This window comes from Natator depressus, chromosome 6 (genome assembly GCF_965152275.1).
Source record: "Natator depressus isolate rNatDep1 chromosome 6, rNatDep2.hap1, whole genome shotgun sequence".
In the NCBI taxonomy this organism is placed as follows: Eukaryota; Metazoa; Chordata; order Testudines; family Cheloniidae; genus Natator; species Natator depressus.
In genome coordinates, this window is record NC_134239.1 from 11,109,653 (window position 1) to 11,180,702 (window position 71,050).

The following is a 71,050-nucleotide window of genomic DNA, read 5'->3' on the forward strand; positions in this document are numbered from 1 at the left end:
TCTGTGTGTAGCTGCTGCCTGCCAGCCATGTTCAGCTCACACTCTGGCTTTCACAGCCTTGGTTATTACTGCAGGGTGATCCCAATACACATGCAGTCCCAGATTTCCCCCAGAAATGTGTGGCCTGTATTGTCCAGCCTTCTCCTGGACAGTCCTGATAGAATAGGTCCATTGCCCCTCTAAGGGGGATCAATATACAGTCATTTTTCCCACCCCAAATGGAGCTGCCCACACAGTTCACTTCATTTCAATTAAAGAAGAAAACAAATTTATTTAATCACAAAGGTAGATTTCAAGTGAGTACAAGTGATGAGGCATCAAAGTCAGAAATGGTCTCAAGAAAAATAAAAATAAAAACACTTCCTAGTACTAAACTGAACAAACTAGACGTGGTGCAAAGTGAAGTCCCTTGCCACAGGTTTCCAGTAGCACTGCTGACCAAGTTTCCAGTTCAGGATCAGTTCCTGAGGTCCAAGGGCTGCTTTTTTTTTTTTTTTTTTTTTTCCTTTTTGTCCTTTTAGGTGATAAGGAGAGATGAACAGGGAGAAATAACAAGAGGTGTTTCTGCCCCTCTCTTTTATAGTTCAATCACCCTTTGAAATGCAGACTTTTCTCAAAGCAACCCCTAAATAAAGTTCTCAGCTGAGCGGGAAGACGTGAACATGGTGGGAAAGAGGTTTCATGCTCGGCTAGAGGTGTTAACTTCTCCTTTGTTTTTGAGAAACACTTTTACCCACTCCCGAGACATGTCTGGTCAACACACTTCAGTTGCAATTTCAGCTTCTGTTCCTAATTTTTTAATACAAAGTTGCTGCATACATTTCACTATGATAATACTGGCCAGTAAGTTATAAGTTTTCAAATGATACCTATCATGTAAGGCATATTTTGTACAAAGATTATTATAGCAGTGTGTAGGGTTTGAATACAGGGGTATATTCCATCCCAGAGGCCTCTTGAGACTTTGGAAAACTCCAGTATCCCCATGTAAAACACTTTGTGCCGTCCCAGTTGGTGTCAGACCTGTGGGGTCGTGGAGTGAACCTCAGCTCCAGTCAGTAACCTACCTCCACAAGCTACTTTCCATGGGCTCCCTGCCCTGTGCTCCTTTGGCCAGCTTTGCGTGACTCCATGCTCCTTCCATCAGCACTCTGAGCTGTGTGCAGAAATTAGGGATGTAAAAGGTAAAGTGGTTAACCGGTAAGCATAGTCTTACCAGTTAGCCGCCTTAACCGTTAACCTCCGCGCCAGCTGGAGCGAGCCCAGCCGGAACAGCACCAGCCAGCCAGAGCAGGCCCATAAATGCCATATTTTACTTGTTTAAACCAGCAGTGTCCAATACGTTCACCACTAGCCGCATGTGGCAAATTAGCCACAATTCAATAGGCTATGCATGAGCAATGCGTTGGTGTATAGAAGACAGCAGCACTGGAAGACAGGTTGCGGGCTTCGATATACAGCTTAACGTGGCTAGGCTACAGTAATTTTGTGTTAGCAGTACCTGTTAATGATTTGAAAGGTCGTCTGTAATATGTTTTTAAATCCTTTTTTATAATGTGGTGAGTAAGAAACATTCAAAACCAAAAGTGTGGCTAGCATCGAATTTCAAACCACAAGTGCGGCTAGCATCAAATTGCTATTGGACACTGCTGGTTTAAACAGTTAACTTTTAAAATTGTATTTACATCCCTAGCAGAAATTTCCATCTAGAAGTTCGAACAATCTCTATGGAAAGTCTCTTTCCACTCCTGGGTGGCTCCGTCCTTGGAGAGTAGTTCATCCCAGAGACATATACAGGGATTTGACTCATTTGCGTAGTCTGTGGGCATGGCTAACAGGAGAGAACAGTTGAGGAAAGAACACGAACAGCTCTACGCACCTCTGTGCCAGGGCTTGATTTTTCTGTACCCATCAATGATTACATGTGTGATGTCACTTCATATGCGAGACTCACGGAGGAATTCTGCACCACTGCGCAAGCACAAACTTCATGTGCCCCACAAGTTATTTGTCACCCCAGAATAATTGATTTGGATGGAGCAGCGCTGCAATTACACCTTTCCCCCCTGGGGACTGTTATGGCACCAGAAGAGAGGGCAGCTGGCTTACGGCGGGAGCAGCCAGCCACAGAGAGGGAGGGGGTCAGAGGATGCATCACAGTGCTCTGCCCGTGGGGGTCAGGTGTGGAGACAAGGAGTATGGGGGAGATGGACAGAATGGGACACACAGGGTTCCTGGGAAAGGCTGTGACCACCTACTCTAAGATCGCCCCACCTGGCTGCTCTTCCCCACACTGCTCAGTTAAGTCCCATTCCCAAACTCCACACAGTCTCTGCTGGGCATCCTGGGGACAGGACCACCCGCTGGTCTGATTCTGCTGGCACTGTGCCAGGCCCGCCAGCAGCCCCTCAGGATCTGGTGGTGGCAGAGTGGTGTTAGTGAGTCAACTGGGGCCAGGTGAGGTTGCCCAAGTGAGCAAAGCATTTGCCACAGTCAGCACACCTGTACAGCCGCTCCCCGCCGTGAATGCGCTGGTGTATTCCCAGGTATTAGCTTGTTGCCACGACTGAACTTCTTACCCCAGTCAGCACAGCGGTACGGCTGCTCCCCTGTGTGTGTGCACGAAGATGTCTGGTCAGCGTACTGGCATTGCCGAAGCTTTTCTTGCAATCGTCACAGTGGTAGGGCCACTCCCCTGTGTGCGTGCGCTCGTGTGTTTTCAGGGTTGAGCTCTGGAAAAAGCCCTTGCCGCAGTCAGTGCAGCGGTGAGGCCGTTCCCCGGTGTGTGCGCGCTGGTGGGTTCTCAGCTTTGAGCTCTCCGCAAAGCTCTTGCCACAGTCAGAGCAGTGGTGCAGCTCCTGCCCGGTGTGCGCGCGCTGGTGTGTTGTCAGGGTTGAGCTCTTTGCAAAGCCCTTTCCGCAGTTGGTGCAGCGATACGGCCACTCCCCGGTGTGCATGCGCCAGTGTATTCTCAGCTTCAAGCTCGCTGCAAAGCTCTTTCCACAGTCAGTGCAGCGGTACGGCTGCTTCCCGGTGTGCGTGCGCTGGTGTATTCTCAGCTTCGAGCTCGCTGCAAAGCTCTTTCCACAGTCAGAGCAGCGGTACGGCCGCTCCCCGGTGTGTGTGTGCTGGTGTGGTCTCAGATTTGAGCTCTGGGCAAAGCTCCTGCCGCACTCAGTACAATTGTAAGGCAGTTCCCCAGTGTGAGTGCGCTGGTGTCTTTTCAGGTGGGCAAACTGTGCAAAGCCCTTTCCGCAATCAGCACAGTGGTGCGGCCGCTCCCCAGTGTGTGTGCGCTGGTGTGTTCTCAGCTTTGAGGACCATCTGAATCTTCTGCCGCAGTCAGCACAGCAATACGGCTGCTCCCCGGTGGGCACGCACTGGTGCTGGGTCAGTGCAGAGGGGTTGCTGAACCTCTTGCCGCAGTCGATACAGTGATGGGGACACCAGCCCATGGGGAGTCTCTGGTGCGTAGCCAGGTCCGGTCTCTGCCTGAGTCTACCCAGGGGATGGACTGCGTCCTGTGCATGCATCCATCTGTGGGCTGTGGGATTCTGCGTTCCTGCCGTGCTCTCTCCACATTCAGACTGTGTCCTCGTTCCTCCCAGGATCCTGAGCCCTGCTGGAGAGAGCAGAGGGAATCCCGGTGTTAGCTCACGGTTAGGGCTGCAGATATGTCAAGGACAGGAAAATGTCACGAATGGAGCAATTTCCCCTCACCCTGCAATGGCCGCTCCTTTCCCACAGGGGTGCACCCAACACCTTGCTGTGGGCATTGAGACCTGGCCTGTGGGGTTACAGTGCCACTCAGATTTGCCCCTGCATCCAGTCACGATGGTCGGGGAGGCAGGTCAAATTTCAGTGACTGGCCTTGCCACCCATATGTTCTCTACCCCACACCAACCCCTCTGCACCAGGCTGGAGTTAGGGATGCAGTGCTGGGAGAAGGGTGCTTCTCTGGGCAGCAAGTTCCCCCTGGTCAGGGCAAGGAGAAGGGCAGGTGTTGTAAATTGGGGGGGGGGGGGGGAGTACACCCAGCCAGTCAGTTAGCTATAAAAATCCTTAGTAGCTGTTCTCTTTGCTTTACCTATAAAGGGTTAAGGACTCTCACTGCGATGCTTAGGTAAGAGGAAGCGAGTGTGGACCTGGCCAAAAGAGCCAATGGGAAGGCTAGAACTTTTTAAAATTGAGAAAAAAATTCCCCTTTGTCTCTCTGTTGTTTTCTCAGCTGGAGAGAGAGGGCACCAGCTATGCTGTAAGAAGCTTGGGGCCCATAGTCGCCAACTTCTGCTGGCACCGGTGGGTGCTTTACCTGCTCTGGCCCCGCCCTGACTCCACCCCTGCCCCATCCTAACCCCTTTCATAGATACTAAGGTCAGAAGGGCCCATTATGATCATCTAGTCCGACCTCCTGCACAACGCAGGCCACAGAATCTCACCCACCCACTCCTGCGAAAAACCTCTCACCTATGTCTGAACTATTGAAATCATGGTTTAAAGACTTCAAGGAGCAGAGAATCCTCCAGCAAGTGACCCGTGCCCCATGCTACAGAGGAAGGCGAAAAGCCTCTAGGGCCTCTTCCAATCTGCCCTGGAGGAAAATTCCTTCCCGACCCCAAATATGGTGATCAGCTGAACCCTGAGCATATGGGCAAGATTCACCGTTCCCTGCCCTAACTCCACCCCCTCCCTACACCTATTCCAACCCCTTCCCCAAATCCCAGCCCTGACCCCGCCTCCTCCTCTGAGCACACTGCGTTCCTGCTCCTCCCCGCATTTGAAGCGACAGATATGTAGGTAGAACAGGAATGTTTAGACCAAGGGTGGGCAAACTTTTTGGCCTGAGGGCCACATTGGATTTCCGAAATTGTATGGAGGGCCGGTTGGGGAGGCTGTGCCTCCCCAAACAGCCAGGCGTGGCACTGCCCTCCCTAACCGGCCCTCCATACAATTTCGGAAACCCCATCCAAACCCCCCTCTCCTTCCTGACGGCCCCCCTGGAACCACAGCCCCATCCACTCCCTCTGCTCTCTGACCACCTCTGGACCCCCCGCCACCCCATCCAACTCCTCTCCTTCCTGACAGCCCCCCCCCCCCGGACACCTGCCCCATCCAACCACCCCTTCTCCCTGTCCCCTGACCACCCCCGGAACCCCCACCCCTGACTGCCCCCTGCCGCCCCATCCAACCCCTCCTCTCATTCCTGACTGCCCCCCCGGGGATCCCTGCCCCCATTCAACCCCCCTGTTCCCCGCCCTCTGACTGCCCCAACCCCTATCCACACCCCCGCCCCCTGACTACCTCCCGAACTCCCCTGCCCTCGATCCAAACCTCCGACCCACCCGCTCCCTGCCCTCTTACCGCGCTGCCTGGAGCACGGGTGGCTGGCGGCCCGGCTGCACCAGGACAGGCAGCCATGCGCTGCGCAGCAGAGAGCACCGGGTCGAGCCGCAGCTCTGCAGCCCCCCCCCCCCCCCCCCCGCCCAGAGCATTGCGCCGGCAGCGCGGTGCGCTGAGGCTGCGGGGGAGGGAGAACAGCAGGGAAGGGGCTGGGGGGAGCTTCCCCGGCCGGGAGCTCAGGGGCCAGGCAGGAGGGTCCTGCAGGCCGTAGTTTGCCCACCCCTGGTTTAGACAGACGCGATCAGGTTTCTCTCTTTACTTTGGGCTTGTGGATTCGTCTGTGCTAACACAGGTGCTTTTGTTTTGTTTTTGTAACCTTTAAGCTGGACCCCAAGAAAGCCATTCCTGGTGTTTAATCCTTGCAGTTGCATTTCTGTACTATATATATCTAACAGCAGCCTAATTTTGCAGATGTGTTTTCTTGCTTTTTTGTTTGTTCAATAAAACTTACTTTTTTTTTTTTTTTTTTTTTAGAGGATTGGATTTCTCTGTCTTAAGAGGTCCGTGCACATGTTTTTCTATTAGCTGGTGGCAACAGCTGATTTCTTTTTCTTTTCCTTTTCTCAGCTCTTCCCCATAGGGGGAGCTGAAAGAGTTTGGCGGTGCCCCACAGGAAGGAATTCCCAAGTGCACCTTCCTGGGCTCTCAGAGGGGTTCTGCACTTGGGGGGGGGGCAGCATTTACCAACCCAAGACCAGGCGGATCTCTAACCTTGGGAGTTTAATACAAGCCTGGAGTGGCCAGTATTAAGTTTTAAAGTCCTTGCGGGCCCCCACTGTTGGGATATATAAGGGTTAAGTAAAGACATGGAAAACCGCTGGTGTGCTGGCATGGTATCAGGGAGTAGACACAGGCACGCACTATTCCTTCGCCTAACAGATAAAGTGTTACCCCTTTCCCCTCCCTTCTCCTTGTGAAGAATTAAGAAGTGTTGCAGCTGCATAAGAATTGTGGGGATCTAAAGAATACCTTTTGGGTAAAGAAGCGTTATCTCCTCCTCCCTTCCTTTCCCAGCTACATAAGCAAGCCCTGGGTCATGGTCGCTTTCTCCCTCCCCTGCAAACTGCTGATCCAAGGAGTTCATTACTGCAATTATAGCAAAAAAGTGTATCTTCAAAGTAAAACTTATAGGCAAATATGCTAATGAGGTAAATAGTAATCAGGGGCGGGAATAATTATATTCAGTATAGGCAAAAAGAAAAGGAGGACTTGTGGCACCTTAGAGACTAAAAAATTTATTTGAGCATAAGCTTTCGTGAGCTACAGCTCACTTCACCACTGAATGCATCCGATGAAGTGAGCTGTAGCTCACGAAAGCTTATGCTCAAATAAATTTGTTAGTCTCTTAGGTGCCACAAGTCCTCCTTTTCTTTTTAGCAGATACAGACTAACACGGCTGCTACTCTGACATCTGTCACTCAGTATAGGGTTATCAATACTCATTGTATTTCAACTACCTGAAAGGCGGTTCCAAAGAGGATGGCTCTAGACTGTTCTCAGTGGTAGCAGATGACAGAACAAGGAGTAATGGGCTCAAGTTGCAGTGGGGGAGGTTTAGGTTGGATATTAGGAAAAACTTTTTCACTAGGAGGGTGGTGAAACACTGGAATGCGTTACCTAGGGAGGTGGTGGACTCTCCTTCCTTAGAAGTTTTTAAGGTCAGGCTTGACAAAGCCCTGGCTGGGATGATTTAATTGGGGATCGGTCCTGCTTTGAGCAGGGGGTTGGACTAGATGACCTCCTGAGGTCCCTTCCAACCCTGATATTCTATGATTCTAGGATTGTGTGGGCGTTCATATTACTCCATAAGGCTTTTGGGGGTGTTGTAATAAATGTAGGAATTTACATACTAATGTAAATAAAAAGAGTATGATGTAACTAATCCAGTGCTTACTGGACAATTGGGTCCAGGGGAACAAGTACCGCAATAAAGAAGCCCATCTACTCAAATCCGCCCCTGGGTCAGCCTGTTCTTCTTCCAACACCCACCTTGTGCAGTCGAAGTGCCAGAGCAGGGAATCAACCTTGACAGCAGGGTTTATTAAAAATCCTGGAGCAGTCACAGTAAATTTACAGACCTGTGATTTTACTAAAGTTACTGTAACCGCTCCATAATTTTTGATAAAAAAAAGTGTGTGACAAATCTGCAGCCTGACTCAGGGTGGTTCTACCCTATGGTGTTTCCGCAGCACCTAGCGCCTGCTCCCACAGGGGCTATGCATGTCTTGGGTCTTGGCTTAAGCTTCAGTTGTAGCCTGCCCAGGATACAGGCAGCGCCTGGCACAACAGGACCCTGGTTTTGTTTTCAAACTGATTTTGTCTTTATTGCAATCAGAGGGGTTTATTTATGTGGTATTAGTTCTTCACTTTCTCCTGTTTTGTAGGATGAGGCCTGTTCCCCAGTTTTTTTGCTGTTATAATTATATTGGTTTGAAACTAGTTTAGTTGAGGGGCTACAATCCCTTCATGTGGACGCAGTGAGACCAGTTTAAAGCTGTTTAGAACAATCTAGCTTATTCCTGTGGGGGTGTGAGTCCTTTTCTAGGAATTCCTTTGAAGAAATCATTTACTCTCGGCCTGAGGTTTCAGTCTTTATGTGAAACGAAAACTAAACTAAAATCCTCAAGAAGATGAGGGTTTTGGGGGTGTCTGTGTGTGAAGGATTTGAGGGGATGACCAGTCACTCAGAGTTTGTGTGATGTAACCTGGAAAACATGTCTGTATTGTGTCACAACCCGCTCCCTGGCACTGCTGAGCTGGAAGGGGTGAATGGCTGCCACCCAACCTTTGGTCTACAGACAGTCACAGACACGATAGGGCTGAGGGCTGTGCTAAGCATTGACACTGAAGCAATGTAAGTGACAAAGGTTTCATGCCACAAAGAGCAGGAGGAGAGGGGATGGGACAAAGGCCATACCACCACCCTCTCTCTCACAGCCAGCCCATACACCAGGGTACTCCAAGTCATGGCCCGCAGGACAATTTAATCTGGCCCCTAAATGTGTCCACTCCCCCCACAGCAGCCGCCTGGCCCGCGGGGCAGTTTTAGAGCATTACAGCGAAGTGCTGCAGGTGCTAGAGATCTGTTCTACACAATGGCGCCTCTGCATGGCGTCACCTTACACTAGTCGTATGTGACTGACCCTGCCCGGCGTCATTCCCAGCTTTCTCCTTGCTCGCTGGGGACAGGTTTCTTCAGTCTGAGAGGTCACATGCGAAGTGAAGCAGCAGAGAGGGGGTGGGGTGGGAACCTGGGGAGAACAGCACCTTCTCTGCCAAGGGCCAGCGACTCTGGGATGCTCTTGCAGGGGGCAGAGCCATGAAAAGCCATTTGAAAAAATCTCTAGGGCGCCCCTTACCTTGGTATGATTTTCTGAGGTGTGGGAAGCCTAGCAGGTGTTGTGTTCTATGACTGGACAGGCCTGTCTTTCTACCCAGGTGCTTGTTTGGCCCCCATCAGCCAGTTCACACAGTCTCTATCTTTCTCTCCCCTCCTCCCCCACACCAGTCCATTTACCCCATCTCCTCAGAGCGAGGGCAGGGGAGACAGGGCTCAGGAGAGCTTTCAGTGAATGTCTTAGAGAGAGCACCCAGCGTCTCTCAGAAACTTCGCCAGCAGCCAGCACACAGACTGATTCTGTGTTACACACACACACAGTCTCTGGCTCTTTCACACTCACCTCTGAACACATACTTGTAATATTGTCGTTACTTCTTGGTACTTTCTGTAATGCATATATATTTTGACTGGTCTAAACACTGGCCCCTAATTCCCAGCTTCAATTTGTCTCTCTTCAGCTCCCAGCCAGTGAATCTCGCTCTGCCTTTGCCTTCTACATGAAGGAGCGCTCCGCTAGCAGGTGTGTAAATCAGAAGGGACTGGATTATTAGGACTCACCTGAGGAGGGGCTCTCAGGCCCAGAGTGTACCCTGGAGCCCTCGGCATCCCAGATCCAGAGCTCTGCCTCCCCTACCTCGATCCGGTGGATTAAGTCTGGTTTGGAACCTGAAGAGCCTGTTTTGGGGGAAAGTTTTATTCCTAAAGTTTTGGGGGCAGGGACTCGTTTGTGTGTCGGTGCAGCCCAGCACAACAGGGCCCACATCTCGGTCAGGGTGTGTCTGCACAGCACCTGGCACGATGAGGCTCCAATCTCGGACACTGCTTCAGAGGAAAGCGCAAGAGATCCCAAGCAGGAGAATAATGAAATAAACCAGGGATCTCAGACTCCAATCACCAGGAGAGTCACACGAGTACTAGTACATTGGCCCAAGGGCCGCATCACTGACACCCCCCCCACTGCCCCTGCCCCCCATTCCAACCCCTTCCCCAAATCCGCGCCTCTGCCCCACCTCCTCCCCTAAGCACGCGGCTCCGGGCTCCTCCCCCCTCCCTCCTGGAAAGCGCTAAGCACCTGGAGGTAAGCAGAGGAGCAGGGATGCGGCGCGTTGGGGAGAGGGGGAGTGGGGAACCCCTGAAATAAACCTTTCTTAGAGGAGATTTCTTTCTGTCTCTCACTTGTACTCTGAATTGGCAACATCTACAACCCTTCTCACTTTGCAGTGGGAGTCAAGTTTAAAGCCTTGCTGGGGTAACTCTAAATCAGAGGTGGGCAAACTTTTTGGCCCAAAGGCTACATCGGGGTTGTAAAATTGTATGGAGGGCCGGCTAGGGAAGGCTGTGCCTCCCCAAAGAGCCTGGCCTCGCCCACTATCCGTCCCCTCCCACTTCCCACCCCCTAACTGCCCCCTCACAATCTCCGACCTATCCAAACCCCCCTGCTCCTTGTTCCCTGACCGCCCCTCCAGAGACCCCCCCATCCCTAACCACCCCTTATCTAAGCCCCCCTGCTCCTTGTCCCCTGACTGCCCCCCCAGGACCTCCCCACCCTAACTGCCCCCCCAGGACCCCAACCCCCCGTTCCCTGTCCCCTGACTGTCCCGACCCCTATCCACACCCCAGCCCCCTGACAACCCCCCAGGACTCCCACACCCTATCCACACACCCTGTTCTCCATCCCCTGACCACTCCCCCAGAATCTCTGTCCCATCCAACCGCTCCCTGCCCCTTATCCAACCCCCTGGCCCCGGCCCCCTTACCAAGCTGCTCAGAGCAGCGTGCCGGGCGACCACGCGGAGCCAGACATGCTGCCCCGCAGGAGTGCACAGCCCTGCCGCCCAGAGCGCTGCCCACGCGGTGGCGTGGCTCCGGGGGAGGGGGAGAAGGCAGGGGAGGGGCCGGGGACTAGCTCCTTGTCCGGGAGCTCAGGGGCTGGGCAGGATGTGGCCAGCCGTAGTTTGCCCACCCCGCTCTAGATGTTCCATAGAAATATCCCATTCTGCTAACACCTTGGCCTCTACGCTATCTTGTGGCAGTACGTTCCATAGGACAACTGTGTGACATGGATTTCCTTGTCTTCCTTCCTTCCTACAGAAACACCAGTGAACACCCATTAGTTTCAGATTAAGAGACAGGGTGAATAGAAAATCCTCCACCACCTTCTTTCTGGTCATTATTTCACTTACCCAACTGTCTCCTGCAACATGGATCATGGGGAAGACTTTGGAAGAAGGGAACTTTGCTCCTTTGCCACCTTATAGCTGTTGAAAATTTTCGGGCATGTCATTAAGGCAAATCGGCCACAACGTGTCATGGCAGGTGTCACTGTTACACAGACATTCCAGTTCTTTTGCATTGTTCAACTGGACAGTTGTTAAATTTACTATGTTCATTCTTTTGGGGGAGGTGGGGAGCTGTTGCAGCAGCAGTGTTTTCCCCCTGCCTTATTTGTCTGACTAGAGTCAGCTCCTGAGGCAGAGTTGCTGCCCTCAACCTCTGGCTGGGATTCCGGGAAGAGATGGTTGCTCATGGGCTCTTTGCTACCATCAGGGATGTGCCACGACTGAGGCAGGTAATTCAAATAAACCAGTTACACCAAGATTAGCCCCAGGCTCTGTAGCCCTGAGTTCTCCTCCAACAGCGAGCTGACCTGAAAGGGGCTGGCATTTGCCACCACTCAGTGACAGGGTGCCACATAGGAAACCCAAATGTTTTACAGATGTGAATAAATGAAGGGAAATTGGTCCTTACCCAAGGAAACGAGGGCCTGGTAATTCCTCAGCATCTGGTCCCGGTACAGATGCTTCTCTGGCCGGGACAAGAGCTCCCACTCCTCCCGGCTGAAATACAGAGCCACGTCCTCAAACGCCACCCGCAGCTGCCGGCACAAGCGTTACACACTCAGCACCCTCCGCTCCAGCCCCAGCCCGGGCTCTCAGCAGGGGACGCGGGTTCTAGGGCAGCGGCCCCCGGGGAACCCCCAGCCCAGCAGCTGTGACCCAGGGAGACCCCCCCGCACAGCCCCCCGGGGACTCGGGCCCTGCTGGCCGGGGACAGGAGCCGCCCTCGGCTCCCCAGGGGGCTCTGGGGCGGGGCGCTGGGAAGGGCGCGAATCCCAGGGCAGGGACCAGGCTCCTCCCCCGGCCGGAGTCCCCGCCTCCGCCCCAGGCCTGTGCTCGGCCCCGCTCCCGGCCCCGGCTCGGCCGCCTCGGGGCTCCTCGGCCCGGCTCCGCGTGTCCGCCCGGCCCGGGGCCCCCAGCGCCGCTCCCCGGCCCCAGCGCTCCGGCTGCGGCAGCCCCCAGCCCCGGGGTCACTAGCGCGGGAGGGACCCGGCCCCGGCCCCCCTCGGCCCCAGCCGGGACCAGCCAGTGCCCGGCCGGGGAGTCCCCGCCCCGCGTCCTACCTGCGCCGGCCCCGCTGCAGCCATCGCCGGGCTCGGCTCCGGCCCCAGCCGCTTCCTCCGCCCGGGCAGCGACTTCTCGCCCCGCGGCTGGTGCCTCCCCGGGCCGCTTCCCTGCGCACGAGGCGGGCTGGGATCCAGGGGGCCGGGAAGGCCCCGCCCCGCTCCAGTCCCGCTGCCCTCCCCGGCCGCCCCACCGGCTCTGTCGGGGAGCCGGGGGAGGCTCCAGCGCAGGGACCTTCTGGCCCAGCCCCCCGGACTCCCACTTCACCGCGAGGATCCCGGAGCCCTGCGGTGGGGCTCTGTCCCCAAGAGCAGCATGTGCTGGAACTCGTGTCTCTGGGGGCTCCCTCTGCCCCCCTTCCCATCCTGAGCGAACCCCTCTGGGTGTCAAGCTGAAGGCCAGCCTGGGGTGCAGATGGAGCTGCGACAAGCCAGAGAGAGAAGGTCCCCCACATGAGGCTGGGGAAGCAGGGGCATGAAATCCATGGGTGGCATAACGGGGGTGGGGGGCTGTAATACAAGGGGATGGACAGAGGGTGTGGATCGGGGCCAAGTAAGGTGACCAGACATCAAATGTGAAAAATCAGACAGGGGGTGGGAGGTAATAGGGGCCTATGTAAGAAAAAGACCCCGAAATCAGGACTGTCCCTGTAAAATTGGGACATCTGGTTGCCCTAAGGCAAGGACACATGGGACTGATGCGGTGCGATTTGAAACACACTGGGAGAGAAAAGGGGTTGCCAGTAGATTTCTTTTTCTGACACTCTTTAATTAAAGATTAATTTTTAATTCTTGGAAACTCCAGGCCCAAGGGTTGTCAGCCCTAGTGAGAAATGGGATGGGGGGACTGGGACCCAGTGGGCAGAGGGGAGGGGCTAGAAAAACGGTAGGGAAGGAGCAGAAGGTGGGTGGGAATAGAACATGGGGGCAGATCGGGCAGAATGCTAGAGAAGGGGGCCCATGGGATAGGGGTCAGGACCTGGGGACAGATGAGAGCAGGCCACTGTGGGGCAGATTGCCACAGTAGGGGGCTGGACCTGGGGGCACACGGAAGGGGCAGGATGCAGATGCACTAGAATACGGGAGGCCAGGGAGATGTGGACAGGAAGGCTAGGGCAGTGGTGTTAGGATATAGGGGGCAGGAGCCATGGGGTTGGGGCAGGTAGGCTTGGGTAGGACACAAGGAGCGGAGAGGGGCAGGAGGACTAGAGCAGGTGGCAGATGAGAGGGAGGAGGAACCACTTACCTGGTTGCATACCCCTGAGCTTACCCAGGGAGAGGCTGCCAGGGGCCAGGCTGGGCTCTGGATGTCAGTTCAGAGCGACTGCACTTGTATTAGCCCTCAGTGGCCCAACCAGGGCACCCGCTGTCAGGCTTCCAGCTCCCCAGTTGTTCCCTCTCTTGGCTGAAGACACTTGCCCCTCTCCCTTCTGATAGGGGTATTTCCAGGTTGCACCGTTCTCCCTTCCCTGTGTTATCCCAGCACAGACAGGCTGCCCAAGGACTTTCTTTTCAGAAATTGTTAATAGATGCAGTGCGACAGGTATAAAGTACCACCCAGCATTTCCTAGCAAGTCTGCTTTCTTCTTAAGGCACAAAGAACTACAGAGAAAACACACAAAATAAATCAAATAAAAATAAGAAACCTACACTCATGCTAGCTAACAAGACCAGGATTCCCCAACCTGCCATGGATTCTGGCAGAAGCAGTCCTTCAAACCCCTGCCCAATTGTGTTCCTTGTGGTTACCAACTCTTCCCAGTTTCAGCTCAAAACTAGCACCCAGTCCTTCCAGCCCTCCCCTAAGGCCCGAAGTTCTGCGTGGGTCAGGAGTCCTGTCCATTTGATGGATCAGGAAGAAGGCCCTGAGCCTGTTTGAAACCAGGCTAGTTATTCACAAAACCCTTCTTTGTGGTTTGGTCCCTAGAGAATCCAGTCTGAACTAGTACATGCAGATCTCTCTGGGGTGGGATAACAGAGGAAGGATATTAGCCTCCCTACTAGAGAAGGTATGAGCAAGGTAACAATAATGCATACACAGCTGCATTTTTAGTATAATGTACCCCAAAGATATTAACCCTAATTCAATACAGTTTAACTTAATTCACTAAAGTGTATCATAATTCCATACGGTTTGTTCAGGATATTATAGGTCAGGCTGTGTTTTAGTCACAGGTATTTTTAGTAACCATGACCTGTCCATGATTTTTGTTCCAGCCCCTAACTAAAACTTGGGCCAGGGGGCCACCCCCAGGACCCCTCTTGCGCTGGGAGTGGGGGAGGGAGGCGGGCAGGCGGCAGAATGTACTATTGCCACCCTTTCTTTAGGAGAAAATACAGTGGGTGACTCTTGTCAGCATACATTTCAATAAAATCTCTTGAGAAGTTCAGAGTTTCCAAAAGGGCTCTTAAGGATGCCACATCAGTAGGGGTGGGAAGTTTTCTAATCAACTCCACCCATTGTGCAGCTGAGGCTCATCCTTCCTTTCCCAATATGACCCCTAAATATTTTACCTCTTGGTGTCCCGATTGGGCCTTGGCTCTGCTAGCCTTGAATACGGTATCTTGGATGATCTGTAACACCTCCTCAGTGATCCTACCAACCTATTGTCCCCATGCACCAATAGATCATCAACTTAAGAAATTACTCTCTTTTGCTCATCAGGTGTCAATTTTTCCCACATCTTAACCACATGGGAGTGACAAATTGTGGGTGCGTTATGAAAACCCTGAGGGAATCTTGTGCAACCGAAGTGTCGTCCCCTGTAGCAGGGCGAGCACTCACCGCTGCAGCGCCTCCTGCTGGTCAGTCCAGGAATTAGCTCATCCCGCTCAGGATCGCCCTCCTCTGTCCAGTTTCTCCCCTGCCCTTACCTGCCCCTCCACAGTCCCTTTATCTCCACCAGTTCAGGCCCTGCATCCCTCCCGGACCACAGTTCCCATGGTTTAGGGTCCTCCCCTCCCAGGGGATCCCAATCCCATAAGCCAACCTCGCCTCAGTGACCCATTGCCAGTGTTCATTCATTCGGGCAGCTAGGCCTTGCATTTCTGTTGCACTGTTTGCATTTTGCACGCATGCCTGTCCTACCCACAGGTAGAGGAACTTCATTAAAATATTCCCAAACTGGGTCTCTTTTATGGCCTGCTGCCATTATAGGTTTTCCCTTCTAGTGAGGGAATGGTATGGTAGAGCTCGAATCAATGAAGGCTACACTCAGAAAGAGCTCAAGACTTCTGGAATATGCTGCTCAAACAGTTTCACTTTTGTTTCTACTTCCTGTCCCTCCCTTCTCACATTTATCTCCAGACTTCTCCTTGTCCAGATCTATTCCGCCCCCAACAATCTTCTATTCATTGAACTTTTTGAAACTTTGCACTTTTAGAGAGAGGTAAGGGATTGACTCTGTGTACACAAACTTACAGAGGGACAATAGGGTTGAGGTCTGTTATTTCTCACCTCTATATATCATTTATTTATTTAAAACATTTTTGCTGTTAATAAGCATGTTATTTCTAGAGACACAAATCCACAGTTTGAGAACTGCAAAACTAAGCATCTCTGATGGTATCTTCTAGACTGAGCACTAAGTCCCATTGGGTAGATAGAAAGATTAACCTAAATAATCTATACAGAAGCCTCTGGAACCCAATAAGATTGGGTCCCTAATCCATGAACTATTGGAACTCATTTACAAAACTCATTTACAAAACTTTTCTTAAACATTACATGAATATATTTTCTCATACTATATTGTCTCATACTATAGAATTCTTAAACATTACATAAATATATTGTCTCATATTATAGAATTAGAATTTATAATCCCTATTCCATTATGAAATATCTTTGAGCTATAATGTATCTTAATTAAAACTTTTTTTCCTCAAAAAGCATTTTTTCAAAAAAAATCTGATTTACATCAAAAAAATCTGATTTAAATTAAAAAAAATCTGAATTTTTGTATTTTAAAAAAATCATTGATTTTTATCCACCTTGAGTAGCACTGATCCTGTTGCCCCTAACCCCAGCACCTCCTAACCTCTATTAGCCCAAGGCCCGCACCGTCCCTGGCTGCTGGAACAGAGGATGCTGGTCTGTGGGGTAGTGTCTCCCATTCTCATCCTTCTTCCACTGTACCTTTCCTCTGTCTCACAACACCTCCCCTAACGTGACTGGGTCTCTGTCCCGCTCTTGCAGCTACTTCACATAAGTGGGGGGAAGCCCAGTCCCTGTGGTTCAGGCGGCCTAAGATAACATCTAACCGTGGCTGAAGAGGGGAAGGGTTTGGGACAGGTGGTTTAGGGCAGGGAGGGTCACCAGGGGCCTCAGGACTCCTCGGTTCTATCCCTGGCTCTGGGAGGGGGATAGTTAGAGTCAAGATGCCTGGGTCCTACCCCTGGCTCTTGGAGAGGAGAGGAGTGGAGGCTGGTGGTTTAAAGTAATAGGGGCTGGGAGCCAGGACTGGCCTGGAATGGGATCCCAGCCATGTCTCCCTTGTGACACTTCCTGCAGACCCAACCCTGATCTCGACACCAACCTGGCCAACATCATCGAGCAGTGCTGGAGAAAGAGCATGCCCAAAGCATCCATTGAGGACGCCATCAAAGGAGGGGTAAGTAGCTGGGTCCTGCCAGCTCATCTCAGGGGGCAGAGGGGCCCTTGCTGCATTCTATGGGCCAGGCCAGATCCTGCCAAGGGGCATTGGGAGCCTTGAGGGAGGGAGCGAGGCTGGGGTTGTGGCTATGGTGCTGGGCTGGGCTACAGGACTCCTGGTGTCTATTCCTAGCTCTGCCACTTGCTGCCTCTGTGACCATGGGCAACTCACTTGGGTCATAGGGAATTGCCAGACGGGATCAGTGCAGAGGTGTGTCCACTCCAGTGTCCTGTTTCCAGCACCAGAGGCTGCAGAGGTTGGTGTAAGAATCCCGGAGTAGCAGATGTGGGGATAATCATCCTGTGCTCGTGTCACTGTGCTTCAGTGGGTCACACCTGAGAATATCAGAATCAGGACAAACTGCTGAGAAATAGGGCAGACACATGTCAGAACTGGTGGTTGTTCTTCCATAAGTTATGCCACACCAGCAACAGAAGTAAAACTTCTGTCTCACTACACTGGCTAACAAGAAGTCAGAATTGCAGCCTCGTTAGGTATCCCAGTCCTTGTTTCACCACCCAGACACTAGACTTAATGATGAGTGGTTATTTAAAACCAAAAAGAAAAGGAGTACTTGTGGCACCTTAGAGACTAACCAATTTATCTGAGCATAAGCTTTCGTGAGCTACAGCTCACTTCATCGGATGCATACTGTGGAAAATACAGGAGATGTTCTTATACATACAAACCATGAAAAAATGGGTGTATACCACTACAAAAGGTTTTCTCTCCCCCCACCCCACTCTCCTGCTGGTAATAGCTTATCTAAAGTGATCACTCTCCTTACAATGTGTATGATAATCAAGTTGGGCCATTTCCAGCACAAATCCAGGTTTTCTCCCCACCTCCCCCACAAACCCACTCTCCTGTTGGTAGTAGCTTATCTAAAGTGATCACTCTCCTTACAATGTGTATGATAATCAAGGTGGGCCATTTCCAGCACAAATCCAGGGTTTAACAAGAACGTCTGAGGAAGGGGGGGGGGGGGAGGAAAAAACAAGGGGAAATAGGTCACCTTGCATAATGACTTAGCCACTCCCAGTCTCTATTCAAGCCTAAGTTAATTGTATCCAATTTGCAAATGAATTCCAATTCAACAGTCTCTCGCTGGAGTCTGGTTTTGAAGTTTTTCTGTTGTAATATCGCAACTTTCATGTCTGTAATCGCGTGACCAGAGAGATTGAAGTGTTCTCCGACTGGTTTATGAATGTTATAATTCTTGACGTCTGATTTGTGTCCATTTATTCTTTTACGTAGAGACTGTCCAGTTTGACCAATGGACATGGCAGAGGGGCATTGCTGGCACATGATGGCATATATCACATTGGTAGATGTGCAGGTGAACGAGCCTCTGATAGTGTGGCTGATGTGATTAGGCCCTGCGATGGTGTCCCCTGAATAGATATGTGGGCACAGTTGGCAACGGGCTTTGTTGCAAGGATAGGTTCCTGGGTTAGTGGTTCTGTTGTGTGGTATGTGGTTGCTGGTGAGTATTCGCTTCAGGTTGGGGGGCTGTCTGTAGGCAAGGACTGGCCTGTCTCCCAAGATTTGTGAGAGTGTTGGGTCATCCTTCAGGATAGGTTGTAGATCCTTGATAATGCGTTGGAGGGGTTTTAGTTGGGGGCTGAAGGTGACGGCTAGTTGCGTTCTGTTATTTTCTTTGTTGGGCCTGTCCTGTAGTAGGTGACTTCTGGGAACTCTTCTGGCTCTATCAATCTGTTTCTTCACTTCCGCAGGTGGATATTGTAGTTGTAAGACTGCTTGATAGAGATCTTGTAGGTGTTTGTCTCTGTCTGAGGGGTTGGAGCAAATGTGGTTGTATCACAGAGCTTGGCTGTAGACAATGGATCGTGTGGTGTGGGCAGGGTGTAAGCTGGAGGCATGTAGGTAGGAATAGCGGTCAGTAGGTTTCCGGTATAGGGTGGTGTTTATGTGACCATCGTTTATTAGCACTGTAGTGTCCAGGAAGTGGATCTCTTGTGTGGACTGGACCAGGCTGAGGTTGATGGTGGGATGGAAATTGTTGAAATCATGGTGGAATTCCTCAAGGGCTTCTTTTCCATGGGTCCAGATGATGAAGATGTCATCAATATAGAGCAAGTAGAGTAGGGGCGTTAGGGGATGAGAGCTGAGGAAGCGTTGTTCTAAGTCAGCCATAAAAATGTTGGCATACTGTGGGGCCATGCGGGTACTCATAGCAGTGCCGCTGATTTGAAGGCATACATTGTCCCCAAATGTAAAATAGTTATGGGTAAGGACAGCTAGTCTTGTACATTTCTATCTCTTCACCCACTTCCACAATACACATAGGAAAGAACAGCTCTACCTCGTATAACCGAGCATCATGAACTTCAAAATGAACTCCATGGTTCTCTTTTCCTGTGTCACGTGGGCCACAAACAGACTTCTGAGACTGGCTAGACCCCTCTGCAGTGGAGAAGAATTCCTGACTTGCCGTGCCACCGGACAAGCCGGCCATGGGCTCCCCAACATCCTCCAACTCGACCTCCTTGTCCATGACTTTGTCCTCAGGCTCGAGCCCCCATCCACCACCTCCAGCCCCGCCAAAGTATCCATGGGGCTCTTGGTAGTGCAGGTGCGGTGGCCACCAAGGATGGCGTCCAACTCCTTACAGAAGCGTCAGGTCTTAGTTGCAACACCAGACCACATGTTTGCTTCCCTTGCCTTCTGATACTCAGCTCCTTTACGTTTGCTAAGCACTGCTGCCTTCTCCTGTCCTGTAACCAAAAGGTTCGGGCACCATTTAGGGTTACCAGGTCCCAAAAACAAGAAACCCGGCAACCCTAAATGGCACCCGGACACAGAAGCCAAAACCTGGACCGGTGGCAACCCTACCAGTCATACAATAAGCACATACTGTGGAACTGCCCCCTCCTTTCATCTCATTAAAAGCTGGGGGGTTCTGGATGGTCAGATCTCTCCTTGCCCAGTGTGGCAGTGACATTGGGGAGGTTGTGGGGGGGCTGTTACTCTTTCATGCTGTACAAAGGGGTGTGTGAAGCCCAGTGTTTTCATTTAAAAGCACAGCAAGACATTACACACTGAAGAGCTGTTTTTAAAGACAGTGTGGTTCAGTGGGCTGAGCTATGGGCTGGGAGCCAGGAGACCAGAGTTCCATTCCCAGCTCGCCACTGGCCTGTTGACTGACCTTGGGTGAGGCTCTCTGTGCCTTGGTTTCCCCATCTGTAAAATGGGGATTGAGACACTAAGCTGCTTTGTAATGCACTTTAAGATGTACAGAGGCCCCCCATCTTTAAATTATCTCAAAAGAATAATATATTTCAACTAAAACCAAGGCAAACAACTCTCCCTCCTCTAAACTCCATATGTTGTGAGGCATTTTTTTCCTTCTCCAGCCCCAAAGCACAGGTCAGAGTGGGCTGTGTCAATCCAATCAAGGAGCTACTGTGTAAGCGGTGGGGCAATCAAAGCATCAGACAGACTTTCATGGAAGGGAAAAAGCAGCTGGTGCCCTAGGGGGATGAAGCCCACACTGTGCAGCCGGCTACTGCTGCCTTCAGCCCACCTTTGCACATCTGGTGCAATGGCTGCTCCCCTGCAAGAGGCATTGTGCTGTTTGACTCTCCCTCGGAGAACATCCACAACCATTTCCCTCCCTCGTGTGCATAAGTTGTTTTTACAAAAGAGAATTCATTTGCAGTGTGAGCTGTCGGAGGGGGAAGTGGCAACTTCAGGCTCTTCTAAACAGGCAGATGGTAAAATAAAACCAAACCTCTTTCCCTACTTTTAACCATGCATGTACAATTTATCATTTCCGAAGCATCCTGGTGGATTCTCCATCTCTGGCAATTTTTAAGTCAAGTTTAGATTTTAAAAAAATCAAAGCTCTGCTCTAGTTCAAACAGGTATTAACTCAGGGAAGTTCTTTGGCCTGTGTTATACAGGCGCTCAGGCTAAATGATCACAATGGTCTCCTGTATAGGCCTGGGGAAATTGTGCACCATTGCACAGGCGCAGAATTCATGTCCCCCGCAGATTTTTTTTTCCTCTGCAGAAAATACATTTTGTCAGAGAGGCGCTGCAGTTACACCTTTTGCCCACCAGGAGCTATTGTGGTGCCAGAATAGAGGATAGCCAACTCACAGCCATAGCAGAAGTGGCATTCCTCACAGCAACCTGTGAGGAAACATGCAAGATGAGGGGGGGACACAGACAGAGCAGGGCACACAGGACTTCTGTAAGGTCACATAGACTGGGGTTCACAGAATCATAGAATATCAGGGTTGGAAGGGACCCCAGAAGGTCATCTAGTCCAACCCCCTGCTCGAAGCAGGACCAATTCCCAGTTAAATCATCCCAGCCAGGGCTTTGTCAAGCCTGACCTTAAAAACCTCTAAGGAAGGAGATTCTACCACCTCCCTAGGTAACGCATTCCAGTGTTTCACCACCCTCTTAGTGAAAAAGTTTTTCCTAATATCCAATCTAAACCTCCCCCATTGCAACTTGAGACCATTACTCCTCGTTCTGTCATCTGCTACCATTGAGAACAGTCTAGAGCCATCCTCTTTGGAACCCCCTTTCAGGTAGTTGAAAGCAGCTATCAAATCCCCCCTCATTCTTCTCTTCTGCAGACTAAACAATCCCAGCTCCCTCAGCCTCTCCTCATAAGTCATGTGCTCTAGACCCCTAATCATTTTTGTTGCCCTTCGCTGGACTCTCTCCAATTTATCCACATCCTTCTTGTAGTGTGGGGCCCAAAACTGGACACAGTACTCCAGATGAGGCCTCACCAGTGTCGAATAGAGGGGAACGATCACGTCCCTCGATCTGCTCGCTATGCCCCTACTTATACATCCCAATATGCCATTGGCCTTCTTGGCAACAAGGGCACACTGCTGACTCATATCCAGCTTCTCGTCCACTGTCACCCCTAGGTCCTTTTCCGCAGAACTGCTGCCTAGCCATTCGGTCCCTAGTCTGTAGCGGTGCATTGGATTCTTCCATCCTAAGTGCAGGACCCTGCACTTATCCTTATTGAACCTCATCAGATTTCTTTTGGCCCAATCCTCCAATTTGTCTAGGTCCTTCTGTATCCTATCCCTCCCCTCCAGCGTATCTACCACTCCTCCCAGTTTAGTATCATCCGCAAATTTGCTGAGAGTGCAATCCACACCATCCTCCAGATCATTTATGAAGATATTGAACAAAACCGGCCCCAGGACCGACCCCTGGGGCACTCCACTTGACACCGGCAGCCAACTAGACATGGAGCCATTGATCACTACCCGTTGAGCCCGACAATCTAGCCAGCTTTCTACCCACCTTATAGTGCATTCATCCAGCCCATACTTCCTTAACTTGCTGACAAGAATACTGTGGGAGACCGTGTCAAAAGCTTTGCTAAAGTCAAGAAACAATACATCCACTGCTTTCCCTTCATCCACAGAACCAGTAATCTCATCATAAAAGGCGATTAGATTAGTCAGGCATGACCTTCCCTTGGTGAATCCATGCTGACTGTTCCTGATCACTTTCCTCTCATGTAAGTGCTTCAGGATTGATTCTTTGAGGACCTGCTCCATGATTTTTCCAGGGACTGAGGTGAGGCTGACTGGCCTGTAGTTCCCAGGATCCTCCTTCTTCCCTTTTTTAAAGATTGGCACTACATTAGCCTTTTTCCAGTCATCCGGGACTTCCCCCGTTCGCCACGAGTTTTCAAAGATAATGGCCAAGGGCTCTGCAATCACAGCCGCCAATTCCTTCAGCACTCTCGGATGCAACTCGTCCAGCCCCATGGACTTGTGCACGTCCAGCTTTTCTAAATAGTCCCTAACCACCTCTATCTCCACAGAGGGCTGGCCATCTCTTCCCCATTCTGTGATGCCCAGCGCAGCAGTCTGGGAGCTGACCTTGTTAGTGAAAACAGAGGCAAAAAAAGCATTGAGTACATTAGCTTTTTCCACATCCTCTGTCACTAGGTTGCCTCCCTCATTCAGTAAGGGGCCCACACTTTCCTTGGCTTTCTTCTTGTTGCCAACATACCTGAAGAAACCCTTCTTGTTACTCTTGACATCTCTTGCTAGCTGCAGCTCCAGGTGCGATTCAGAAGGGCTGGCGGGGGGGGAAGACACCCAATAACCCTCCTGCTTCACTCCCAGGCTCCTTCCTGGCAATTACTTCCCTTTCCCTGAGCTTCTCCATTACCCCTGAGTCCCTCAAGCCTTTGCACTGCTTCTGAGGGGCATGGTTCTGTATGGTAGTTTACACGACTTCTTACTCAAAGTTCTGTGTTAATATGCCTAGTAAAGAATCTATTTGTCAAAAAACACTAACGGAATCTTTTTTCAGAGTAGCAGCCGTGTTAGTCTGCAGCCGCAAAAAGAAAAGGAGGACTTGTGGCACCGTAGAGACTAACAAATTTATGAGAGCATAAGCTTTCGTGGGCTACAGCTCACTTTATGCTTATGCTCAAATAAATTTGTGGGTCTCTAAGGTGCCACAAGTACTGAATCTTTTTTGTATTGTTACAGACATACTTGCCGACATTTGAAATAAATTACCAAAATAATTGAAACCAGTGTGATTATATTGTGTTATTTGGACAAAGAGAATATGCAGAATTTTAAAATTTTGTTTGGAGAATTTTTAGGCGTTGAATTCCCCCAGGAGTAATGGGAAACTCTCTCTGTGCGCCTGCCAGTCACACAGTTCATCAGGCCTCATGGGCAGTTGGGCCCGAGAACATTTTGATTGGTTACACTGTTTACACTGGCTTCTCCACATGCTGTGTGAATGCATCAGCTTCTTTAATAGGAAAGAAACACTGGGTTAGACAGCCCTCTGTTACACATTAGGTACATAATTCTTCTTTGTTACATTTCTATTTAGAATAGACGGCATGAGCAGTTCCTGAGTCTTTTTTCAATCACACACACTCGGTCAGAGGTGGGCAAACTACAGCCTGTGAGCCACATCTGGCCAGCGGGACCGTCCTGCCCGGCCCTTGAGCCCCCGGCCCCTCCCCCGCTGTCCCCCTTCCCCCGCAGCTCCATGGGCAGCATGGCTGGCTCCGGCCGGGCGGTGCGGCTGCTAGTCCTGCAGCTCTGAGCGGCATGGTAAGGGGGCAGGGAGCAGGGGGGTTGGATGGGGCGGAGGTTCGGGGGGGCTGGAGGTCAGGGGACGGGGAACGGGGTGGGGGGGTTGGACAGGCATGGGAGTCCTGGGGAGCCTGTCAGGGGCTGGGGCTGTGGATGGGGTCAGTGCAGTCAGGGGACAGGGAGCAGCGGGGGTTGGATAGGGGGTGGAGTCCCGGGGAGGGCGGTTGGGGCGGGGGGTCCCGGGAGGAGGCGGTCAGGGGACAAGGAGCAGGGGGCATTGGATGGGTCGGGGGTTCTGAGAGGGGCCCTCAGGGGTGGGGGCCCGGCTGTTTAGGGAGGCACAGCCTTCCCTACCCAGCCCTCCATACAGCTTTGCACCCCGATGTGGCCCTCGGGCCAAAAAGTTTGCCCACCCCTGCACTAGGTTGTCCTGCCCTTCAGCCCAATCCATGCTGAGACAGGACTGCAAATCCCACCTCTAGATGTCATCCAAGAGTAATCCTCTGGCTGGAACCAAGGTAGGTGTGTGGGGGAAGTTCCTAGCTTGGTCCCATTGAGACGGGGGGAGGGGGAGAGGGGGAGTGAGTGTGGGCCAGAAAGAGAGAGACCGGGTTGGATCCCATCTAATGCAGTAGGCTGTGACCATCTGCTCTAAATACACTCCACCTCTCTGCTCTTCCACACACTGCTAAGCCAAGTCCCCTTCCCTGTCCCCCTCCCCCCCATCTCTCTGCTGGGCATCCTGGGGACAGGACTATGTCCTGACCTGCATCTGCTGGAGCTGTGTCAGGCCCACTGACTGCCAGAAGCCCTTGAGGCCCTGCAGGTGGCAGAAGGGCATTGGGGTGCATGACCGGGTGCTGAGAGGTGGGCCAATCTAGCGAAGTGCTTGCCCCAGACAGCACAGCTGTTTGGCCACTCTCGGCTGTGAATGAACTAATGTGATAGCAAGGAGGAGGCCCGAGCAAAGTTCCTGCTTCAGCCAATGCATCGGAATGTCCTCCCCGGCAGTGTGCGTGCACTGGTGCTTGATCAGTGCACTGGTTCTGTTGAAGTTCTTACTAGAATTGTTACAATGATGCGGCTGCGCCCTGATGTGTGCGCTGGTGTCTTCTCAGGCTTGAGCTCCGTGCAAAGCCCTTCCCACAGTCAGCACAGCGGTGTGGTCGCTCCCCGGTGTGCGTGCTGTGGTGTCTTCTCAGGTGTGAGCTCCGTGAAAACCTCTTCCCGCAGTCAGCACAGCGGTGCGGTCGCTCCCCGGTGTGCGTGTGCTGGTGTCTTCTCAGGTGTGAGCTCCGTGAAAACCTCTTCCCGCAGTCAGCACAGCGGTGCGGTCGCTCCCCGGTGTGCGTGCTCTGGTGTCTTCTCAGGAGTGAGCTCCATGAAAACCTCTTCCCGCAGTCAGCACAGCGGTGCGGTCGCTCCCCGGTGTGCGTGCGCTGGTGTCTTCTCAGGAGTGAGCTCCGTGAAAACCTCTTCCCGCAGTCAGCACAGCGATGCGGTCGCTCCCCGGTGTGCGTGCGCTGGTGTGTTCTCAGGCTTGAGCCCTCTGCAAAGCCTTTCCCGCAGTCAGCACAGTGGTACGGTCGCTCCCCGGTGTGCGTGCGCTGGTGTCTTCTCAGGTATGAGCTCTGTGCAAAGCTCTTCCCGCAGTCAGAGCAGTGGTACGGTCGCTCCCCGGTGTGCGTGCGCTGGTGTGCTCTCAGGTGTGAGCTCTGTGCAAAGCTCTTCCCGCAGTCAGCACAGCGATAGGGACACCGGCCCATGGGGAGTCTCTGGCTGAGTTTATTCGGGGGACGGACTGCGTCCTGTGCATGGATCCTTTTGTGGGCTGTGGGATCCTGCGTTCCTGCCGCGCTCTCCCCACACTCAGACGGTGTCCTCGGTCCCCCCAGTATCCCGAGCCCTGCTGGAGAGAGCAGAGGCAATCCCAGTGTTAGCTCATAGTTAAGGCTACAGGTTTGTCAAGGAAGGAAAAATTTCAAGGATGGAGCGATTTCCCCATTTGTCTGTGACTGTTTTTTGGATGGGTGCCTCACCCAGCAATGGTGGCTCCTGTCCCACAGGGCTGGACCCAAAGTCTCGGTCTGGGTACTGAGACCTGGCCTGCGGACTTACAGTGCCACTCAGATTTGCCCCCGCCCCGAGTCATGATGGTGGGGGAGGTGGGGCAAACTTCAGTGAATGGACTTGCCACTCATATCTTCTCCAGCCTGCCTCAACGCCTCTGCATCAGCCTGCGGTTAGGGTTGCAGTATTGGAGGGTTCCTGGGCAGGGCGAGGAGGAGGGCAGGTTTTGTGAAAAATCATGGAGCGGTCACAGTACATTTAGTGACCTGTGACTTTTACTAAATTTACTACAACTGCTCCGTAATTTCCGATAGGAAATGCTGACACAAATCTGCAGCCTGACTCAGGGTGGTTCTACCTTATGCTGTTTGTGCAGCACCTAGCACCTGCTCCCACGTGCGCCATGCACCTCTTGGGTCTTGTTCGATGCTTAAATTGTAGCCTGCCCAGGATACAGGCAGCGTCTGGCACAACGGGGCCCTCATCCAGAACTAAGTGCTAACACACAGGATCCGGGTTTTGTTTTCACTGATTTTGGTTTTATTTCCATCAGAGGGGTTTATTTACACGTTGCTGGTTCTGTGCTGTAAAACAGGCGACAGTACGTCTCTTGTTCCCCAGTATTTGCTCTGTTTAAACTATATTAGTTTGAAACCAGTTTAGGATCTACAATCCCCTCGTGGACACATTGAGACTGGTATAAAGCTGCTCACATCAGCGTAGCTTATTCCTGTGCAGGAGTGAGTCCTTTTCAAGGAATTCCTTCTAAAGATGTCATCTACCCTGAGCCTGTTTCACTCTTTGTGCAAAACTAAACTAAAACCTCAAGAGGGTTGGGGGGAGGTTTGAGGGGATGACCAGTCACTCAGGGTTTGTGTGATGTAACCTGAAAAACAGGTCTCTATTGTGTCACAAGACAATCAGTGACACTGCTGAGCTGGAAGGGGTGAACGGCTGCCACCCAGCAGGCCTTTGATCTACAGACTGTCACAGACCATGTTAAGGCTGAGGGCTGTGCTAAGCATTGACACTGAAGCAATGTAAGTGACAATGATTTTGTGCCACTGAGAGAGCAGGAGGAAAGGGGGATGTGACAAAGGCCATCCCACCCCCTCTCCCTCACACCCAGCCCATACACCAGGATACTCCAAGTCGTGCTACACAGGATAATTTCCTCTGGCTCCCATGTGCGTTCGTGCCCCCAGCAGCAGCTGCCTGGCACGTGGGGCAGTTTTAGAGCATTACAGTGAAACGCTGCAAATACTGGAGACCTGCTCTACAAAATGGCGTCCTCTGCACTCATCGTACATGACTGATCCTGCCCTGAGTCATTCCCAGCTTTCTTCTTGCTCGCCGGGGACATGTTTCTCCAGTCTGAGAGGTCACGTGTGATGTGAAGTGGCAGAGAGGGGGTGGGGTGGGAACCTGGAGAGGACAGCGCCTTCTCTGCCAAGGGCCAGTGACTTGGGGATGTTCTCCCAGGCTGCAAGCAGGTTTTTGCCTGTCTGAGCTATGTCTGGATGCAGGTGCCCAGGGCCAGAGAACACCAGCGCACACAACTTGAGTCAGGAGGGGCAGAGGCATGAAACCCATCTGAAAAATGTCTAGGATGCCCCCGGCTCGGTATGATTTTCTGAGGTGCAGAAAGCCTAGAAGAAGGTGTTGTGGTCTATGGACCAGTAGGAGTGTCTTTCTACCCAGGTGCTTGTCTGCCCCCCAGTGCCAGATCCACTGACACACACATATTTTATCCTCACAGCCCCAGTGCCCTCTCCGTTACACAGGTGGGGTAACTGAGGCATGGGGGAGTTACAGTGACTCACTTCTAGAACCAAAATAAGATGTTTTGAATCCTGCTGCAAAGTCCTACCCACTAGGGAAATGCAGTCCTCATATGCTCCCCCACCACAGAGACCTCTCTCTTTCCCTCAGCGTCTCTCAAATCCACTGTGACATTGCACTCTATATGATTTTATAAAAATATGCTAATGAGTGTGACTATAATGTAACTGAGGCATGCTTCATGCAAAAGGTCTCATTGTAAGGTATCATTACAAAGCTTATAATCTACTGAATGTGTTTATCCTATTTGTATGACTGTCTCATTCTTGTATCTGAAACTAGAAATATAATATATAACTCTGAGGGCCTATTGTAATTATGCAAAGTGTGGACCATTAATGGTGGTATGGAATCTTGACAGGAACACTTCTTAAGCTGCTTTCAGTTTAAGCCTACAGCTGTTAGGGGGCGTGGTTCAGACCTGGGTCTGGGTTTGCAGCAGGCTAGCGGGTCTGGCTCAAACCAGGCAGGGCACTGAAGTCCCAAGCTGCCAGGGCAGGGAAAGCAGGTTCAGAAGTAGCCTTGGCACATCAGTTGGCAACCCCAAGGGGGTTTCTGTGATCCAACCCTTCACATCCATCACCCCACATCTCTTCCAAGTTCATCACTGTTAGGATATAGATATTCAGACCTGTCTGTAAAGGCCTATACTCTAAGAATTTAGGTGTATTTTTACCACTTGGCTAGTTAGAGGTATAAAAGAAAGAATCGAAATCACTGTCTGCCAGTGTAAGGGCCTTCTCTTACTGTGACAGTCTGAGGCCCTGTTCTTAGGCTAAGGCCTTTGGCTTAGGGAGTTATAGACCAAGTAATCAAACATTCTATTTGTGAGCACCTAGAAGGACATAAAGTAATAACTAGCAGTCAGCATGGATTTGTCAATAACAAATTATGTCAAACTAACCTAACATCCTTCTTTGACGGGTAACAAGCTTTGGACTGGGCGGACGCAGTAGATGTCACATCTCAAATTTAGTGAGGCTTTTGATACTGTCTTACATGACCTTCCCATAAATAAACTAGAGAAATATAGCCGAGGCAAAGCTACTGTAAGGTGGGTTCGCAACTGGTTGCAAAACTGCACTGAGAGAGTGGTTCTTATCGTTCTCTAATGAGCTGAAAGGGTATCTTGAGTGGCATCCCAAAGGGATCTGTCCTGGGTCCGGTTCTATTCCGTATCTTCATTAATGATTTAGACAATGGCATGGAGAGTGCACTCATAAAGTTTATGGATGATTCAAAGCTGGGGAGGGGTTGCAAGCCCTTTAGAGGACAGGACTAGAATTTAAAATGATCTTGACAAAATGGAGAAATGGTCGGAATTGAAATGATTGCCTAGGAAGGAGTACTGCAGAAAACCATTGGAGGTTATAGTGGATTACAAACTAAGTGAGTCAACAAAGTGAATCCTCAACTGGAATACTGTGTCCAGTTCTGGGCCTCACACTTCAGAAACGATGTAGACAAGCTGGACAGGGTCAGAGGAGAGCAACAAGAATTACTAAAGGTCTAGAAAACATGACCTACGAGGTAAGATTGAAAAAAATTGGGTTTGTTTAGTCTGGAGAAGGGAAGACGGCCGGGGGCGGGGGAGGGGGAGAAAGGGTTTGATAACAATCTTCAAGAACATAAAAGGTTGTTACAAAGAGAAGCGTGATAAATTGTTGTTCTTATCCACTGTGGCCAGGACAAGAAGTAATGGGCTTAAATTGCAGCAAGGGAGATTTAGGTTGGACATTAGGAAAAACTTCCAAACTGTAAGGGTAGTTAAGCAGTGGAACAAATTACCTGGAGAGGTTGTGAAATCTCCATCATGGGAAGTTTTTAAGACCATGTCAGGCATGGACTCCATAATACTTAGTCCTGCTTCAGTGCAGGGGACTGACTGGACTAGATGACTTACTGAGGTGCCTTCTAATTCTATGTTTCTAAGATTTCCAGGATTCAGATATCAAGGCCAGACAGGCTCATTGTGCCCATCCAGCCTGGCTTCCTGCCTATCCCAGCCAAAGAATCTCCTCCCCGTGATTCCTACCTCCTGGCTCAACAAGAACAAAGCTTTGAGAAAGTCACACCCCATTTCCACTGACAGGCTTCCAGTGAGGAGCTCTCCCAGTGGTTCATTCCCCTCCCAGATAAACACTGGCCCCTAATTCCCAGTCTCCATTTGTCCCCTTCTGCTCCCAGCCAGTGCATCTCACTTGGCCTTTGCCTTCTACATGAAGGAGCCCTCTGCTAGCAGGTATGTAAATCAGAAGGGACTGGGTGTAGGATTCATACAAGGTTCATGCGCTTGGCAACATTCAGGGCACACCCGGAGTGTTGTGCTGGACCTGTGCACACACAGCTCCTCTCAAGGGCATCAACCTTGGAATCTCGCCCAAATGACATGAACCGTGGGAAGCCTCTCAGGACTGGGCTCAAGGCCCGAGAGCAAGGAACGCGGTAGATAGAAATTGGTAAATAAGAATGTTAAACAAAGCCAGTGTATTCCTTTTATCTGTTGGAGAATGTAATGCGCGGGGGGAGAGAGAGAATAAAGGGGAAGGTGGAAAGCTGACAGGCAGAAGCCTGTTAGCAGACCAGCCGCTTGCTTGCTAAAAGCTGTGTCCCGTCTTGTCATTGAACCGCCACAGACTGGGTTATGATGACTCACCTTGGGAGGGGCTCTCAGGCCCCGAGCTTTCCCTGGAGTCCTCGGCATCCCGGATCCAGAGCTCTGCCTCCTCTATCTCAATTCTGTGGATTAAATCTGGTGTGGAACCTGAATAGCCTGTTTGGGGGGAAAGAATCAGTTTTATTACTGAAGTTTTGGGGACAGGGACTCATTTATATGTTGGTGCAGACCAAACAATGGCCCTACTGGGTCAGACCAAAGCCCAGTGTCCTGGCTTCTGACAGTGGCCAGTGCCAGGTGCCCCAGAAGGAATGAACAGAACAGGTAATCATCAAGTGATCCATTTCCTGGATTCACATTCACAGCTTCTGGCAAACAGAGGCGAGGGACACCATCCCTGCCCATCCTGGCTAATAGCCATTGATGGACCTGTCCTCCATGAATGTATCTGCTTCTTTTTTGAACCCCGTTATACTCTTGGCCTCCACAACAGTCTCTGACAAGGACTTCCACAGGTTGACTGTGCATTGTGTGAAGAAATACTTCCTTTTATTTGTTTTAAACCTGCTGCCTACTCATTTGATTTCGTGACCCCTAGTTCTTGTGTTATGAGAAGTAGTAAACAACACTTCCTTACCTACTTTCTCTACCAGTCATGATTTTATAGACCTCAGTCTCCCCTTAGCTGTCTCTTTTCCAAGCTGAAAAGTCCCAGTCTTATTAATCTCTGCTCATACGGAAGCCGTTCCATACCCCTAATCATTTTTGTTGCCTTTTCTTGATCCTTTTCCAATACTAATATATCTTTTTTGAGATGGGGCGACCACATCTGCATATAGTATTGAAGATATGGGCGTCCCATGGATTTATAGAGCGGTAAAATGATATTTTCTGTCTTATTATCTATCCCTTTCTTAATGATTCCCAACATTCTGTTTGCTTTTTTGACTGCCGCTGCACATTGAGTGGATGTTTTCAGAGAACTATCCACCATGACTCCGAGTTCTCTTTCTTGAGTGCTAACAGCTAAACAGCACAACAGGACCCCGATCTCAGTCAAGGTGTGTCTGCACAGCACCTGGCATGATGGGGCCCCAATCTCGGATGCTGCTTGAGAGGAAAGCGCAGGAGATCCCAAGCAGGAGAGTAATGAAATAAACCTTCCTTAGAGGAAATTTCTTCCTGTCTCCCAACAGGCAAGTTCAGTTCATACTCTGAAGCAGCAATGTCTATGACCCGTCTCAATTTGCTTTGGGGACTTAGACACGGCAGGTGTCACCAGGTGTCACCGTTACACAGACTTATCAGTTCTTTTGCTTAGGATGCAAGTATTGGTCAACTCCACGGTTGTTAAGTTTATGATGTTCATTCTTTTTGGGGAGGTGGGGAGCTGTAACAAGCAGAAGAAGAGTTTTCTTCCTCCCTTATTTGCTCATGTGCTGTTTGGAACCAGCCCTGTACCACGACTGAGGTGAGGTAGGTAATGCAAGTAAACAAGTTACAACTAAGATTAGCCCCAGGCTCTGTAGCCCTGAGTTCTTCAACAGGAAGCCGAACTGAAAGAGGCTGTCATTTGACACTACTCAGCCATGGGGTGGCACATGCCAGGGGTGGCATCAAGGGAACACAGACATTGGACAGCTATGAGTAGAGATAAATTGGTCCTTACCCAAGGAAACGAGGGCCCGGTAATTCCTCAGCATCTGGTCCCGGTACAGCTGCTTCTCTGGCCGGGACAAGAGCTCCCACTCCTCCCGGCTGAAATACAGAGCCACGTCCTCAAACGCCACCCGCAGCTGCTGGCACAAGCGTTACACACTCAGCACCCTCCGCTCCAGCCCCAGCCCGGGCTCTCAGCAGGGGACGCGGGTTCGAGGGCAGCGGCCCCCGGGGAACCCCCAGCCCAGCAGCTGTGACCCAGGGAGACCCCCCCGCACAGCCCCCCGGGGACTCGGGCCCTGCTGGCCGGGGACAGGAGTCGCCCTCGGCTCCCCAGGGGGCTCTGGGGCGGGGCGCTGGGAAGGGCCCGAATCCCAGGGCAGGGACCAGGCTCCTCCCCCGGCCGGAGTCCCCGCCTCCGCCCCAGGCCTGTGCTCGGCCCCGCTCCCGGCCCCGGCTCGGCCGCCTCGGGGCTCCTCGGCCCGGCTCCGCGTGTCCGCCCGGCCCGGGGCCCCCAGCGCCGCTCCCCGGCCCCAGCGCTCCGGCTGCGGCAGCCCCCAGCCCCGGGGTCACTAGCGCGGGAGGGACCCGGCCCCGGCCCCAGCCGGGACCAGCCAGTGCCCGGCCGGGGAGTCCCCGCCCCGCGTCCTACCTGCGCCGGCCCCGCTGCAGCCATCGCCGGGCTCGGCTCCGACCCCGGCCGCTTCCTCCGCCCGGGCAGCGACTTCCCGCCCCGCGGCTGGTGCCTCCCCGGGGCCGCCTCCCGCCCGCTCCCCGCCCGGCCCCAGCGCCTGCGCCGCCAGCTCCAGCAGCCGGGGGAGGCCCCAGCGCAGCGACCCTCCGGCCCAGCCCCCCGCCCCCGGACGCCTGGGTCCCGAGTCTGGCCGCTGGGGGCGCTCGCGGCACGTGTTCCCCGGGCGGCAGGAGCCCGTAACGGGGCAGCCCGGTCCCCGCCCCTGGGCTGTGCGCGGGGCCCCGCTGTGCCGTGGGGAGCTGGGAGCAGGGCAGGTGGGTGGTGGTTGTTGCTAGATTTCAGAGTAAGAGCCGTGTTAGTCTGTATTCGCAAAAAGAAAAGGAGGACGTGTGGCATCTTAGAGACTAACCGATTTATTTGAGCATAAGCTTTCGTGAGCTACAGCTCACTTCATCGGCTGCATACTGTGGAAAGTGTAGCAGATCTTTTTATACACAGAAAGCATGAAAAAATACCTCCTCCCACCCCACTCTCCTGCTGGTAATAGCTTATCTAAAGTGATCACTCTCCTGACAATGTGTATGATAATCAAGTTAGGCCATTTCCAGCACAAATCCAGGTTTTCTCTTCACCTCCCCCCCACACAAACCCACTCTCCTGTTGCTAGGCTGTGTGAGGTTGGTGTGTGTATTTGAGGAGATCCCCCCCAGGCTGGGTCTGGGGTGTGGGTCTGAGTGGTACAGGAAGGCTGTGTGATGTGAGTGGTTTACAGATCACAACGTGACTGTGGAGTGTGTGTGTGTGTCACAGTAAGACAAGGGTCTGGCTGTGTGATGTTGGTGTGTGTGTTACTTCCAGGGGATCACACCCATGTCCCTTCCCAGCGCCCCGGGGAGGGCAGGTGCCCCATCAGATGCCATGTTCTGGCCTCGGTGCTGGCACTGAAGCAGCTGCCCCTGCCGCCCGTTCATTGTGCCGGGCCCTGCGCACCTCAGGTGCCCCCCCAGCCCGTCACAACAAATGGTCCAAGGTGAAGCACATCAAGGGCCTGCGGGACACCGAGTGCAGCCGGCTCTTCCAGAAGCTCGCCATGCTGCTGCGCTTTACCCGCAATGCTATCGTGGGGGGAGGAAGGGAAGGATCTTGTGCGTGACACAGCCCCAGCCAGAGGGAGTGCTACGGAGCCCTGCCAGCTTCCCCGTGCCCCACAGGCCCCGCTGCAGCTAGAGGGGGCATTACAGAGACTTCCCAGCCTCCCAGGACTTGACAGGGCCCAGCCAGAGGCTGTGGCTACAGAGCCCTGCCAGCCCAGCCTTGCCCACTAGCACTGACCCTGTTGCCCCTAACCACAGCACCCCCTAACCTCTGTTAACCCAAGGCCAGCATCCTTCTTGGCTGCTGGAGGAGAGGATGCTGGTCTGAGGGGTAGAGTCTCCCCTTCTCATCCTTTCTCCACTGGACCTTTCTTCTGTTTCACAGCACCTCCCCTATGGTGGCTGAGTCTTTCCCCATCTCTCGCAGATGTTTCGCATAAGAGGGGGCAGCCCAGTCTCTGTGGTTCAGGCGGCCTAAGATAACAGCTAACGGTGGCTGAAGAGGGGAAGGGCCCTGGAACAGGTAATTTGGGGCAGGGAGGGTCACCAGGAGCCCCAGGACTCCTGGGTCTCATCGCTACCTCTGCAATTGGATAGTGGGTTACAGCAGGGGGGGCACCTTGTTTCTATTCCTGGCTGTAGGAGGGTAGTGGATCGTGGTGGGTTAAAGCAGTGGGGGCTGGGAGTCAGGACTGCCCTCAAGTGGGGTCCCAGCTGTGCCTCCCTTGTGACGCTCCATCTCTGTCCTTTGCAGCAGGGGGACCCAACCCTGATATCAACACCAACCTGGCCAACCTCACTGAGCAGTGCCGGAGCATGGTCTTGACCAAAGCATCCACTGAGGTGGCCATCAAGGGAAGGGTACGTAGCTGCGTCCTGCCAGCTGGGCTCATGGGCTGCAGCCTTTTTGAATTCTCTGGGTCAGACCAGACCATGCCAAGGTGTTACAGGGAAAAATGAAAACCATCGTAAACCTATATGTTCCCCCTTCACAGGACGCAGGATCTTGTACCTGGTATCAGCGTCTATTGCTGTGGAAGCAGCTGGTGATGTTGGTCCCATCCTCCTTCCAGTGTAGTGCAAGGAAAGAGGACAGAGACAGATAGGTGTTCCAAAATAATATAATAACATTTAACATTCCTGTGATGGGAGGAACACGTCAACAGCCCAACACTCTAGCATTTAATTTCAGAAAGGGGAACTATACAAAAATGAGGGGGTTAGTTAATTAGAAATTAAAAGGTAGAGTGAATAGAGTGAAATCCCTGCAAGCTGTATGGACACTTTTCAAAGACACCATAATAGAGGCCCAACTTAAATGTATACCCCAAATTAAAAAACACAGTAAAAGAACTAAAAAAGAGCCTTAAGAAACAGTGAGAGATAAAAAGGCATCTTTTAAAAAGCGGACATCAAATCCTTGTGTGGTAAATAGAAGGGAGCATAAATACTGCCAAATTAAGTGTAAAAATGTAATAAGAAAAGCCAAAAAGGAGTTTGAAGAAAAGCTAGCCAAAAACTCAATAGGTAATAACAAAATGTTTTTTAAGTCCATCAGAAGCAGGAAGCCTGCTAAACAACCAGTGGGGCCCCTTGGACGATCGAGATACAAAAGGAGCACTTAAAGACGATAAAGTCATTGAGGAGAAACTAAATGAATTCTTTGCTTCAGTCTTCACGGCTGAGGACGTTAGGGAGATTCCCAAACCTGAGCTGTCTTTTGTAGGTGACAAATCTGAGGAATTGTCACAGATTGAAGTGTCACTAGAGGAGGTTTTGGAATTAATTGATAAACTGAACAGTAACAAGTCACCGGGACCAACTGGCATTCACCCAAGAGTTCTGAAAGAACTCAAATGTGAAATGCGGAACTATTAACTATGGTTTGTAACCTGTCCTTTAAATGAGCTTCTGTACCCAATGACTGGAAGATAGCTAATGTAACACCAATATTTAAAAAGGGCTCTAGAGGTGATCCCGGCAATTACAGACCGGTAAGTCTAACGTCAGTACTGGGCAAATTAGTTGAAACAATAATAAAAAGAAAATTGTCAGACATGTAGAAGAACATAAATTGTTGGGCAAAAGTCAACATGGTTTCTGTAAAGGGAAATCAGGTCTTACTAATCTATTAGAGTTCTTGGAAGGGGTCAACAAACATGTGGACAAGGGCGGTCCAGTGGACAGAGTGACCTTAGATTTCCAGAAAGCCTTTGACAAGGTCCCTCACCAAAGGCTCTTATGTAAATTAAGTTGCCATGGGATAAGAGGTGAAGATCCTTTCATAGATTGAGAACTGGTTAAAAGACAGGGAACAAAGGATAGGAATTAAAGGTAAATTTTCAGAATGGAGAGGGGTAACTAGTGGTGTTCCCCAAGGATCAGTCCTAGGACCAATCCTATTCAACTTATTCATAAATGATCTGGAGAAAGGGGTAAACAGTGAGGGGGCAACAAAATGGCAAATGGAATTTCATGTGGATAAATGTAAAGTAACGCACACTGGAATAAATAACCCCAACTATACATATGATACGATGGGGGCTAATTTCTTTACAACTAAGCAGGAAAAAGATCTTGGAGTCATCGTGGATAGTTCTCTGAAGACGTCCATGTAGTGTGTAGCGACAGTCAAAAAAGCACACAGGATGTTAGGAATCATTACAAAAGGGAAAGAGAATAAGACAGAGAATATCTTATTGCCCTTATATAAATCCATGGTATGCCCACATCTTCAATACTGCGTACAGATGTGGTCTCCTCATCTCAAAAAAGATATACTGGCATTAGAAAAGTTCAGAGAAGGTCAACTAAGACGGAGACTAAGGGGGTATATGCTCGAGGTATATAAAATTATGAATGGTGTAGAGAAAGTGAGTAAGAAAAAGCTATTTACTTCTTCCCATAATATAAAAACTAGGGGCAACCAAGTGAAATTAATGGGCAGCAAGTTTAAAACAAAGAAAAGTAAGTTTTTCACACAGCGCGCAGTCAACCTGTGGAACTCCTTGCCTGAGGAGATTATGAAGGCTAGGACTATAACAGGGTTTAAAAGAGAACTGGATACGTTCATGGAAATTAAGTCCATTAATGGCTATTAGCCAGGAAGGATAAGGAATGGTCTCCCTAGCCTCTGTTTGTCAGAGGGTGGAGATGGATGGCCGGAGAGAGATCACTTGATCACCTGTTAGGTTCACTCCCTCTGGGGCACCTGGCATTGGCCACTGTCAGTAGACGGGATACTGGGCTGGATGGACCTTTGGTCTGACCCAGTATGGCCATTCTTATGTTAAAAAAAGGTAAGTGTATGTAGGTTGGTTTACAATAACTGGGGAAAAGGGGAAAAGGAAACACAACTGTCATAAAACCTAAGCAAACTGGGATCACAATACAAGGAGCTTGAAGCAAACGAAAATGATAAAATCCCCTAAAGTCCTGCTGCTGTCAGATGCTTTCTCCGGACAGGCTGGGTGTTGGAGTGCGTCGGACCCAGGACCTACTGCCCCCAGACCTGGTGATGGCCCGAAGGGAGGAACGCTGGATCGTGCTGTAGCTGGACTTGGAGCCAACGGCAGGGGTACGGCCAGGAACGTGGATGGGATGCAGCAGGTACATGGATGGGATGGATGAGGATGAGTTGTCTCTCAGGATTCGCTGATCCGTGGTCTGAGGACCACGTGAACGCCACTGTGCTTGGCTGCCTCTGTGATGGACAGCATTGTGGTGATGTCACGCAGTTCCTTTTAACAGTTCTGTGACAGGAAAACCTGAGGTAGACTGAGGTAGTCAGTTACAAAACCAGTTCATTGTGGCCTGTTAGCTGCCCTTTCCCACCAAAGTTCAAAACGGCGCAAAACCACCACCACCCAGCTGAAACAAGATGGAGTCTTGTTGTTTGTGGCAAAGAGACACCATATTAAGTGTCCGACTCCCTATTGGATAATCGCCATTTTAGTGATTATGAGGGGATAACATCATAAAACCTCATTAAAAACGCTATAAAATCACAAGATACAACTATATTAAAACGGGGCGTTTGGAGCCTTGAATGAGGGAGCAAGGCTGGGCTTGTAATTATGGTGCTGGGCTGGACTACAGGACTCATGGTTTCTATTCCTAGTTCTGCCACTTGGTCCCTCTCTGACCTTGGGCAAATCACTCAGTCAGTGGTTCTCAACCAGGGGTAGAGATACCCCTGGCGGTATGCTGAGGGGGTACACCAGGCAGTACACCATCTCATCTAGACAGTGGTCTAGTTTTACAACAGGATACAAAAAAAGCACTCGCAAAGTCAGTACAAACTAAACTTTCATACTGACAATGACTTGTTTATACCACTCTATATACTATACACTGAAATATAAGTACAATATTTATATTGCAATTGATTTATTTTATAATTATGTGGAAAAAAGGAGGAAGTCAGCATTTTGTCAGTACTAGTGTGCTGGGCGACTGGTATTTTTATGTCTTATTTTGTAAGCAATGGGGAGGTGGGTGAGGAGGCAGCGGGGGCCAGGGCAATGGGAAGATGAGGGGAATACAAGTGCAGTTCCCCTGAAACTGACAATATTTTATTTCATTTTTTCTTAAGACCCTCACCCGGCAGAGTACATGAATGAACTTAAATCCAAGCACTTGAGCAGTTCCATTGATTTCAGTGGGACTACTCACATGCTTATAGTTGACCATATGCTTAAGAGCTTGCTGGATTAGGCCTTAATGCTAGAATATATTATAAGAATATATTATTAAGAACTGGAAAGTCACACAATTCAACTTTGTAACGTTAATAGCATAAGTGGGTCAGTTGTGAAGCTTTGATCCAAATTCAAGCTCCTAATCTTCAGATCCAAACCCAAGTCACTTCACAAGAGTGTTGGGATTTGAGTTCTGAAATGGGCCACCATAAAAAGAAACCTGAGCTGTGAAGTTGAAATCTGTACCTGGATCTGACTTTCCTCATGTTTCTGAGCGGTCTGGATTCTGTGTCCTAGTTTGGGGCCCATCTCTAGTTAAAAGTGAACTGTAAAGAGAAAATGGAATTGTAGGCAGGCTCAGATAGGTGACTGGAATGTCTCTGCTCACTGGGCTGGGCACAGGAGATTGAGCACAGAAATCTGTTTTAATTTACGTTCCAAAAATTCTTTCAAACCACTCCCCTCCTGCCACGATACCTGTTTTTCCAGCTTTGCTATTGATGCCCCATGTTCAGAATTCTGTGATACTCTTTACAGTGTGTATGGTAACACCCATTCATGTTCTCTATGTATATAAATCTCCCCACTGTATTTTCCACTGAATGCATCCGATGAAGTGAGCTGTAGCTCACGAAAGCTTATGCTTAAATAAATTTGTTAGTCTCTAAGGTGCCACAAGTCCTCCTTTTCTTTTTGTGATGCTATAGATACCAGAAGAGAGACATCATAGTCCTCAGGAGGGTTAGCATGAGATTTCTGATACTTATGATGCCCAAGAGTACCAAGCTTTCCTTGTAAATCCAGCAGAGAGAGCGGATTCAAATGCAGAGGGGAAATAATTGTATATGGTTAAATTAGAACTGATTCCTGACATAATGATTGGGTGCTGATATTATCACAAGAGCCCCAAAACACCATATTAAAGGTTTAGTTTGCAAATATCTCTGTTCTTCAAATCGATACAGTACATCAGTGCAACCCAGAGCTGCTTCATGTGTAGCTCTCCTTTAGAACAGTCTCCGTTCTGCTATTGCATAGCTTCGTAAAACATGACATGGGGAAGGCCAACACTCACATCCAGGTAGATCATCAACCTACTCCTCTGTGCCAGGAGCAGGAAGGCCTCTGGTTCTTGCTCTCTTGGTAGCTGGAGCTGCTAAGTTGGGGGTGCAGTGGGCCCTTGGGCCACCCGTGGTCAGGGCAGTCAGTGCAGAGCAGTGTTTACCAGTTACCAATCCATGAGAGGACCGTATGATGTACCTGTATGGCACAATAATTCTTCAATGAATCAGTTGATTCCAATGCTTATTCTCTGGGGTTCAGACCCTCTGTTCTCCCCCTGAGTTGAGAGAACCCTACCCTGATTGTCACATCTGTCTTTCAGGCTCTGTCCCAGTCTCTCACACAGATATATCCCTCAGCCAGCCCAGCTCAGGGAGCCGTGGGAACAGGTCATCTCATCCTGTCAAACCAAGCAACATGGGTCCCATTGAGGCTCAGATGGAAGATCCCATGCACCTCCTGGAGGTAAGAACCGTTCACTTGTCCTGCCACTTGGGGCCCTTGCAACAAACGGAGCTCCTGCTACATAACCTGGTTGGGAGCTTTCCCTGTCCCTGAATCCTGGCCCTGGTACAGAGACCTATTTCTTATCATGATATCCTCATTTGATTCTCAGAGGATGTGTCCAGGATCCTGGAGACTGTTTCCTGCTGCTGGAGGTTTGAGCAGGGAGAGATCACTCACTGTCACGACCCAGGGGCCTTCAACCCGGGTCTGCAGGGTTCATGGGAGCAGCCACACTCCAACCCTCCACCCAGAAGCCTGCTGAAAATTGCTTACCTTGGACCCATGAAGTTCAGACCCAGTTTGAGGCTCCACTCCTGAGGTCCTATTGGGGAGTCCCAGAAAAGCTAATTGGCCCCCTGGCCCTGCTTAAGACAGCAGCGGGAACAGGAAGCTGACTGAACACCAGGGCTGCTCCCTGTTCTGGACCGTGTGGTGCCTGTTTCTGCTGCCGCTCCCCTGGCTTGGTTTCATAGAAAATCAGGGTTGGAAGGGACCCCCAGAAGGTCATCCAGTCCAACCCCCTGCTCGAAGCAGGACCAATTCCCAGTTAAATCATCCCAGCCAGGGCTTTGTCAAGCCTGACCTTAAAAACCTCTAAGGAAGGAGATTCTACCACCTCCCTAGGTAACGCATTCCAGTGTTTCACCACCCTCTTAGTGAAAAAGTTTTTCCTAATATCCAATCTAAACCTCCCCCATTGCAACTTGAGACCATTACTCCTTGTTCTGTCATCTGCTACCATTGAGAACAGTCTAGAGCCATCCTCTTTGGAACCCCCTTTTAGGTAGTTGAAAGCAGCTATCAAATCCCCCCTCATTCTTCTCTTCTGCAGACTAAACAATCCCAGCTCACTCAGCCTCTCCTCATAAGTCATGTGCTCTAGACCCCTAATCATTTTTGTTGCCCTTCGCTGGACTCTCTCCAGTTTATCCACATCCTTCTTGTAGTGTGGGGCCCAAAACTGGACACAGTACTCCAGATGAGGCCTCACCAATGTCGAATAGAGGGGAACGATCACGTCCCTCGATCTGCTCGCTATGCCCCTACTTATACATCCCAAAATGCCATTGGCCTTCTTGGCAACAAGGGCACACTGCTGACTCATATCCAGCTTCTCGTCCACTGTCACCCCTAGGTCCTTTTCCGCAGAACTGCTGCCTAGCCATTCGGTCCCTAGTCTGTAGCGGTGCATTGGATTCTTCCATCCTAAGTGCAGGACCCTGCACTTATCCTTATTGAACCTCATCAGATTTCTTTTGGCCCAATCCTCCAATTTGTCTAGGTCCTTCTGTATCCTATCCCTCCCCTCCAGCGTATCTACCACTCCTCCCAGTTTAGTATCATCCGCAAATTTGCTGAGAGTGCAATCCACACCATCCTCCAGATCATTTATGAAGATATTGAACAAAACCGGCCCCAGGACCGACCCCTGGGGCACTCCACTTGACACCGGCTGCCAACTAGACATGGAGCCATTGATCACTCCCCGTTGAGCCCGACAATCTAGCCAGCTTTCTACCCACCTTATAGTGCATTCATCCAGCCCATACTTCCTTAACTTGCTGACAAGAATACTGTGGGAGACCGTGTCAAAAGCTTTGCTCAAGTCAAGAAACAATACATCCACTGCTTTCCCTTCATCCACAGAACCAGTAATCTCATCATAAAAGGCGATTAGATTAGTCAGGCATGACCTTCCCTTGGTGAATCCATGCTGACTGTTCCTGATCACTTTCCTCTCATGTAAGTGCTTCAGGATTGATTCTTTGAGGACCTGCTCCATGATTTTTCCTGGCATCTGATTTGTGGTTGTGATCGCAAGTTTGTCTTTTGCTGCTGATCTTCCAGTATCCTGACCCAGCTGACTCTCGACTCCTGTCATGGGAGTTTGGACCCTGGCTCTGACCAGTAGACCTGACTGCCCTTGACCCAGCCGTGACCTTGACTTTTGTACAATTTCTCCAATGCCCTTTTCTGCTCTCCAGCAAGATACACCAGTCCCTTGGCTCCCAAAGTCCTAGTTGCCCGCTATTCAAGGGCTGAGGGGTAGTGCTTGTATTACCCCCACCCTCACCTCAGCTACTTTTCCGATGGGAATCTCCCTAGAGCAGAGGAGAAATCTGCCCTTCTCCTAGGATCAGTCCCAGCAGTAATTCCACCCACCCTGGCCTCAGCTCAGCTACTTTGTTTACCTGGGGTCAGGGACCACTTTTGAAGCCCTTAGCGTGTGGGTGGAGGTGGGAGCAGAGGTTGAAGCTCGAGCAGTTTCCACCAAAGAGCACCACCCTCTCTTTCTATGGTCTGGCTAGGGCTCACCATCCATCTTGAAGCTGAACACCAGATGGGAGCTGATAGATTGTCCTTGGCGGGCAGTGTTCTGTGTGTGACGGAGCTGTGTGCCAGAGAGGGCCAGGAGCAGATGCACCACGCCTGGCCAGGACCGGGCTAAACAGCCTGTAATGCTAGGTGAGTCAAACCACGGCCACAATACAGACACCCTGGGCATCCATGGGGACTGAATCTGGGCCCTTCACTACCAAGAGCACAACTCATTCCAACTTGAGTCATGACAGTGGTGACCCCTGCCAGCCCCTCTGAGGTGGGTCAGTATTATCCCTGTTAGCTGGGGCATAGGGATAGAAAGCAACTGGCTGCAAGGCAGAGGTGAAAGTAAGCCGGTATGCCACGGTACGGCGTACCGGCAAGAGCCGGTGCACCGTAATGGGGCAGCCCGGCTTCCCCAGGGGGCAGTTTAATGGGCCTGGAGCTCCCAGCAGTGGCTGGAGCCCCAGGCCCTTTAAATTCCCTCCAGAGCCCCACTGCTGGAGCCCTGGGACAGTGGCTGCAGGGCTCCGGGAGCTATTTAAAGGCCTGGGGCTCCTCTGCTTCCACCGCCCAGGCCCTTTAAATAGCCACTGGAGCCCCGCCATCGCTACTCCAGGGCTCCGGCGGCTATTTAAAGGACTGGGGCAGTAGAAGCAGGGGAGCCGTGGGCCCTTTAAATAGCTCCCGGAGCCCTGGGGTAGCGGGGGCTCCAAGGGCTATTTAAAGGGCCGGGGCTCCAGCTGCCTCTGCCGCCCCGGTCCTTTAAATAGCCGCTGGAGCCCCGCCGCTTCCCCAGGGCTCTGGCGGCTATTTAAAGGGCCAGGGCGGTAGAAGAGGGGAGCCCCGGGCCCTTTAAATAGCCCCCGGAGCCCCGGGCTCCTGCTGCTACCCCGGTGGAGGGGGCACTTACCTTACAGGGTGGGCTGTGGCTGGCTCTGACCCCCTTAACCCCGCTCCTTCTGCCCTAGGCCCCGCCCCTTCCAGGGGACAGAGCTGGACCCAAAGTACCGGTAAGTCACTCAACTTACTTTCACCCCTGCTGCAAGGTCACACACAACATCACTGACAGAGGCAGGAAGGAAGCGTGGTACTGATACCGGTCCAGCTCCAACCACTAGACTCTTCCACCCACTTCCAAAGTCAGAGAACCCAGGAGCCCTGACTCTGACAGCTAGGCCTTAAATGACAAGACCAACCTCCCTCCCACTCAGGAAGCCGTAGAAGGGACCATCTGCTGAGCTCCCGTTTGCAATGCCACTCTGAGAGACCATTGCTAGTGGGTGCCAAGTGACTGAGCAGGGAACTCCTTGAGAGCCTCCTAGAGACTCGCAGGGGTTTCATTGGGACCCTCTGGGAGCCGTGGAAAGAGTGCTGCATTGAAGAGACTCTCCTGCTCTAACAAAGGATTTCTGTTCTGCTAGACAGTCAGCCAGTGAGGCCAGTTTGCAGAATGCGGAAGAGCCCTTTGGCGATGGGTTGGGGGATTCACCATGGAGGTGTCAGCAGCTGCAGTGCCTGGGGTCCCCATGGGCCAAGCCTCCACTCCTGACACTCCAGGCTAATCTCCCACTGCTCTCAGTGGGGCTTGGCTTTAGCTGCTGGGCCTGCGTGCCTAGACAGAGGACTCAGGTATTTCCATCAGGCTGCTCAATGGCACTCACTCTCCTCCTGGTAATAGCTCACCTTAAGTGATCACTTTCCTTACAGTGTGTACGGTAACACCCATTGTTTCATGTTCTCTGTGTATATAAATCTCCCCACTGTATTTTCCACTGAATGTATCCGATGAAGTGAGCTGTAGCTCACGAAAGCTTATACTCAAATACATTTGTTAGTCTCTAAGGTGCCACAAGTCCTCCTTTTCTTTTCTGGACTAGCCACCAGAGAAAGGACACGGTACATGTGGCCAAGGAAATAGAGAGGCAGTGTTGCCTGTTAATATGGCTCTTGTGGGGGAGCACGGCAGGTTACTTTGGACTAGGTAGGAGCCACATGTCTCCAAACCTGCACATCTCGAGGCTCCAGAGACCTCTCTCCAGATCCCAGAGCTTCCTCAGAGTCCTAAAGAGCCAGGTGGAATCTGGCCTCTCTCCCCCCACCTTAGCAGTCCAGAGAAAATTATTTGTAGACATATTATGTGTCCTCTCCTGCCACACTCACCTGTTGGTGACTAATGCAGTCACAGAGTCCAGGATCGGTGTCATGCATTTCTCTGGGCTGTGACAAGCCGGAGGACGTGAGCTGCAATGGATCCTCCTGTGCGTGGGCTGAGTGGGCAACCTCTCTACTGCCATATCTGGTTTCCAGCCCACACGCACTAAGGAGGAGGTGATGGACTTACCCCTAAGGTGGGGATGGGAAGAAGCAGAGTGAAGAGGTGATCAGAGAGCCATCCCCTAGCATTCCTCCTGGAGTCACTCCAACAACCACCTGGCTCCTTCCTGCCGTAGGCTGCAGCCCCTAGGTTCCACAGGGAATTTCTGAATTAACGCTCTAGAAAGCTGCCTCTGGCTTTCTACAAGCTCTCACGCAGCCCTGTCACGAGAGGTAAGGAATAAGGTCTTGCCTCCCCCAACTGCTCAGGAGGAATTCTCTCAGAGAATCAGTGCAGGGCTTTATGCATCTCTACAAACAGATCACTTTGCGTGGTGGCAGCGGAATCTGGGCAGTAAGGGAGAGGAGTTGGAAATTCTCCATGGGGAGGGGAAATGGGGAAACCCGGTGGGACGACGCCTCTGACTGGAATGTTCGTGTCGCTGGTTACAACCCATTGAGGTAGGGGAGAGAGGGTAAAAAAAGTGGTGGGCAGGGTGGCACTTTCCATTAGACCAGCAGTTCTCCAACTGTGGGTCAGGACCCCAAAGTGGGTTGCAACCCCATTTTAATGGGGTCCCCAGGGCTGGCTTAGACTTGCTGGGGCCTGGGGCCAAAGCTGAAGCCCAGGCCCCACTGCCTGAGGCCGAAGCCAAAGCCTGAGGGCCTCAGCCCTGGGCAGTCAGGCTCAGGTTGCAGGCCCCTTGTCTGGGGCTGAAGCCCTTGGGCTTCGATTTTGGCCTCCCCGCGCAGGGTGGGGGGGACTCAGGCTTTGGCTTTCCCCCAGACCCGGAGCAGTGGGGCTCGGGAGGGCTCAGGCTTCTGTTCCCCCTCCTGGGGTCGTGTAGTAAGTGTTGTGAGAAGGGGGTGGGAGTGCAGTGAAGTTTGAGAACCCCTGCATTAGACACATCATTACCTGTTTTCCGTTCTTGGTTCTTGAGAACCCCAGGACCTCGAATGGATAGGGATCAATCTGCTAACTAACACAGCCCAGCAGATGAACCGTTGCGGGGCTGGCACAGTTCACTGAATCCAAACCAGAGAGCAGGAAATGTTTCTCCTTTTGCAACTGTCTGTGACTTGTGGGAAGAAATTAGGTTAGCACGGGGGACTTCCTAGTGGGAGACAGACGGTGGAGGTCTCAAGTAGCCAGGAGTAAATCGTCCTTGGAGATTTTGAAAAATTATAGATACTTTTCTAATACAAAGTTTTGTACCCAACTAAGGGTGACTCTTGTGGGCCTGCTTGTGGAGGATAAAGAGGAACTGATCACTGGACTGGATGTCCATGGTTGTTCTGGGGCCAGTGATCATGACTTGACTATTCAGTAAGGACCAGTAAGAAGGTTTTGGAACAAATCGTTAAATTAAACAGCAATAAGTCACCAGAATCAGATGGTATTCACCCAAGAGATCTGAAGAAACTCAAATGTGAAATTGCAGTACTAATAAATAACTGTGGTATGTAACCTGTTGTCAGGGTTCCCTCCCCACTCTGAACTCTAGGATACAGATGTGGCAACCTGCATGAAAGCCCCCCTAAGCTTATTTCTACCAGCTTAGGTTAAAAACTTCCCCAAGGCACAAATCCTTTGTCCTTGGACAGTAAGCTGCCACCACCAAGTGATTTAGACAAAGAATCAGGGAAAGGACTACTTGGAGTTCCTATTGCCCCAAAATATCCCCCCAAGCCCTTACACCCCCTTTCCTGGGGAGGCTTGAGAATAATATCCTAACCAATTGGTTACAAAGTGAGCACAGATCAACCCCCCTGGGTCTTAGAACACTAAAAATCAATTAGGTTCTTAAAAGAAAAATTTTATTTAAAAAGAAAAAAAGGTAAAAGAATCACCTGTGCAAAATCAGGATGGAAGATAACTTTACAGGGTAACAAAAGATTCAGAAACACAGCAGAACTCCCTCTAGGCTTTGTTTCAAAGTTACAAAACCCAGGAATAAACCTCCTTCTAGCAAAGGGAAAATTCACAAGCTAAAACAAAAGATAATCTAACACGCCTTGCCTTATTTACTTACTCTTTTTGCAATATTGAGACTCATTTTAGGAAGGTTTATAGGAGAAGGAGTTTTCTGACTTGATGCTTCTCTGCTTCCCAAGAAAACACTCAAACAAAGCCTCCCCCTCCCACCCCCCCACAATTTGAAAGTATCTTCTTTCCCATTGGTCCTTTTGGTCAGGTGCCAACCAGGTTATTTGAGCTTCTTAACCGCTTACAGGTAAGGAGGAATTCTAGGCTACCCTTAGCTGTATGGTTAGGACACTTGTCCTTTAAATCAGCTTCTGTACCAGCTGCCTGGAGGATAGCTAATATGATACCAATGTAGAAAAAGGGCTCCAGAGACGCTCCCGGCAATTACAGGCCACTAAGGCTAATTTCAGTACCAGGCAAATTGGGTAAAATTATAGTAAAGAGCACAATTATTAGACACAAAGATAAACACAATTTGTTGTGGAAGAGTGAACATGGTTTTTGTAAAGGGAAATCATGCCTCACGAATCTACTAGAATTCTTTGAGGGAGTCAACAAGCATGTGGATAAAGGTCATCCCGTGGATATCGTGTTCTTAGATTTTCAGAAAACCTTTGACAAGCTCCCTCCCCAAAGGCTCTGAAGCAAAATGGGATAAGAGGGAAGGTCCTCTCTGGGACAGGGAACTGGTTCAAAGGCAAGAAAGAAAGGGTCTGACTAAGTGCTCAGTTTTCAGAATGGAGAGAGGTAAATAGCGGTGTCCCCTGGGGTCTGTACTGCGGGGACCAGTTCTGTTCAACATACTCCTAAGTGATCTGGAAAAAGGGGTAAACAGTGAGGTGGCAACATCTGCAGATGATACAAACCAACTCAAGTTAGTTAAGTCCAAAAGAGAGTGCAAAGTGAGAGTGTAAAGGGATCTCACCAAACGGAGTGACTGGGCAACAAAAAGGCAGATGAAATTCATTGTTGATAAATGCAAAGTAATGCACATTGAAAAACATGATCCAAATTCTACATCTAAAATGATGGGGTCTAAGTGAGCTCTTACAACTTAAGAAAGGGATCTTGGTGTCATTGTGGATAGTTGTCTGAAAACGTCCACTCAATGTGCATCGGCAGTCAAAAAAGTGAACAAAATGTTGGGAACTGATTAGGAAAGGGATAGATAGCACGACAGAAATGTAATATTGCCTCTCTATAAATCCATGGCATGCCCACATCTTGAATACTGGAGCTGGTCCCCGCATCTCAAAAAGATATATTGGAATTGGAAAAGGTACAGAAAAGGGCAACCAAAATGATTAGGGGTATAGAACAGCTGCCGTATGAGGTGAAATTAATAAGACTGGGGGGAGTTTTCAGCTTGGAAAAGAAATGACTAAGGGGGATAGGATAGAGGTCTATAAAATGATGACGGGTATGGAGAAAGTAAATCAGGAAGTGTCATTTACTCCTTCTCATAACACAGGAACTAGGGGTCACCAAATGAAATGAATAGGCAGCAGTCTTAAAACAAACAAAAGGAAGTATTTCTTCACACAACGCACAATCAACCTGGGGAAACTCTTTGCCAGAGGATGTTGTGAGGGCCAAGACTATAACAGAGTTCAACAAAGAACTAGATAAGTTCATGGAGAATAGGTCCATCATTGGCTATTAGCCAGGATGGGCAGGGATAAAAAACCATGCTCTTAAAGTGTCCCTAGCCTCTGTTTGCCGGAAGCTGGTAATGGGCGACAGGGGATGGATCGCTTGATTTTTACCTGTTCTGACGATTCCCTCTGGGGCACCTGGCATTGGCCACTGTGGGAGGATAGGATTCTGGGCTGGCTGGACCATTGGTCTGATCCAGTATGGCTGTTCTTATGACCAATAGAGGGCAGTTCCAACCAGCAATATTTATATTGGGTGCACTGAAAGGGCTAACTTTCCAAAGCTGACCAAAATGATTAGTGAAAGTGGAGAAAAAAATTAAACAGAACAATGTGAATTAAAATTGGGAGCTATTCTTTAAGGAGCTTGTTAGATTGGGCATAAGCCACATTGTATAATTAGCTGAGCTTGCAATGGCCTTCCACTCAACTCGCTGACGTTTCTCCGTCTGCAAATGTGGTAACCATTTTAAAATCTAGATCCAATCAATTACAAAACGTCAGGGAAGATTCTAGGCATCAGTGGTCTGATCATTGTGTTGATGGCAGTAAACAAGAGATTCCCATAGGGCTCCCTCCCTCCCTCCCTCTTCCCAAGAGCCACCCTCATCCTCTCTCCCCTTTCTGCTCCCGCATCCTCTGCGAACTTTCAAAGATGGATGCCTCATCATGGCCTTCGCTCATAGGGATGTTGCCTAGTGGTCAGGGTTTCGGCCCTTCAAGGGGGAAGGGCGCGGCAGATGGTGGGGGAGCCTAGGGCCTCCCACTGGGCTCTGACCTAGGCCACTCTGAGGGCAATACAAGGGGGTGACACTTCCTAACACCCCGCTATTGTCCAAGTTCGCAGTTTATCACAGGAAGCTCTGAAGGGTGTCAACTCACTGCTTGGCACCTCTTCACGGCCAGGCGTGGCATGGCAGCTCTCTCCTTCTTAGGGTGACAGTTGCCTCTGTTATGCTGACAGACCCCGGTCGTCGGTGGGCGGGATCGAACCGGGGACCTCTGGAGCTTAGTGCATGGGCCTCTACAGCATGAACTAAAAGCCCCCTGGCTGTTAGCGAAGGCTGTAGAGAAGACTCGTTTTATCTCTCCCTCTAAGTGGTCTTGGTGCCACTAGCTGGGACACACCACCACACCCAGAAGGAAGGTGTGTGGGTTACATACTTCCCCTAGCTGAGGAAGCGCGTCCTGACCTTCAGAGACTTCCCAGTTGTAATCCCGGACGACCCCTGTAACGATGCGGCCTCTGGCGGGACACTACTGAGAGTCTCAATTCAGGACAAATTGCTTGGAGCAGGGCAGGCTCAGCCCAAGGCTGGGGTTTTTCTACCTCTAAGGCAAACCAAACCGGCCAAACAGAGGAGACTTCAGTTTTACCCCACTAGCCCACCACAAGTCACACAAGCAATTTCCCTTGGGCACTGCAGTTTCCCAGAATCACTGCCAGTGCCACTCGTTTTGGGGATGAATGGCTATGAAAACCAATACCCCAATAAAAGAAAAAGGGTTCTCTCAAAGGACCAAGCCCCAGACCCAGGTCAATATACTGTGACGGGGCAAGGCCAGATGGCTATAGAAAAGTAGTGGGAGATAGATATATTAGCTCCAGGCTAAACAAATCCCTGGTACCAGGTTAAGTGAAATGGCAGCTGCTCCAGGGCAATTAAGACACCGGGGGCCAATTAAGAACTTTCCAGAAGGCAGGGAGAATGCTAGGTTGATTGGGACACCTGAAGCCAATGTTAAAAGCCTCCCAGTTAGTCAGGTGGGTGTGCCTGTCAGAAGCTGTGGGAGGAAGTTGCGCTGTTGGAGAGACTGAGTAGTACACACCATATCAGCCACAAGGAAGGAGGCCCTGAGGTGAGGGTGAAGTGGAGCTTGAGGGCTGCTGTGGGGGAAGTAGCCCAGGGAATTGTACACGTCATGTTTCTAAAAGGTCAGCTACCATAGCTGATACTATTAGGGTCCCTGGGCTGGAGCCTGGAGTAGAGGGTGGGCCCGGGCTCCCCCCCACCTTTCCCCCCTGATTAATCACTGAGACTGGGAGACAACGGAGACTGTGCAAGGAAGGATAACTTCTCCTCACCTCCCTTGCTGGCTTATGATGAAAATGGCTCAGTAGACAGTGACCCTTGTCTCTAGAGAAAGAAGGGTTATGTGGAGGGTCACAGTGGGCCTCTGAGGCTAGCGAAATCCGCCAGGAAACGCGGGACCCACGGAGGCAAGGACAGAGCTTTGTCACAATACAAATCAGATCTTACCCACAAATCACGCTGTTGCCAATCCTTTAGAATCTAAAATCTAAAGGTTTAGTCATGAAGGGAAAAAGATATAGATGAGAGCTAGAATTGGTTAAATGAAATCAATTACATACAGTAATGGCAAAGTTCTTGGTTCAGGCTTGTAGCAGTGATAGAATAAACTGCAGGTTCAAATCAAGTCTCTGGAGAACATCCACAGCTGGGATGGGTCATTCAGTCCTTTGTATAGAGCTTCAGTTTGTAGTAAAGTCCCTCCGGAGGTATGAAGCAGGATTGAAGACAAGATGGAGGCGAGGCAGCAGCCTTTTCTAGTCTCTTGCCATGTGGTCTTTGCTTTCTGTGTCCCAAGGACACTCTATTCAGCACGTGGCATAGAAAAACCTTAGAGTTCTGTCCAGAGGCAGGTCCCTGCATACCTTGCTGAGTCACAAGGTGTATCTGCCTTCTCTCAATGGGTCGATTGTATAGCTGATGGTTCTTAATGGGCCATCAAGCAGGCTAGGCAGAGCTGACACCAAATTGTCTGGGGTGTTCCCCGGAAGCAGAGCACAAGTTTGAAATACAGACAGTAAAGAGCCAATAGTCATAACTTCAACTACAAAAATGATACATATACACAGATAGCATAATGAGAATCAGCCCATCATAATCGCTCCTTAGACCCCTTACACGACAACCTTTATACAATATTGCCTGCAAATGTATAACAGTGGTCGCAACAGTGATCTATAGAGTTACAGATTATGTCAATAACATCACAGGAGGTGACACGGCATCAGTGGACTGACATTGGAATACGGCCTCCAGCTTTGTGTCCTCATTTCAAAAACATGTTGTGAAATTGGAGCTGGGGCAGCAAAGAGCCACTAAATGTTCTGCGGGCTGGAGAAAAACGCCTTCTCGGGAGCGACTGAAAGAGCTCGACCTGGTCAGCTTATCAAAAGGAGATTGAAAGGGGACTTCATTGAAGTGCCTTAATGGAGAGAAGCTATTGGGTATGAAAGGGCTCTCTAATCTAGCAGAGAAAGGCATAACAAGACCCAATGGCTGGACAGTGAAAAGAGACAAATTCATATGCCAAATAAGGCACAAATATTCAACAGCGAGGATGATTCACCACAGGAACAAGCTACCAAGGAAAGTGGTGGATTCTCCATCTCTTGATGTCATTTAATGAAGACTAGATCCTTTCTGGAATGTGTTTGCCCAAAAAGTAGCTGTTGTGTCATACAGGAGGCCAGTGATACGCAGGGGGTCAGATTAGATGCTCTAATGGTCTCTTCTGGCCACAAAGTCTACCAATTTCTGAAAAACTGAGTGGAGCATTCGGAGCAGCGTCTGATGTTTTATGGTCTAGCCGGCTTGCTTCCAAGAATGAACACTCCTTGAGTGGGGTGATCCACAGGGAGTAGCTCAAACCTCCAAAGTGCCTGGCCAGCGGCAGGACATTAGCACAGCAAGGGAGGGGTGTGGCAGTGACATCACAAAGGCCTTTTGCAGGACCTCAGACTATTGGTCCAAGGTGACGGGGAGGTAGTGACCTCACAGAGAGATGCTGACATCAGCCAAGCAGGACAGGGGCGAGGGGCCAGGGAAACCTCGCAGACCCCTGTGGCTTTGCTTCAGCAAGTCTTCTTCTCGAGGTCTCTCTTTGAGAGAGTATTAGGGTTCACGTACGTGAGCGCGAGGAGGAACCTCTTTCAAGTTTTCTCCTTTCCTTTTACTGATTTGAGTAGAAAACAGTCGTCCCCTGTTAAGAAGGTAAGAGCCTCCTCAAGTTTTCAGGTTTGAAACTTGTTCAGTCTGATCCATCTGGTGACAGCTGAATTCTAGGTGTGGAAAACACAAACTTAAGGAGGCAGAATTTTATTCCGCACCTAGAATGTTGTCCCTTAGAATCACTGGGGACATTAGGGTTTGTCCTTTTTGTTTCACCTTTTCCTCCATCCCTCCCTCCTTTCTCTTCTTCTCTTGCTTCTTTTGTCCTTTTTCCTGTTCCCCTCCCAACACCAGGAGGGGTGTGTGTGTGTGAGTGTGAGTGAGTGAGTGTCTGTGTCACGGGGGAGAGCTCTGCAGCTCCCACTGTGAGAGGTTCCCCCCAAAAATGTGGGGCTGAAATTGCGCTCGGGCAGTGATCCCCACCAGGCCATCCTTTGGGCTCTCTGGTGAGAACCCTCAGCCTCCCAGCCTCAGTCTCTACCCTGATTGCCTGAGCAGGGGGTTATTGACAGGGAGGAGACTCAGGTCCTTGTTGTTCTCTTTTAAGACCAAGTAAATAAGTCATAACCAGTCAGATGTTTGACGAATTTTGCTGCTTCTCTGCATTAATTGTCTCTGAGCAGTTCATGATTCTCTCTAACATTCCAGTTCTCCTAAAATACTTCCTGAATAATTCCTGTCTAGTGTTTCTGGTCTGGAGCTCATTTGAGAACACTTTATTCAGGTCATTCAATGTATGAAATTCAAGATCCGATGGTAAGTTTGAAAATCAGGGCTCTTGGGTCCTATTCCCAACTCTGCCGCTGACTGGCTGTGTGACCTAAGACAAGTCAATTCTCCTTTCTCAGCCTTAGCTTCTCCCTCTTTCAAGCAGGGATAATAATGATCCGCTCCTACCTACCTCTCGGTGGGTGGAGGATGGGGATCCATTGGAGAGTGTCACTAGGAGTAGTGCATAATAGGAGGTGTCCTATCACGTGTACTCAGATCAGATTATGACATCATAGAATAGCTGAAATATTCTCTTTTATTGGTATTTTTTTATTTTGAAATTGTTAAGAGCAGCAACTACTTAGCTCAGACTGAAGCAGCTTATCTAATTTTCGAGATCTAAAGTGTTTCCTCTTTGCATGCGACGAGACAATTTAACACACTGTGACAAACAGGAGATGCTTTTGTTTTGCAACAAAATATTTGTGCAAAGAACTTTCATCCCACTTGTTATGATTTCAAGAAACAAACTGGTGTAGTCTGAATGGGATTTTCTGACAGAAACGGGGGTTTCAATGAAATTTCCCCACCATCTCAATTCCTGGGCTCTATCCCTGCCCCGGGGGGGTTTGTGGTCTGTTAGAACGGGAGTCAGGACTGGTGGCTTCTCTTTCTGGCTCTGCCACCGCCTTGCTGTGTAGGCCCTTGGGTAGGTCACTTCCCTTCTCTGTACCTCAGGCTCCTCCCCATCTGTCCAATGGGAACAGGGACAATTCTCGAACTCTGGGCAGTCGTGAGCCTGAGTGAGAGAAGGGGCGCTAAAGCCCTCTGTGAAGGAGACAGGGGAATTTCACGGTGTTTAGCACCAAGGAATTTTAAAGTTTGCTAAAACGTCTCGTCTGCGGAAACAAGAAATGGTCGGGGCCAAATTTTGTAACCACTGCCTTTTTTAAAGCCCACTCAGGGATGTGAGTCCCTGTCTTTTAGGTACCTGGGGTTCTTTACCAGCAGGAGAGAAGAGGTTCCTGCCTCCATTTTTGTGGCCTTAACAAACCAGGTGCTGTGCCCCAGTTCTCGTCTGAGATCCCTGAAAAAGAACATCTTCCCATCCATTCCCAAGACAGGACCTATCTTTAAAAGGGGAACAAAGAGAACCCTGAGACTTACAGACTAGCTAGCCTCACTTCCATAGCTGGAAAGATATTGGAATATATTCTTAAACAATCAGTTTGTCAGTACCTACAGGATAATTTGGTTTTTAGGACTAGTGAGCATGGATTCGTCAAGAACAAATCATTCCAAACCAATCCTATTTCCTTCTTTGGCAGCGTTACGCAGGGCCAGTGCAAGGATGTTTTGTGCCCTAGACGAAACTTCCACCTTGACCCCCCCATTTCCCCACTTCTTTCCCCTCCCCTCGTATTGCTTCACTACGGTACAAAGTGGCAATGACAACATCAATATGACAAATGTCAAAAACCTACACACGCATAGTCGCACATAAACATACACACTCAAATACTGAACATACCCACACAATTGACACGAAGCATTCGCGAAATGATACAGCAGCACTTGCCAGAGTCTGAGATCTGAAACAACTCCACAAAAATAGTTAGCCTCAGTTGACAACCTCTGAAAACTAGTCAACTTAGCACGATAAACAGCCTGTCTGAACGGGGTGACGGCCGCGTGCAATGGGGAAAATGATGTCTCTCTCTCTCACACACACACACACACACACACAAAATCTGGGTACCCAGAGGGGGAGGTTTCCATGGTTGCTAACTATAATGCCTCATGGTGCTCGCTTGTCTCTGCATTGACCAGCTGTGGCTCCAGGTGAGCACTTCCCATAGAAATCCTGAGATGGTTAAACTGCCCCAAGAAATTTAAAAATGTCCTGGGCCAAATGTAGAATGAGGGGGGCAGGCAGGGGTCTCTGAGGCTGCTCGCTATGGGGAGCTGGGGCACCAGCGGGAAGGCTGCGGGGGGCACATGGGGAGGCAGCGGCAGTACCCAGGTACCCTCAGGCTTTGGGCAAGGAGTCCCGCTCCATCCCGCTAGCGCCCGCCTGCAGCTCCCATCTGGTCTCGTTGAGGCCCTGCTCAGCGAAGGGTCCCGCCTTAGGGGGACAAGCCTGGCACACCTTGTGGGCCCACAGGGGCTGTGCTCTGCCCCAGAGCAGGCCAGGCCCTGTGCTCCCTGCTCCAGAGGGGGCTGACCTGGCTCCCCACAGGGCCAGATTAACTTTTTGTGGGCCTGGCGCCAAACATATTTGTGGGCCCCCCTGCGGAATGAAGAGGCCAGGGGTAAGAGCACAGCAGGCAGGGTGGATTTGATTTAAATCATTACTTAAATCACTAGTTAGGAAGTCTTGATTTAATCATGGGTTTCTACATAAAAGTGCATTCATTCTTGTTGGTTGTTATAACCTTAATACATATTCTTCACAACTCAGAGATAGACATAGGTTTCATTTTTACAAGGTACACGCTATACATTTTTAAACCATGATTTATTTTGAAAATTTTTCGGATGAGTTTTACAGCTATATCAGAAAATGAATGATTGTTTGGTTATTTCCTTTATCAAAGATAATTGAAGCAGATATTTATGAAGTCATTGGGAGGTGAACTATCTCCAATTCAAGAGGTTAATCATTAATATTTGGAGGATTTTCTTGCCAGGCTGTATTAGGAGGAGAACACCACCTGACAGACATTTAAATTGTTTTACTTAACTAAAACAACAACGGTAAGTATTCTGGATTTTTTTCTTCAACAGCAAACATTATATTTTAACAAAAAAGCATATGTCCCTCACTTCTCACATTTATCTCCAGGCTTCTTCTCCTTGTCCAGATCTATTCGGCCCCCAACAATCTTCTATTCATTGAACTTTTTGAAACTTTTCTCTTTTAAAGAGAGGTAAGGGGTTGACCCTGTGTACACAAATTTGCAGAGGGACAATAGGGTTGAGGTCTGTTATTTCTCACCTCTATACAGTATTTATTTAAAAACATTTTTGCTGTTAACAAGCATGTGACTTCTGGAGACACAAATCCACAGTTTGAGAACTGCAAAATTAAGCATCTTGATGGGGGCATTCTAGACTGAGCACTGAATCCCATTGGGTAGATAGAAAAATTAACCTAAATAATCTATACAGAAGCCCCTGGAACCCCATAAGATTGGGTCCCTAATCCATGAACTATTGGAACTCATTTACAAAACTTTTCTTAAACATTACATGAATATGTTGTCTCATACTATAGAATTAGAATTTATAATCCCTATTCCGTGATATAATGTATCTTAATTAATTAATCTTTAAATAGTTTTTTCCCTCAAAAATCTGATTTAAATTCAATTTTTTGATTTTTTTTTTGAGTCATTGATTTTTATCCACCCTGACAGCTGGGTATGGTCGGGGGGAAGGATTGGTCCTCACCTGGAACAAGGCAGGAGCCGGGGCAAGATGAACACAGTGGGTCATGGGGGGAGGATTAGTCCCTGCTGACTGGAGCAAGGCAGAGGCTGGGGACAAAAGTACAGCAGGGCAGGAGCTAGGGTTGGTCCTTGGAGCAAGGGAGCGGCCGGGAGTAAACTGCAAGCGCAGCAGGGCTGGGGAGGGGGTAAACAGGATCCCCCCCTCACCCCTGTCCACATAGAGCAGGTACCTACCTTCTCCCTGGTTCTAACCCATTCCCTTCGTCTCTCTCTGCACCGAGCTGAGGGTGGGGGTGCAGGGTCTGGGAGGGAGTTAGGGTGCAGAAGCAGGCTGGGGGTTGTGGGTGCAGGGTCTGGCCAGGAGCTAGAATGAGGGAGGGGGCTCAGGGTTGGGGCAGGGGGGTTAGATGTGGAGCGCTTATCTGGGGAAGCTCCCATTTGGTGCGAGGGGTGCAGGTGAGTATGTGTATGGGGGGGTGCAGGAGCTCCCGTTTAGTGCTCAGTGTGGGGGTGGGGATGTGCAGGAGTCAGGGCATGAGGTGGAGGGGCTGGGTATATGTGGGGGTGCAGGAGTCAGGGCAGGGTTCTGGGGGGGTGTGAGGGGGTGCAGGAGTCAGGGCTGGGATCAAGGCGGTGTGTGGGGGGGTGCAGAAGTCAGGGCTAGGAGGTGTGGGGGGTGTAGGAGTCAGGGCAGCAGGCTGGGTGTGTGTGAGGGGGGTGCAGGAGTCAGGGCAGGGGGCTGGGTGTGTGTGAGGGGGGTGCAGGAGTTAGGGCTGAGGGCTGGGGATGTGTGAGGGGGTGCAGGAGTCAGGGCTGGGGTCATGGTGTGTGGGGGGGTGTAGGAGTCAGGGCAAGGAGGTGTGGGGGGTGCAGGAGTCAGGGCAGGGGGCTGGGTGTGTGTGAGGGGGGTGCAGGAGTTAGGGCTGGGGATGTGTGAGGGGGTGCAGAAGTCAGGGCTGGGGTCATGGCGGTGTGTGTCGGGGTGCAGGAGTCAGGGCAGAGGGCTGGGGGCATGTGAGGGGGTGCAGGAGTCAGGGCTGGGGTCATGGTGTATGTGGGGGTGTAGGAGTCAGGGCTAGGAGGTCTGGGGGGTGCAGGAGTCAGGGCAGAAGGCTGGGTGTGTGTGAAGGGGTGCAGGAGTCAGGGCAGAGGGCTGGGGGTGTGTGAGAGGGTGCAGGATTCAGGAATGGGGTCATGTGGAGGTGTTGGGGGGTGCAGGAGTCAGGGCAGGGGGCTGGGTGTGTGTGAGGGGGGTGCAGGAGTTAGGGCTGAGGGCTGGGGATGAGTGAGGGGGTGCAGGAGTCAGGGCTGGGGTCATGGCGGTGTGTGTGGGGGTGCAGGAGTCAGGGCAGAGGGCTGGGGGCATGTGAGGGGGTGCAGGAATCAGGGCTGGGGTCATGGTGTGTGAGGGGGTACAGGAGTCAGGGCTAGGAGGTGTGGGGGGTGTAGGAGTCAGGGCAGAGGGCTGGGTGTGTGTGAGGGGGGTGCAGGGGTCAGGGCAGAGGGCTGGGGGGGTGGGCTGGGGTCGTGCGGATGCTCCCAACCCCTGCCCCGAGCAGCTCACGTCAGGGGGCTGGAAGGGATATGCCCCGATTCCACCCCTTTCCCCAAGGCCCCGTTCCTGCCTCTTCTCTGCTTCCTCCCTCTCCCTCTCCTCTCCCTGGCAGCAGTTGGTCAGTGGCAGGGAGGGAGAGGGGGAGGCGGGAACCGCCTGCTGGGGGAAGAGGCGGAGGAGTGGGGAGCTTGGCGGCCGGCACAGCCTGCCCTGTTGAAGCAGGACAGAGCCCCAGGAGCCGCAGCACCAAGCTTCTGTCCCCTCAGGGGAGAGCGGGGGAGGGAGAAGAGCGGCCGCCGGGGCCCCTTCAGGGTGTGGGCCCGGTGCCATAGCTGACGCCATGGTGCATCAGCTACTGCCCGCAGTGCTGCCCCGCCCGCCGCGGTGACAGCTGGGCCCGGCCCGGGCCCCGCCCCGCCGTTCCGTCCCCCAGCTCCGTGCGCGGCGGGGCGGCCAGCCAGCGCCCCTGCTCGTCGAAGATAAGACAAGTTAAAACATAAAAAAAACGGGGATCACCGTTTTTTGGCACCTCCACATCTTGGCGCCCGAGGCAGTGGGCAGAGTCCTCGCTGTGTGCCTGTCCCGACACAATTGCAGGGGGTGGTGTAGAAGACAGAAAGAGAGAGAGAGAGACTCATCCTCCAGCCGGGGTCAGTCTGAGAGAAATTGGCTGGGGTCCCAGTCTCACTCCTCTCGGGTGCCATTTCCCAGCTGGGTTCCTTACCCCTCTGGTGAAGCAGCAGCTGGTAGAGCCGGTAAACCGCCTCCCTGGCCTGCCGGGTGATGTCCTTGGCTGGGTCACCGATGAACAGAGCCGGCTGTGCCACGTGGTGACCCATCCTGAGGAATTCGGATGAGTTCTAATGGGAGGGAGAGGGAGAGGGGATTCCATCAGCATTTTCCTGTCAGCTCCCAGTCCCCGGCTGGGCCAGGACTCTCCTTCTTCTCAGCCCCTCTGCAGGAGATGCTAGAGGATAGGAGCTAGAGCAAGATCCTTAATTGTCTCTGCCCGCAAGGGAGCCTGGAGCACAGGGATGTGGGCAAGGCTCTCCATGAGAATTTGCTGCCCCAGCTGCTCCAGGATGACAGGAAGGCATGAATCTGGAGCATGGTCCCCTTAAAAGCGAGAGTTGCCAGGTAACCAGGACATGAAGAACTTGACTCAAGCTGGGCACATTCTCTGCTTCCACTCTGCCTCTCCAAGAGGAGGACTCCTAACCCACAGCCCCTGCAGCAGCAGATCCTACAGCCCGTTGGAGCCAGCCCACCTACGCCTGGAGTCAGGAAGCTGGGGTCAGAAGCCACTTATGTCAAAGTCAGGGAGGGTGATGGTGGATCTGAGCAGGACCGTGCTGCTCCTAGTGGCCCAGGCTCTCTCTCGCGACACCCTGGACACGATCCAGTAGTTAATGTGCTGTGGGGAAAGGAGGCAGCTCAGGATCAATGGGCAGGTGCATGTGTTGTGCTAATGAGCCCCTCCCCATCCCCAGGGGGCTGAGACATTGTATGCGGGGTGGAATACCTGATTCATTGATCGCAGAGCTTTAAAAGGGGATTGTTGCCCCCAGGACGATGCTTGTAGGTCACAACTTGTCATTGTCTCCCTACACTGGGACAATGCTCAGTGTCGGGGTTGGTCCCATCCTCCCTGAACTCCTGATTCCTGAACAGCTCACCAGGAAGGAGACAGACCCCTCACCCCTCCCTTCCTCAAGTCCTTGGTTGGGTGAACGGACTGAGTATGAGCACAATCCCCCCAGGAATCTCGGGCCCATCAGACACAAGGGCTGATTCTCTGGGTCCTCCTGTTTCTCAAGGAACAAGCGTGTGACTCTTCTCTGAGGAACACCTTCTGGATCTCCCAAAAGCGGTTCAGACTCTCACTCCCCAAGCCAGCCAGGGACCCCATGGTTAGTGCTCAACAGAACCGGGCAGAACTCTGGCTTGAAGTCCCAGCTCCTTCCTCTGTCCTTCAAGGAGGAAGGGCATGACACTGCATTGTACTGACTGCCCTGACCCAAGGACGGCCCACTGGGGGCCCAGCTAGGAGGACAGACTGGAAAAGGGATCTAAGAGTTAAGGGAAAATTGCCCCCACCCCTCTCATGGGGCTCACCTCCAAGATGTAGTGGAGCCTGTTGGTGTCTGGGGACTTTGTCAGCAGGTTCCCCTGCATGGCATCCAGGAGGTCTGGCAAGACCCTATGCAGATCCTGCAAAGCAAGGGAGAGTCATGGGTCAGAGTTAGGGAAACTGGGGCTACACCTGCCACAGGATGGGAAGAGGGGGTCTCTGGGAAGCACTGGTGAGACTCCCAAACACATATCCTGGCCTCTCTCATTCACATCCCACTGCAGGCAATTCGCAAGGATTCGTGGCAGGATGACAGCTGGCTCTTCAATCTGGGATTTAGCACGATCTACCTGGACTTGGGTGATGTCCTTCTCTGTGCCCAGAGTGAAGACTGCATGCAGGGCAGCTCGAAGGAGGTGGGTCTCCAGCTCTGGCTCAAGGGCAGGTGTCATGGTGCTGGCAAGAGAGAGGAGCCGGTATTAGACTGTGCAGTGCAGGGGTGGGACTGGCACCAACACGGACGTGAAACTGCAGGGAAAGAGGCAGAGGTGGGCGAGAAGGGAAACTGAGGCACCAAGCCAGGGACTGATAAGGCCAAGGTCTCCCACACAGACAGTGGCAGGGCAGGAATGGTGCCTGTTCCCTGGACCCTGCTGCCCCTCCTGTATCTGATCCTGGGAGTCAGCCTCTCCCCAAACCCATTGCAATGTTACTGGAGGGAAAAAAACAGAGCATCCAGGAGAGAGAGTGAACCTTCCCGCCACCTCTGCCAGAGGAGACACCCTTGGGACGTGACCTGGGAGTGGGAGGGGCAGTGACTCCCAGCCATGGGCCTGAGCAGCACCAGGGTTAGGGGAACCGGGCAAGAGGGTCTTGGTACCTGAGGTTGCCCACAGCAATCAGGGAGTTGGCCAGGACGGCGCCGGGGGGAGAATCATCAGGAAGCTCCTCAATGAGCTCCTGTGAGACCCAAAGGAGACAAAGGAGCGTGTGAGCTTTGGACCTCAGTCACGCTTCCCAATGGGGAGATTACACAGCCAGCACCCCACGCAGCCAGCAGGATCCCCCCACCTGCCTCCCGCTCCTCCGATTCCTGCCCACTATTTCTCCCGTCTCTTCTTCCCAAGCTTCAGCCCCAGCAATCCCTGCCCTCAGCTGCCCCTCCAGCACCAGCCATCCCCCGATCATCACCCCGGGGAGACCCCTGTCCCTCCCATGTCTCTGTCCACCCTCTAGCTGCCAGGCGCTCTGTCTCGCTCACCAGAATCCTCTCCACCACAGCCGCCTTGCAGCAGTGCGGCTCCAGTGTGTCCTGCCCTCTCTGCTGTGCAGCGAGACACGCGGGGTTGATGGTGTGCAGGAACATGAGCTGCTGGGCCTCATCCTGCACCCACCAGGAGTGGGGTTAGGGGAGATAGAGCCAGTTAGTCAGGGACCTCCCTGCCCCAGCCACACCAGCTCCAGGACTTAGGCGTGAATGGGGGATAGTGGGGACCCGCCCATTGTCCAAATCCCCCACGACTCCTACACAAGCAGGGTCAGGAACTGGGACAGTGCTTGTGGGAGAGGAGACCCCGGGTGGTGTGGGACAAACACCCCTATCTTGGGGGTCCCAGATCATGGAGAAGAAAGGTCCCCATTAGGGGTGGTGGCGCATGAGGGCCAAGACCCTCTGCAGGGGGTTGGGATGCTGGGAAGGAGCAGGACAATCTCGGTTCCAGCACTGCTGGGGAACATTTGTACCTTCTCTTGGACCTGGAGCTGCTCTAGGATGTTTTTGAGAGCAGCCTCCTCTGTGAGCACGTCCACCCTTTCCTCCTCCTCATCGTCCTCTAAGTCCCTGGTGGTCCCTGCACCAGGGAGAGAAGGGGACAGGGTGACTCCTGCTGCCACTCAGGGGAAGGACAGGGGCATGGTGGAGCAATGTGCCCCCTTCCCACCTCCGGGACCTAGGGCAGATCGGGCCCCATCCTTCCCCCTCTCAGTGATGCCTTCAGCCCTCAACTCCTTCAGGAGCCCATAGCAAAGAGACACCCCCACACACACACTCTCCTGGACTCCCTGGGAGGTGCCTCTCCACCTGCCCTCCTGCCTCCCTGCCCAATGGAGCACCAAGGACCAAAGTGGCAGCACCTAGTGTCAGTGGGGTTCACGTGGCTCAGGCCAGACACCTGGGCTGAGGACCCACCCCCATAGCACTGGTCGAGGGCCTGGGCCCAAAGGGTTCACAGCCCCCTCCTCATCCCTCCCTGAGCCCAGCCTGGCTCCTCACCTGGAACAAAGCAGAAGCGTCCGTCGGCCTCGCTGCTGCCCGAGTCCCACTCACTGCTGCTGTCCCATGGGGCGAGAGCCGAGCTTGCTGGTGCTGGGACAGGGATCCTCCACCTCCTGCCCTGGGAAGGCTGGAAGGTCCTCAGGGACCAGGCAGGGCGATGCCTCCTGCTGGAAATGAGGGCTGGGCTCCTGGGGTCGCTGCTGCCCCAGTGCCACCCTGCCCGGTTCCGCTCCTGGGCTGGGTCCTGCCTGCCCAGCCGCATCCTGGCCCAGCTCCATTTTGGCCTGGCCACTGCCTCTCCCACCTCGGCGCCTGCACCAGGAGCGGGTTTCCTCTGCCAGAAGGCTGGGCACTTCCACCTCCTGGCCCGGCTAGGGGCTCCTTCCCCACCAGCGGGGACGGAGGGAACGCTCTGCTCCTGGGGAAGATGGCAGCTGCTTTCCTCAGGCTCGGGGGCCACCTGCAGAGCCTTCTTCCTGAACCTCCTCAGGAGCCTGGCCATCCTGGAACCGAGCGGGCAGTAGGCGTGAGTCTGGGGTCAAGGCAGCCTCTCACTAACCAGCCTTATTCGTCCCTCCCCATCCCTGCCCCAGCCAGAGCAGCTCCTACGTCCCCCCACAGGGGTGCAGGGAGTGCAAGCAGGAGTTCATTGCATGATCTGCTCCCAATGTTCCCCCTCGTCATCCCTGGTGCTGCAATAACCGGGGAGTCTCGTCCTTTTCGAGCACTGGGGTCAGTCACAAAGACCATCGGTCACTTTGGACAAGCAGCTCCCTCCTGCCATCCCAGGCCACACTTCCCCCTGCCCAGGTTAGAGAAGGAACAGAACCCAGGAGTCCGGACTTCTCCTGGGAAACCATTCCCCACTTCAAAGTCCCTAGGCTTAGCAAGGCCAGGGCCCCCTCGTTTCCCATTGATTTCCATGCTCAGCAGCTCACAGCGTCTGGCCCAGCTCAGAGACTCTCAGCCTGGGGAACTGTCTCCCACAAGGGAAGGGCTGGGAGCCCCATTGCTGGGACCTTTCCAAACACACAGGAGATGGCTCTGGAGAAGCCCCTCCCCGGTCTGAGAGTGAGGGGCTCCTGGGGCCTGTTTCTCATCAGTAGGGTTGGAGTCACAGTCCCTACAACCCAGGGGGCTGGGAGGATCCAGGGAGGTGTGTAAAGTGCTGGGATGTCAGGATCCTGGAGGCGCTGTCACCCCCGCACTACAGCAGTGATCTGTACCCCCTGCTGCTGACCGAGTTTCTCTGTCCCTTGCCAATAAGACAGACTCTTGTTTTCACAGCCAGTCGATCGCTCAGTGTCATCACCCTGCCTGCTGGCTGGGCTGGGTAACTCCTCAGGTCACCACCCTCTCCAGCCTGCCTTGGCTTGGAGAGTGAGGAGAAGGGCGAGGGACGACACTGAACATCCTCCATCCATCGCTCCATCACCTAGAGCAAGTGAGTGGCATTAGAGTTCCTCTGTGGCATTCCCTGCCTGTCTGGGGAGAGGCAGAAAGAGGGGGAGAGAATCTCTCCCAAAGGAGATTGGATTTACAAACAGCCCCCAGGAGCCCCTCACTCTCAGACCGGGGAGGGGCTTCTCCAGAGCCATCTCCTGTGTGTTTGGAAAGGTCCCAGCAATGGGGCTCCCAGCCCTTCCCTTGTGGGAGACAGTTCCCCAGGCTGAGAGTCTCTGAGCTGGGCCAGACGCTGTGAGCTGCTGAGCATGGAAATCAATGGGAAACGAGGGGGCCCTGGCCTTGCTAAGCCTAGGGACTTTGAAGTGGGGAATGGTTTCCCAGGAGAAGTCCGGACTCCTGGGTTCTGTTCCTTCTCTAACCTGGGCAGGGGGAAGTGTGGCCTGGGATGGCAGGAGGGAGCTGCTTGTCCAAAGTGACCGATGGTCTTTGTGACTGACCCCAGTGCTCGAAAAGGACGAGACTCCCCGGTTATTGCAGCACCAGGGATGACGAGGGGGAACATTGGGAGCAGATCATGCAATGAACTCCTGCTTGCACTCCCTGCACCCCTGTGGGGGGACGTAGGAGCTGCTCTGGCTGGGGCAGGGATGGGGAGGGACGAATAAGGCTGGTTAGTGAGAGGCTGCCTTGACCCCAGACTCACGCCTACTGCCCGCTCGGTTCCAGGATGGCCAGGCTCCTGAGGAGGTTCAGGAAGAAGGCTCTGCAGGTGGCCCCCGAGCCTGAGGAAAGCAGCTGCCATCTTCCCCAGGAGCAGAGCGTTCCCTCCGTCCCCGCTGGTGGGGAAGGAGCCCCTAGCCGGGCCAGGAGGTGGAAGTGCCCAGCCTTCTGGCAGAGGAAACCCGCTCCTGGCGCAGGCGCCGAGGTGGGAGAGGCAGTGGCCAGGCCAAAATGGAGCTGGGCCAGGATGCGGCTGGGCAGGCAGGACCCAGCCCAGGAGCGGAACCGGGCAGGGTGGCACTGGGGCAGCAGCGGCCCCAGGAGCCCAGCCCTCATTTCCAGCAGGAGGCATCGCCCTGCCTGGTCCCTGAGGACCTTCCAGCCTTCCCAGGGCAGGAGGTGGAGGATCCCTGTCCCAGCACCAGCAAGCTCGGCTCTCGCCCCATGGGACAGCAGCAGTGAGTGGGACTCGGGCAGCAGCGAGGCCGACGGACGCTTCTGCTTTGTTCCAGGTGAGGAGCCAGGCTGGGCTCAGGGAGGGATGAGGAGGGGGCTGTGAACCCCCTGGGCCCAGGCCCTCGACCAGTGCTATGGGGGTGGGTCCCCAGCCCAGGTGTCTGGCCTGAGCCACGTGAACCCCACTGACACTAGGTGCTGCCACTTTGGTCCTTGGTGCTCCATTGGGCAGGGAGGCAGGAGGGCAGGTGGAGAGGCACCTCCCAGGGAGTCCAGGAGAGTGTGTGTGTGGGGGTGTCTCTTTGCTATGGGCTCCTGAAGGAGTTGAGGGCTGAAGGCATCACTGAGAGGGGGAAGGATGGGGCCCAATCTGCCCTAGGTCCCGGAGGTGGGAAGGGGGCACATTGCTCCACCATGCCCCTGTCCTTCCCCTGAGTGGCAGCAGGAGTCACCCTGTCCCCTTCTCTCCCTGGTGCAGGGACCGCCAAGGACTCAGAGGATGAGGAGGAGGAGGAAAGGGTGGACGTGCTGACAGAGGAGGCTGCTCTCAAAAACATCCTAGAGCAGCTCCAGGGCCAAGAAAAGGTACAAACATTCCCCAGCTGTGCTGGAACCGAGATTGTCCTGCTCCTTCCCAGCATCCCAACCCCCTGCAGAGGGTCTTGGCCCTCATGCGCCACCACCCCTAATGGGGACCTTTCTCCTCCATGATCTAGGACCCCCAAGATAGGAGTGTTTGTCCCACACCACCCGGGGTCTCCTCCCCCACAGGCACTGTCCCAGTTCCTGACCCTGCTTGTGTAGGAGTCGTGGGGGATTTGGACAATGGGCGGGTCCGCACTATCCCCCATTCACGCCTAAGTCCTGGAGCTGGTGTGGCTGGGGCAGGGAGGTCTCTGGCTAACTGGCTCCATCTCCCCTAACCCCACTCCTGGTGGGTACAGGATGAGGCCCAGCAGCTCATGTTCCTGCACACCATCCACCCCGCGTGTCTCGCTGCACAGCAGAGAGGGCAGGACACACTGGAGCCGCACTGCTGCAAGGCGGCTGTGGTGGAGAGGATTCTGGTGAGCGAGACAGAGCGCCCGGCAGCTAGAGGGTGGACAGAGCCATGGGAGGGGCAGGGGTCTCCTCGGGCCTATGGTCGGGGGATGTCTGGTGCTGGAGGGGCAGCTGAGGGCAGGGATTGCTGGGGCTGAAGATTGGGGAGAAGAGACGGGAGAAATAGTGGGCAGGAATCGGAGGAGCGGGAGGCAGGTGGGGGGATCCTGCTGGCTGCGTGAGGTGCTGGCTGTGTAATCTCCCCATTGGGAAGCGTGACTGAGGTCCAAAGCTCACACGCTCCTTTGTCTCCTTTGGGTCTCACAGGAGCTCATTGAGGAGCTTCCTGATGATTCTCCCCCCGGCGCCGTCCTGGCCAACTCCCTGATTGCTGTGGGCAACCTCAGGTACCAAGACCCTCTTGCCCGGTTCCCCTAACCCTGGTGCTGCTCAGGCCCATGGCTGGGAGTCACTGCCCCTCCCACTCCCAGGTCACGTCCCAAGGGTGTCTCCTCTGGCAGAGGTGGCGGGAAGGTTCACTCTCTCTCCTGGATGCTCTGTTTTTTTCCCTCCAGTAACATTGCAATGGGTTTGGGGAGAGGCTGACTCCCAGGATCAGATACAGGAGGGGCAGCAGGGTCCAGGGAACAGGCACCATTCCTACCCTGCCACTGTCTGTGTGGGAGACCTTGGCCTTATCAGTCCCTGGCTTGGTGCCTCAGTTTCCCTTCTCGCCCACCTCTGCCTCTTTCCCTGCAGTTTCACGTCCGTGTTGGTGCCAGTCCCACCCCTGCACTGCACAGTCTAATACCGGCTCCTCTCTCTTGCCAGCACCATGACACCTGCCCTTGAGCCAGAGCTGGAGACCCACCTCCTTCGAGCTGCCCTGCATGCAGTCTTCACTCTGGGCACAGAGAAGGACACCGCCCAAGTCCAGGTAGATCGTGCTAAATCCCAGATTGAAGAGCCAGCTGTCATCCTGCCACGAATCCTTGCGAATTGCCTGCAGTGGGATGTGAATGAAAGAGGCCAGGATATGTGTTTGGGGGTCTCACCAGTGCTTCCCAGAGACCCCCTCTTCCCATCCTGTGGCAGGTGTAGCCCCAGTTTCCCTAACTCTGACCCATGACTCTCCCTTGCTTTGCAGGATCTGCATAGGGTCTTGCCAGACCTCCTGGATGCCATGCAGGGGAACCTGCTGACAGAGTCCCCAGACACCAACAGGCTCCACTACATCTTGGAGGTGAGCCCCATGAGAGGGGTGGGGGCAATTCTCCCTTAACTCTTAGATCCCTTTTCCAGTCTGTCCTCCTAGCTGGGCCCTCAGTGCACTGTCCTTGGTCAGGGCAGTCAGTGCAATGCAGTGTCATGCCCTTCCTCCTTGAAAGACAGAGGAAGGAGCTGGGACTTCAAGCCAGAGTTCTGCCCGGTTCTGTTAAGCACTAACCATGGGGCCCCTGGCTGGCTTGGGGAGTGAGAGTCTGAACCCCTCCTGGGAGATCCAGAAGATGGTCCTCAGAGAAGAGTCACACGCTTGTTCCTCGAGAAATAGGAGGACTCCAGAGAATCAGCCCTTGTCTCTGACGGGCCCGAGATTCCTGGGGGAATTGTGCTCATACTCAGTCCGTTCACCCAACCAAGGACTTGAGGAAGGGAGGGGTGAGGGGTCTGTCTCCTTCCTGGTGAGCTTTTCAGGAATCAGGAGTTCAGGGAGGATGGGACCAGCCCCGACACCGAGCATTGTCCCAATGTAGAGAGACAATGACAAGTTGTGACCTACAAGCATCGTCCTGGGGGCAACAATCCCCTTTTAAAGCTCTGCGATCAATGAATTATCAGGTATTCCACCCCGCATACAATGTCTCAGCCCCCTGGGGATGGGGAGGGGCTCATTAGCACAACACATGCACCTGCCCATTGATCCTGAGCTGCCTCCTTTCCCCACAGCACATTAACTACTGGATCATTTCCAGGGTGTCGCGAGAGAGTGCCGGGGCCATTAGGAGCAGCACGGTCCTGCTCAGATCCACCATCACCTTCCCTGACTTTGACATAAGTGGCCTCTGACCCCAGCTTCCTGACTCCAGGCGTAGGTGGGCCGGCTCCAACGGGCTGTAGGATCTGCTGCTGCAGGGGCTGTGGGTTAGGAGTGCTCCTCCTGGGGAGGCAGAGTCGAAGCAGAGAATGAGCCTGGCTTGAGTCAAGTTCTTCTTGTCCTGGTTAAGTGCCAACTCTCACTTTTAAGGGGACCATGCTCCAGATTCATGCCTTCCTGTCATCCTGGAGCAGCTGGGGAAGCAAATCCTCATGTAGAGCCCTGCCTGCACCCCTGTGCTCCAGGCTTCCTTGCGGGCAGAGACAATTAAGGATCTCGCTCTTGCTCCTATCCTCTAGCATCTCCTGCAGAGGAGCTGAGGGGAAGGAGAGTCCTGGCCCAGGTGGGGACTGGGAGCTGACAGGAAAATGCTGATGAAGTTCCCGCTCCCTCTCCTTTCGATTAGAACTCAGTCAAATTCCCCAGGATGGGTCACTATGTGGCATAGCTGGCTCTGTTCATCGGTGACCCAGCCAAGGACATCACCTGGCAGGCCAAGGAGGCGGTTTAGCGGCTCTACCAACTGCTGCTGCAGCAGAGGGGTAAGGAACCCAGCTGGGAAATGGAAAAGGAGGACTTGTGGCACCCTAGATACTAACCAATTTATTTGAGCATAAGCTTTTGTGAGCTACAGCTCACTTCATCGGATCCATACTGTGGAAAGTGTAGAAGATCTTTTTATACACACAAAGCATGAAAAAATGGGTGTTTACCACTACAAAAGGTTTTCTCTCCCTCCACCCCACTCTCCTGCTGGTAATAGCTTATCTAAAGTGATCGCTCTCCTTACAATGTGTATGATAATCAAGTTGGGCCATTTCTAGCACAAATCCAGGTTTTCTCTCTCCCCCCCACACACAAACCCACTCTCCTGTTGGTAATAGCTTATCTAAAGTGATCACTCTCCTTACAATGTGTATGATAATCAAGGTGGGCCATTTCCAGCACAAATCCAGGGTTTAACAAGAACGTCTGGGGCGGGGGGGGTGTAGGAAAAAACAAGGGGAAATAGGTTACCTTGCATAATGACTTAGCTACTCCCAGTCTCTATTCAAGCCTAAGTTAATTGTATCCAATTTGCAAATGAATTCCAATTCAACAGTCTCTCGCTGGAGTCTGGTTTTGAAGTTTTTTTGTTGTAATATCGCAACTTTCATGTCTGTAATCGCGTGACTAGAGAGATTGAAGTGTTCTCCGACTGGTTTATGAATGTTATAATTCTTGACATCTGATTTGTGTCCATTTATTCTTTTACGTAGAGACTGTCCAGTTTGACCAATGCACATGGCAGAGGGGCATTGTTGTCGCATGATGGCATATATCACATTGGTGGATGTGCAGGTGAACGAGCCTCTGATAGTGTGGCTGATGTTATTAGGCCCTGTGATGGTGTCCCCTGAATGGATATGTGGGCACAATTGGCAACGGGCTTTGTTGCAAGGATAGGTTCCAGGGTTAGTGGTTCTGTTATGTGGTATGTGGTTGCTGGTGAGTATTTGCTTCAGGTTGGGGGCCTGTCTGTAGGCAAGGATTGGCCTGTCTCCCAAGATTTGTGAGAGTGTTGGGTCATCCTTCAGGATAGGTTGTAGATCCTTAATAATGCGTTGGAGGGGTTTTAGTTGGGGGCTGAAGGTGACGGCTAGTGGTGTTCTGTTATTTTCTTTGTGTAAGCAGTGTCAGGATGAGCTCCACCCTGACATCTGGTGGTGAGGTGTGGCAAGTTGTGGAAAAGAACTTCAGGGGCTGATCTCATTTGCATAGGCACACCCACGCCGCCTAGAATGAGGCCATAGCTGCTCAAATGGTCACTTTGGCTGCTGTGGGATCCCCAGTGTCTCTGTTATTGGGGCAGGAAGAATAAATTGTTATTACCCTGATTATGGGAACTGTGCTTGGAACTGTACTTGGCCTTTTGTTATGATGGAGGAATTCACCATCAACTAAGTAGCACTCGCTAGGCAAGGGTCATGGGTTCCAAAACTCTGTGAATTGAGAGAGGCTGGGGACAAGTATTAATGCCTGGTGGCATGTGCCCCTGGGTGAGGGCCTTATATGCTAATTGTACTTCCTCCTCTCTCCACTGTGGAATATTAGAGCTAATTTTGATTCCCTTAGGAGTCTAGTTACAGGCTGATGAGCTCACTTTGGGCTAATGGTGCACCAGCCCTGAGACTCCCCTACTACAAGCTGAATTCACCTAAGAGCTGAAATCACTGAGTATTGTGTTAAGTAGTGGGGGGAGCCTGAAGATATATTGTGGAGCAGTTTGCGGGACGGCTGGAGTGCCTTGTGGACAGGCTGGTGGAGCAGTTTGTGGGACGGCGGGAGCTGCTTGTGGGACGTGGAGCGGAGCGAAGCCAAGTGAAGCAGTTCGTGGGGCGGCTGGCGGAGCAGAGTGAAGGCCTATGGAGCTGTGGGGTGGTCAGCTTCAGATCATGTAAGGTGCCCCTTACCTCTCTTCCCCACCCCCCACATCTCCACCCAGGTTGGGAGGTAAAGCTCTGCAGATAAACTTTCGAACTCTGGGGCTGCCCTGACCAGGGAAAGAGACTTTGGGTGATTTGGGGTTGTTGGACTCAAGAACCAAAGGGAAAGAGCATGCCCCAATTTGTTTGGGGTGGGTTTTTGCTCATGGGTTGTGTTACAAATCCCGTTGGTGGTGTTTCCCCAACATAATGCCACATTGTTTCTCTCTGTTATTAAAAGGCTTTTGCTACACTCAGACTCTGTGCTTGCGAGAGGGGAAGTATTGCCTCTTGGAGGCACCCAGTGGGAGTGGTATATATTTGTCCCAGGTCACTGGGTGGGGGCTCGAGCCGGTTTGCCTTGTGTTATTGGAATGAATCCCCTAGATATTGAACCCGGCCCTTGTTGCTGCCAACTCTGAT

At 52.0% G+C, this 71,050-nt stretch overlaps 1 protein-coding gene across 1 annotated transcript; it reads right to left on the reverse strand.

The window, feature by feature from the left end:
- Positions 1-457: 457 nt before the first annotated feature.
- On the reverse strand, positions 458-33,628 carry LOC141989682 (uncharacterized). Its single transcript, XM_074956617.1, is given in 14 exon segments — positions 458-2,549; positions 2,551-2,619; positions 2,622-3,622; positions 6,370-6,486; positions 9,299-9,415; positions 10,924-10,998; positions 11,489-11,624; positions 12,141-12,251; positions 24,755-24,962; positions 24,964-25,780; positions 30,443-30,559; positions 32,073-32,129; positions 32,715-33,055; positions 33,609-33,628. Coding segments are annotated over 14 exon segments (3,300 nt in total). The 3' UTR covers positions 458-2,435.
- Positions 33,629-71,050: the final 37,422 nt, after the last annotated feature.